General features: G+C 32.3%; 2 protein-coding genes and 1 pseudogene across 2 annotated transcripts; 2 read left to right on the forward strand and 1 right to left on the reverse strand.

The window, feature by feature from the left end:
• Positions 1 to 8079: 8079 nt before the first annotated feature.
• LOC139490091 (uncharacterized protein KIAA1958-like) lies at positions 8080 to 10279 on the forward strand. Its single transcript, XM_071276942.1, has 2 exons — positions 8080 to 8821; positions 10269 to 10279. The coding sequence occupies exons 1-2, from the start codon at positions 8080 to 8082 to the stop codon at positions 10277 to 10279; spliced, it is 753 nt and encodes a 250-aa protein (XP_071133043.1).
• A 3377-nt stretch (positions 10280 to 13656) lies between these two features.
• Positions 13657 to 21141, forward strand: LOC139488702 (uncharacterized). Its single transcript, XM_071274520.1, has 2 exons — positions 13657 to 17164; positions 19008 to 21141. The coding sequence occupies exons 1-2, from the start codon at positions 17081 to 17083 to the stop codon at positions 19485 to 19487; spliced, it is 564 nt and encodes a 187-aa protein (XP_071130621.1). The 5' UTR covers positions 13657 to 17080; the 3' UTR covers positions 19488 to 21141.
• Positions 21142 to 24363: 3222 nt separating this feature from the next.
• Positions 24364 to 52691, reverse strand: LOC139490092 (SEC14-like protein 5; annotated as a pseudogene).
• Between the last annotated feature and the right edge of the window lie 8257 nt (positions 52692 to 60948).

A 60948-nucleotide genomic window follows, 5' to 3' on the forward strand; every position in this document is an offset into this window, starting at 1 on the left:
AGATAAATTCATGACAAAATTGTGTTTTGGTGATCGTGATGTGTTTGTAGATCTAACTTTACTGAACATTTTTGTTGCTACAATTATCTCTATCTGTAATGAACTTGACCCAGTAATTTTACAAAAATTTAAAACCAGATGCTCCGCAGGGTGCAGCTTTATACGACCGCAGAGGTTGAACCCTGAACGGTTGGGGCAAGTACCGACACAACATTCAAGCTAGATTCAGCTCTAAATTGTGATTAAATAGTTGACACAGCATAGGTTTCTGACACAGAATGAATGTGGTCTAATAAACTTTAAATTTTTGTTTTGCCTTTGAGCAATTCACTATGCTGTTGAAAATTAATCCTCTCAAAAAATGTTTGAAGAAATTTTCTTTTTATTGATGAAATTTCAAATGAGAAAAATTGACCCCCCCTCCCCCCCTCAATTTTTTTTTTCAAATCCCTTTTTCCTTTATTCCAAAACCGATCTCAATTCAAATTTCTAATGGAGTTTGCAACAATAATTACTCATTGAAATACATCATAAAATATTAAAATGTAAAAAAAGTACTTGTTATCACTGAATTGTAAAGATTGTTTTAATTTATCAGTTGGTAGTAAAAGTGAATATACATTGTATATTGTATAAAACAATGATTTAAGTTGATTCAACTACTATTCTGGACAAAGAAAGATAACTCCAATTGAAATTGTGCGATTAGATATTTCTTGCTATTGCGCAATACTGTGCAATTGAAAAGACTTGCTATTGCACAATACTGTGCAATTGAAGATTTCTTGCTATTGCACAATACTGTGCAATTGAAGATTTCTTGTTATTGCTGAGTACTGTGCAATTGAAAATTTCTTGCTATTGCACAATACTTAATATAATAATTTTGGATCCTGATTTGGACCAACTTGAAAACTGGGCCCATAATCAAAAACCTAGGTACATGTTTGGAATCAGCATATCAAAGAACCCCAAGAATTCAATTTTTGTTAAAATCAAACTAAGTTTAATTTTGGACCCTTTGGACTTTAATGTATACCAATTTGAAAACAGGGCCAAAAATTAAGAATCTACATACACAGTTAGATTTGGCATATCAAAGAACCCCATTTATTCAATTTTTGATAAAATCAAACAAAGTTTAATTTTGGACCCCGATTTGGACCAACTTGAAAGCTGGACCAATAATAAAAAATCTAAGTACAATTTTAGATTCAGCATATCAAAGAACCCCAATGATTCAATTTTTGTCAAAATCAAACTAAGTTTAATTTTGGACCCTTTGGACCTTAATGTAGACCAATTTGAAAACGGGACCAAAAATTAAGAATCTACATACACAGTTAGATTCGGCATATCAAAAAACCCCATTTATTCAATTTTTGATGAAATCAAACAAAGTTTAATTTTGGACCCCGATTTGGACAAACTTGAAAACTGGACCAATAATCAAAAATCTAAGTACATTTTTAGATTCAGCATATCAAAGAAACCCAAGGATTCAATTTTTGTCAAAATCAAACTAAGTTTAATTTTGGACCCTTTGGACCTTAATGTAGACCAATTTGAAAACGGGATCAAAAAATAAGAATCTACATATACAGTTAGATTCGGCATATCAAAGAACCCCAATTATTCAATTTTTGATGAAATCAAACAAAGTTTAATTTTGGACCCTTTGGGCCCTTTATTCCTAAACTGTTGGGACCAAAACTCCCAAAATCAATACCAACCTTCCTTTTATGGTCATAAACCTTGTGTTTAAATTTCATAGATTTCCATTTACTTATACTAAAGTCATGGGGCGAAAACCAAGAAAAATGCTTATTTGGGCCCCTTTTTGGCCCCCAACTCCCAAAATCAATACCAACCTTCCTTTCGTGGTCATAAACCTTGTGTTTAAATTTCATTGATTTCTATTTACTTAAACTAAAGTTATTGTGCGAAAACCAAGAAAATGCTTATTTGGGCCCTTTTTGGACCCTCATTCCTAAAAAGTTGGGATCAAAACTCCCAAAATCAATCCCAACCTTACTTTTGTGGTCATAAACCTTGTGTTAAAATTTCATAGATTTCTATTCATTTTTTTACCAGACACAAGTTGGTTCCTTTTTCCTTTTTCCTTTTTCGATATTCAAATTTTAAAAAAATATTACAAGTCCAAACTGAATTTTTTTTTTCCTTCAAAATTTTTTTTCCTTCAAATTTTTTTTTTTTCCTAAAAAATGTTTTTTCTCTCAAAAAATTTTTTCCACAAAATTTTTTTTTTCCTCAAAATTTTTTTTTCCTCAAAATTTTTTTTCCTCAAAAATTTTTTTTCCTCAATTTTTTTTCCTCAGAATTTTTTTTCCTCAAATTTTTTTTTTCTCAAAATATTTTTCCTCAAAAAGTTTTTCTTCAAATTTTTGGTTCATTTCCTTATTCGTTTTCTTTTTCCTTTTTCGATTATCATCCTTATTCGATTTCCATTTCCTTATTCGATTTTCATTTCCTTATTCGATTTTCTTTTCCTTATTCGGTTTCTTCTTCCTTTTTCAATATTCATTTCCTTTTTCGGTTTCTATTTCCTTATTCGGTTTCTATTTCCTTATTGGATTTTCATTTCCTTATTCGATTTTCATTTCCTTATTCAGTTTCTTTTTCCTTTTTCAATATTCATTTCCTTATTCGGTTTCTATTTCCTTATTCAGTTTCTATTTCCTTATTGGATTTTCATTTCCTTATTCGATTTCCATTTCCTTTTTCGATTTTCATTTCCTTATTCGGTTTCTTTTTCCTTCTTCAATATTCATTTCCTTTTTCGGTTTCTATTTCCTTATTCAGTTTCTATTTCCTAATTGGATTTTCGTTTCCTTATTCGATTTCCATTTCCTTATTCGATTTTCATTTCCTAATTCGGTTTCTTTTTCCTTTTTCAATATTCATTTCCTTTTTCAGTTTCTAGTTCCTTATTCGGTTTCTATTTCCTTATTCGATTTTCATTTCCTTATTCAATTTCCATTTCCTTATTCGGTTTCTTTTTCCTTATTCGGTTCCTTTTTCCTTATTTGGTTTCTTTTTCCTTTTTCAATATTCATTTCCTTATTTGGTTTCTATTTCCTTATTGGATTTTCATTTCCTTATTCAATTTCCATTTCCTTATTCGGTTTCTTTTTCCTTATTCGGTTCCTTTTTCCTTATTCGGTTTCTTTTTCCTTTTTCAATATTCATTTCCTTTTTCGGTTTCTGTTTCCTTATTCGGTTTCTATTTCCTTATTGGATTTTCATTTCCTTATTCAATTTCCATTTCCTTATTCGGTTTCTTTTACCTTATTCGGTTCCTTTTTCCTTTTTCGGTTTCTGTTTCCTTATTCGGTTTCTATTTCCTTATTCGGTTTCTATTTCCTTATTCAGTTTCTTTTTCCGTTTTCAATATTCATTTCCTTATTCGGTTTCTATTTCCTTATTCAGCTTCTATTTCCTTATTGGATTTTCATTTCCTTATTCGATTTCAATTTCCTTATTCGATTTTCATTTCCTTATTCGGTTTCTTTTTCCTTTTTCAATATTCATTTCCTTTTTCGGTTTCTATTTCCTTATTCGGTTTCTATTTCCTAATTGGATTTTCGTTTCCTTATTCGATTTCCATTTCCTTATTCGATTTTCATTTCCTAATTCGGTTTCTTTTTCCTTTTTCAATATTCATTTCCTTTTTCGGTTTCTAGTTCCTTATTCGGTTTCTATTTCCTTATTGGATTTTCATTTCCTTATTCAATTTCCATTTCCTTATTCGGTTCCTTTTTCCTTATTCGGTTTCTTTTTCCTTTTTCAATATTCGTTTCCTTATTCGGTTTCTATTTCCTTATTGGATTTTCATTTCCTTATTCAATTTCCATTTCCTTATTCGGTTTCTTTTTCCTTATTCGGTTCCTTTTTCCTTATTCGGTTTCTTTTTCCTTTTTCAATATTCATTTCCTTTTTCGGTTTCTGTTTCCTTATTCGGTTTCTATTTCCTTATTGGATTTTCATTTCCTTATTCAATTTCCATTTCCTTATTCGGTTTCTTTTACCTTATTCGGTTCCTTTTTCCTTTTTCGGTTTCTGTTTCCTTATTCGGTTTCTATTTCCTTATTCGGTTTCTATTTCCTTATTCAGTTTCTTTTTCCGTTTTCAATATTCATTTCCTTATTCGGTTTCTATTTCCTTATTCAGCTTCTATTTCCTTATTGGATTTTCATTTCCTTATTCGATTTCAATTTCCTTATTCGATTTTCATTTCCTTATTCGGTTTCTTTTTCCTTTTTCAATATTCATTTCCTTTTTCGGTTTCTATTTCCTTATTCGGTTTCTATTTCCTAATTGGATTTTCGTTTCCTTATTCGATTTCCATTTCCTTATTCGATTTTCATTTCCTAATTCGGTTTCTTTTTCCTTTTTCAATATTCATTTCCTTTTTCGGTTTCTAGTTCCTTATTCGGTTTCTATTTCCTTATTGGATTTTCATTTCCTTTTTCAATTTCCATTTCCTTATTCGGTTTCTTTTTCCTTATTCGGTTCCTTTTTCCTTATTCGGTTTCTTTTTCCTTTTTCAATATTCATTTCCTTATTCGGTTTCTATTTCCTTATTGGATTTTCATTTCCTTATTCAATTTCCATTTCCTTATTCGGTTTCTTTTTCCTTATTCGGTTCCTTTTTCCTTATTCGTTTTTTTTTACCTTTTTCAATATTCATTTCCTTTTTCGGTTTCTGTTTCCTTATTCGGTTTCTATTTCCTTATTGGATTTTCATTTCCTTATTCAATTTCCATTTTCTTATTCAGTTTCTTTTACCTTATTCGGTTCGTTTTTCCTTTTTCGGTTTCTGTTTCCTTATTCGGTTTCTATTTCCTTATTCGGTTTCTATTTCCTTATTCAGTTTCTTTTTCCTTTTTCAATATTCATTTCCTTATTTGGTTTCTATTTCCTTATTCAGCTTCTATTTCCTTATTGGATTTTCATTTCCTTATTCGATTTCAATTTCCTTATTCGATTTTCATTTCCTTATTCGGTTTCTTTTTCCTTTTTCAATATTCATTTCCTTTTTCGGTTTCTTGTAATTTCCTTATTCGGTTTCTATTTCCTAATTTAATTTCGTTTCCTTATTCGATTTCCATTTCCTTATTCGATTTTCATTTCCTAATTCGGTTTCTTTTTCCTTTTTCAATATTCATTTCCTTTTTCGGTTTCTAGTTCCTTATTCGGTTTTTATTTCCTTATTGGATTTTCATTTCCTTATTCAATTTCCATTTCCTTTTTCGGTTTCTTTTTCCTTATTCGGTTCCTTTTTCCTTATTCGGTTTCTTTTTCCTTTTTCAATATTCATTTCCTTTTTCGATTTCTATTTCCTTATTCGATTTTCATTTCCTTATTCAGTTTCTTTTTCCTTTTTCAATATTCATTTCTTTATTCGGTTTTTATTTCCTTATTCAGTTTCTATTTCCCTATTGGATTTTCATTTCCTTATTTGATTTCCATTTCCTTATTCGATTTTCATTTCCTTATTCGGTTTCTTTTTCCTTTTTCAATATTCCTTTCCTTTTTCGGTTTCTATTTCCTAAATGGATTTTCGTTTCCTTATTCGATTTCCATTTCCTTATTCGATTTTCATTTCCTAATTCGGTTTCTTTTTCCTTTTTCAATATTCATTTCCTTTTTCGGTTTCTATTTCCTTATTCGATTTTCATTTCCTTATTCAGTTTCTTTTTCCTTTTTCAATATTCATTTCTTTATTCGGTTTTTATTTCCTTATTCAGTTTCTATTTCCTTATTGGATTTTCATTTCCTTATTTGATTTCCATTTCCTTATTCGATTTTCATTTCCTTATTCGGTTTCTTTTTCCTTTTTCAATATTCCTTTCCTTTTTCGGTTTCTATTTCCTTATTCGTTTTCTATTTCCTAAATGGATTTTCGTTTCCTTATTCGATTTCCATTTCCTTATTCGATTTTCATTTCCTAATTCGGTTTCTTTTTCCTTTTTCAATATTCATTTCCTTTTTCGGTTTCTAGTTCGTTATTCGGTTTCTATTTCCTTTTTCGATTTTCATTTCCTTATTCGGTTTCCATTTCCTTTTACGATATTCAAATTTTGAAAAATTTTACAAGTCCAAACTGAATTTTTTTTTTGCTCAAATTTTTTTCTTCCTCAATATTTTTTTCCCTCAAATTTTTTTTTTCCTGAAAATTTTTTTTTCCTCAAATTTTTTTTTCCTCAATTTTTTTTCCTCAAATTTTTATTTTCCTCAAAATATTTTTCCTCGAAAAGTTTTTCTTCAAAATTTTTTTTCGTTTCCTTATTCGTTTTCTTTTTCCATTTTCGATTATCATTCCTTATTTGGTTTCTTTTTCCTTATTCGATTTTCATTTCCTTATTCGGTTTCTATTTCCTTATTCAGTTTCCATTTGATCGGCTGCTAATAGGCTTTAATTTGGTGTATAATATGAGCAGATGGGTTAAGGCAGTCTGTTCAATTATTCAAAATAAGCCATTTCTCGATATTTAAGTCCGTCGGTACTCTTCTACTAGAGGTTTCCCGATTTGCTACGTATCTGGTACGGTTGGTACGTAACTCAACGGTTGGTGCTGTTTTGGAGAAATCATTTAATGAATGAGGTCATTTCATTCATCATGATAACATCAAAAGAATTGAAATGCATATCACCCAAAAAACTAGCTTCCCGTTTTATTTGATAACGATTTCAACGTTTCTAGAACACTTTGTTTATGATTCCCTATGAAATTATTTAGTGGTACATAAGAGAATGAATCAAACAGACCTTAAACGAACTGAGTTGACATGACTTTGATATTCTAAATATAGATTTGCGTTTGTGATTGGTATTGGTATTATTCTTTTGTTTCTTATCTATATTCGTTAACGTGTCAAATTTGTGTTAATTTCATTGTATAATTATTTCTTGCATGATTTTGAAATTGGACATTAAATATTGAACAATAAATTTCAGTCGTTTCATCAAAAGATTTTGTTTTGATGATTGGAAATCTGAGATTTTGCATTGACTCAGTGAGAAAAGGACACATGTTTTTATTTTATCAACAACTTGAGACTTTTTTTCTTGAAATGGATTCCAAATAAAAGTAACTGACAATTTTTTGATAAAAAAGACATATTTGCCTATTCTGTCGTCGATGAAAAACACCAATATAAAAAGGAAGATATGACATAATTGCCAATGAGACAACTCTCCACCACAGGCACTTGTCTAAGGCAAGTGCATGTGTTCTCCACATGAGACCAAATGACACAGAAATAAACAACTATAATAGATCACCGTACGGCCTTCAACATTGAACAAAGCCTATCCCGCATAGTCCGCTTTAAAAGTCTCCGAAATGTCAAGTGCTAACAAATTTCAAACAAGAAAACTGACGGCCTAATTTATGTACAAAATATGAACGAAAAACAAATATGTAACACAGCAACAAACGAGAACCACTGAATTAATTTACAGTTTCCTGACTTGGGATAGGCACATATACATACATAATGTGGCGGCGTTAAACATGTAACTTTGACAGTGGTGTAACAGTACAACATAAGAGCGAACTATAAAAATCAGTTGAAAAAGACTTAAGCCTGACTTAACTCAGATCATGAGATACAAGTTATAGTTACCAAATTAAAAAGTGTTGGGTATGTGTAGATACACCATAGGAGGGGCTAAATTTCACGAGAAAGCTCTGCTTTCGAGTGAAATTTAGTTCATCCTATAGTGTATCTACACATACCCAATCAAATTTTTAATTTGGTAAATGACTTGTGTCAAAGTTCATAAGACATCACAATTAACTGATATCACGTGATGAAAAGTCCTTTCCCGCTACATTATCAGTTTGCGCGTTTCAGTCGTCTGAAATGGCTGCAAAAATGGAGATAAGTGACATTGACTTTTTGAATGTAATTCCCGAATGGGACAACAGTATAGACGATCTAACATAATCACAAACATGCAAAGATGCTGAAAATGAAAATACTGCTTTCGAAAAGCTGGAGGATTTAACTCTGTCTCAGGCTTTGGACCAATATGAAGTGGATTTTGAAATGGATGACTTGCCAGATTTTGAACTTACGCAGGTTCCCCTTACGGCGGATAATATTATTGAAGAATTGGAAAAGGCTGTTACTGAGAACTGTAGCGAGAATTCACGCTATTCTTTTGTGGAAGATATTGATATTGATAAGTTAGTTAAGTCCACCGAAAGCAGAAATAGACGTAAAAATACTACTTGGAGTGTTGCCACATTTAACGACTGGAGAGTTGCGCGAATGAAAAGTAATTATTGTGCCATTCCAGAACTTTTACAGTTTACCGCCAATGATGTAAATCAATGGCTTAGCAAGTTTGTAATAGAGACCAGAAGAAAAGATGGTAAGCCGTATCCACCAAAGACATTATATCTTTTATGCGTTGGCATACTGAGATTTCACCGAGAGAATGGTGTGCATATGAACTTTTTGGACGAAAAAGACTGTGTATTTTATGATTTCAGACGTTCTTTGAGCGCAAGGATGACCGAACTCACAAAACAGGGTATAGGCACCACTACTAAACAGGCAGAGGCGATAAGCGAGGAAACAGAAAGCACTCTCTGGGAAAAGGGCTTGCTAGGGAGTACCAGTTCTAAAGCTATAATGAATACCATGTTTTTCTATAACAGTAAACTTTTTGGACTCAGAGGTGTAGATGAGCATAGGAATCTGTCCGTGGATCAGTTCGAACTGGGAAAGGATCAGACGGGAAGCTTTATATTATTCAAGGGCAGAGCCAACAAAACGTACAAAGGTAAGTTTCATTTTTCTTAAATTATTTAGTATTTTCTTGCGTGTTTTAATTAGTTCATATGTGTAATTTTGTCAAAGTTAAATATATTTGTGATTATTTCAGTATTTGAGGATTATGTGGTGTATTTTATTCAAAGGAATTATATATTCATTTTGGAATTTTTAGTAGTGAAAATATGCATAATGGAATTTATGCATTTTTTTTGTAATGAAATTACCAGTGTGCCATTCTCGAGGATTAGAGGATTTTATATTTGGCTTCTAGTTTCACATTTTATTAAAATAATACAGTTATTAAAATTCATTTTTGTATTTATTCTAAGAAAAAGAAAGGATATGGGGTATTTACGGGGCGCCTTATGGGACTTTTGTGGTTTTGTACAAAATTCAATTCTGTCATAACAAAATCATTTTTGTCTTACAAAACTATGTGCTACAGACTTGTTTTGTGAGAACTTCAATTTTGTGATGATAAAATTCATTTCTGTAGACAAAATTCATTTTTGTAGACAAAATTCATTTTTGTAGACAAAATTCATATTTGTCATGACAAAAGTCAATTTTGTCTAAAAGGTATGCAAATATAAACATATTTGCATACAAAATTGACTTTTGTTACCTGATATGGAAATTAAATCACAAAAGTCAATTGTGTGAGGTAAGATTCAATTTTGTGAGACAAAATTGACTTTTGTGAGACAAAATTAACTTTTGTGAGACAAAATTGACTTTTGTGAGACAAAATTGACTTTTGTGAGACAAAATTGACTTTTGTGAGACAAAATTCAATTTTGTCAATTTTGTTGAGACAAAAGTCAATTTTGTTAATTTTGTTGAGACAAAAGTCAATTTTGTTAATTTTGTTGAGACAAAAGTCAATTTTGTCAATTTTGTTGAGACAAAAGTCAATTTTGTGACGACAAAATTAATTTTTGTGACGACAAAATTCAATTTTGTAACAACAAAATTGACTTTTATGAGACAAAATTGACTTTCGTGAGACAAAATTGACTTTCAAAATTCATTTTTGTCAATTTTGTGTAACAAAAGTCGATTTTGTATGCAAATTAGTTCACAGAAACCAAACTAAACTAATTTGAATACAAAATTGACTTTTGTCGCCCAATTTTCAAATTAGGTAACAAAATTCAAGTCTGTGTAACAAAAATGAATTTTGTCATGACAAAAGTGACTTAAGTCCGCTGATAGATAATTTTGTATGACAAAATTTTAAATTTGTAGTATGATACAAATTTTGTTAAACTGAACTTATTTTTGTTGAACAAAAGTCACTTTTGTCCGTACAAAATTGAATTTTGAGTACAAAACCACAAGAGTCCCATTCGGCGCCCCGTAGTATTTGCCAATGAGACAACTACCGAACACTATAGTTTTAGTAAAAACTTAGAGTTGACAAATATTACAGGAAAGAAAATGTTACATTGTAGGTTCTGGCTAAAAGTGTGAGGTATCTCACATACACCACATGACCATTTTCAATCTTCTGGTAAACCAATCAGAGGGTTGATATGGAACTGTGGTGTATGTGTAGATACCCTCACACTTTTTCAATGGAAAATTAAACAAACTATGGTACAAATAGAAATACACCTTGCTAAAACACAGAGTGTACGTGGCCTGGTACATATCTGAGAGTTTTTCCAGTTATTAACAGCTAGTTCAAAGCCAAAAAAAAATAATAAACGAAATTATGCATCCTAGACTAAATAATTAATCATCATAGAATTAAAAAGACTAGAATAATTATTAATTAAATTGTACTGACATTGTATTCTTTAAATATCTTATAAACGATCTTTTAATTGAAGCTTTCCTTCCACTTTTATTGGTAAAATATCGCATACGTGTGTATTACGATTTATTTTGAAAATGCTGAAAATATATTGATTGATTGATTGTTGGTTTCTCAACGTTCAGTGGCAAATATTTCATGAATATTCAGGACGAGAACAATTTAACAATAAATACAATAGGTAGGTCTCGTAATAATTGAGGCCATCCGGGATGATGATCAGGGAAATTTTGACTGCCACAGGAAGATGAGGGTATATTGGATAGGGACATGAATTTTGCCTTGCATCAGGTAACCTACGAACCCCTCAAAGAGTGTTGTAAGGGTTCTTAACGTACAAAGAGCATGACTTTCTCTTAACACGAGGCATCGGACTTAATATATCTTAAATGTGTATTTGTTTAGTTTCAGCTTTCGCGTATGCAGTACGCATATGTTGTACTATGTTTAAGATGAAACTCACAATTGGTTAATTTAATAGACCTTCACAGTCCTTGTTTCACGGTTGTAATACAACAAGTAGTTTTTAACGACCTTGACTGGCTATTAAAACATCCAATTGTTGTATTAGAATTGGGATTTTAAAAGACCTTAACAGTCCTTGTTACACATTTGTATTAGAAAAGGTTTTGTATTTATGTTTATCATAATATACATTTTCAATAAGGCCGATTTTATATGTTAAAATAGCTCTTATTCTATCATGGTTTTGAAAGCCTACCCCAAAAAATTGCCAACTTATTCAATTTAAACTGTTGTATCTGTATAACAGGCGATTATTTGAAAAAAATATGAAAATATTTTATTTTTAGCTTGTTTATGTCTGTGCAATTTCAAGGGAAATAAATCTTAATCACAAACCGTTCGTTGCAACAGTTACTACTTGCAACGGTTGTTTGAAAGCATAATCGAGTACACACAATGTCGTTTGTTATGAACGTTGCGAAATATATTGATTATATACCTTTTGTTCCTCTGTTAATACGCTTTCGAATGAGGTATAAAGTTTATCTGTAAATACGGGCTGAAGGGTCACAGCAGTCCATTCAATTATTCAAAATATCCATTTCATTATTCAAAATTGGCTATTTCCTAATTTTCACGCGTGTTTTGGCATTTAGGTCCTCCGTAACCCCTCTAATGGTCATTGCCGCACATATTGTTTATTATCAGTGTATTTCTCTATCAATAAGCTTTTTATTGGTGTATAATTTTTATCGTAATTAGGAGCTGACGGGTTGCAGCAGTCCGTTCCATTATAAATAAGCTATTTCTCAGTGTTCACGCGTATTTCGATATTAAGTCCGTCGGTACTCCTCTTATATGCGTTGCGGAACATATTGACTATATACCTTTTGCTCCTCTCTTAATAAGCTTACGAATGAGTTATAAGGTTTATCTATTATTCGGGGCTGAAGGATAACAGCAGTCCATTCAATTATTCAAAATATCCATTTCATTATTCAAAATTGGCTATTCCTTAATTTTCACGCGTGTTTTGTCATTTAGGTCCTCCGTGACCCCTCTAATGGTCATTGCTGCACAATCAACTTGTTATATATCTTTAATCAGAGGATGAAGAATAGCAAAGGTCCAGAGAAAATAAAAAAAGACAACGTAGAGTATTTTAATTTTGATATATATATATATATGTTTTGGTATTCAGGTTGTCCATACATGGAATTTCTTTTAAAAATAGTTAAGAAAAAGCCATAAGTTTATATCCTCCGAAACTAAATAAATAAATGAAATTAAAGATTTACAGAGTGTTTTTTATAATAATTTGATTGATACGGAAGCCGTAAGGGGACACACAAAACATTAGAAAATATTTTTTTTAATTCGAGATCACGATAAAACATTACCGTTTTACCGAGATCTCGATAAAAAATATATCGTTATCTCGAGAAAACGAAACTGTTATATCGAGATCTCGGATTATTATATCGTTATCTCGAGAAAACGAAACTTTAATATATCGTTATCTCGAGAAAACGAAACTGTTATATCGAGATCTCGGATTATTAAATCGTTATCTCGGTTTAATATATCGAGATCTCGATAAAAAATATATCGTTATCTCGAGAAAACGAAACTGTTATATCGAGATCTCGGATTATTAAATCGTTATCTCGGTTTAATATATCGAGATCTCGATAAAAAATATATCGTTATCTCGAGAAAACGAAACTGTTATATCGAGATCTCGGATTATTATATCGTTATCTCGAGAAAACGAAACTTTAATATATCGTTATCTCGAGAAAACGAAACTGTTATATCGAGATCTCGGATTATTAAATCGTTATCTCGGTTTAATATATCGAGATCTCGATAAAAAATATATCGTTATCTCGAGAAAACGAAACTGTTATATCGAGATCTCGGATTATTAAATCGTTATCTCGGTTTAATATATCGAGATCTCGATAAAAAATATATCGTTATCTCGAGAAAACGAAACTGTTATATCGAGATCTCGGATTATTAAATCGTTATCTCGGTTTAATATATCGAGATCTCGATAAAAAATATATCGTTATCTCGAGAAAACGAAACTGTTATATCGAGATCTCGGATTATTATATCGTTATCTCGAGAAAACGAAACTTTAATATATCGTTATCTCGAGAAAACGAAACTGTTATATTGAGATCTCGGATTATTATATCGTTATCTCGGATTGTTAGATATCACGTGTTAACTGATTACAAAATGGCGGATCAAGAGGTGGCAGGCAACCCGGCGGAAGGAGTAAGTATGATTTGTGTGTTTCAAAGCTTGTTTGAATGACTGTTCACTCGATATGCATGATAAAGAAGCCCGGAAAGTTACTTCCAATATTTGATGTGATCAGGATGTTTCACTATTATAGGTGCATTCACATAGGAATATATGATACGGGTAAGAAATCTGTATGGCAATATGTGAGTGAAGCAATTTCACAAATTCGTCAATTAGTCAATTTTTACAGTGAACAAACATGTCTTATGTAGAACTTGTACTGTTACACCACTGTCCTAGGTTAAGGGAGAGTTGGGATCCGGCTAACATGTTTAACCCCGCCACATTATGTATGTATGTGCCTGTCCCAAGTCAGGAGCCTGTAATTCAGTGGTTGTCGTTTGTTGTTGTGTTACATATAGAAAATAAGAGGTGGTATAATTGCCAATGAGACAACTCTCCACAATTAACAACTATAGATCACCGTCCGGCCTTCAACAATGAGCAAATTCCATACCGCATACTCAGCTATAGAAGGCCCCGATATGACAATATAAAACATTTCAAACGAGAAAACTAACGACCTTATTTATATAAAAAATGAACGAAAAACAAATATGTAACACATAAAACAAACATATTTATTTTTCGTTCATTTATTATACATTAATTAGGCCCTTAGTTTTCTTGTTTGCATTGTTTTACATTTGTCATTTCGGGGCCTTTTACAACTGACTATGCGGTATGAGCTTTGCTCATTGTAAAAGGCCGTACGGTGACCTATAGTTGTTAATTTCTGTGTCATTTTTGGTCGCTTGTGGAGAGTTTTCTCATTGGGAAGCATACCACCTCTTCTTTTTTTTATATGCGTATTTTGCGATGTACCTAAACTATTTCAGTCAAAAATATAGACCCTATATATAGTTATGAGATATGATATATAAAAACGATTTCCAAAAACTCTTGGTAAAAAAGATATACATATAATAGCTTGAAAATTCTGAGACAAGTGCCTATGGTGAGTGTCAATGTATTTATGGGTTCGTATATATATGGTATATGAGGCTAATAAAGTTACTTCTCTTTTAGTGTATTACTCAAATTCTTATTTTATTTCAATGTGTTTTGTATTGTTTCGGTTATTAATTCGTTTCGTTACGTTTCGTTTTGTTTCATTTCTTGTTTTAATGGGACCCTAACATGCATGCATTTAATTATGCAAGCATGGTCTTGTATTGTTTATTTAAGTTTTGGGATGGTTAACTTTCTGTTAGTAAGACCCGTTACGGCCTGTCTTTGAAACTGGATAGGCAAATGCTCACATTAATCTGTCACGGCCGAAACAATGTGCTAATATGTCCTCCTCTACAGCATACCTTATGGTGATGCTCCTTAGTAGGATGTATTATACACATACAATAAGGTTCGTATCTTTCTATGGAACGCCATGACTGCCTTATGTTAATGATCAGCATTATATGCAGTGCTCACAACATTATATGCAGTGCTCACACCATTATATGCAGTGCTCACACCATTATATGCAGTGCTCACAACATTATATTAAGTGCTCACAACATTATATTAAGTGCTCACAACATTATATTAAGTGCTCACAACATTATACGCAGTGATCCAAACATTATATGCAGTGGTCACAACAGATGTTTTGACCATGGATTTCGTTCGCCCTAGGTTCGTTTCCAATTAAAAATACTTTAGTAATTGTGAAGTCAGCTTCAACTTTTTCTAAAAACCCTGTAAGTTATATCTTTAAGATTACCCTCTGTGTTTAAAAGCAGATTTATCTCATTTGGAAAGGAATATGAAAGAAAAATATTATAATTTGTCTATTATATTAAAATAAGATTATTAAACAAAGGAATCTTAAATTATTGATTATCCCTGAAATCATATTAGGGAGTTTGTATAATAATCATTAACATGTTCAGTGAGTATGTAAAATCACTGGTCATTTTCAGGGATTATATATAACTACTAATGATTTCAGTGATTCTACATATTCCCATAAAAATCAGGGATTCTACATAATCCCTGATTATACAAATTCACTGTAACATATATACATAGACATGATACATGTAGATATAGGAAGATGTGGAGTGAATGCCAATGAGACAACTCTCCATCCAAATAACAATTTATAAAAGTAAACCATTATAGGTCAAGGTACGGCCTTCAACACAGAGCCTTGGCTCACATGGAACAGCCAGCTATAAAGGGGCCCAAAAATTCGTAATGTAAAACCATTTATATATTATGAAGAGAAAATACATGGTGTCTGTTCTCTCCGAGTTAATGTATAAAATGTATAAATGTGATCAAATACAGAACACGATAAGTCACGACACACCTTGATTTAAAGTCTCAATACAGTAAAACAACTTTATGAAGGGAAAAAAATCACAAAGCACACAAACGTATATACATGTAAAACAATTTAGACAATACAATAAAATTGTATCACAGTGATTATATAACTTGCAGATAAATTAAATGATAGAAAATATACAGCAAAAACAAGATAAAAAGTTGGTGGAATTTCCAACAAACAATAAAATATATGAAACATGCATGAAACATCAGAATGAACGGACATAGGACAAACAAGAAGTAGAGTGAACAGGTCCTAGGGCAACGTGAATTAGAGCAAACAGACCCGGATTCAAGTTCAAATATCCCTAAAGGACCGACCATTTTAACTTCAGGGGGCCTGACTATTTATAATATCCTGAAATTTGAGGGGGGAAATTATTTGTCCAGGAAGGGTGGAATAAATTGATCTCAACATGCTCAAAGAGAAAAGTGGGCCTCAAAGGTACAGACCATTTGATTTTTCTGAGGGGGAGGGGGGAGGCATCTGGGTTTTCTTAGATAAAATTATCCTGGCCCTAAATTTGCTGGGGAAAAAAATCTGGGTCCACATGAAAAGCCAACCCATCCCCCCACCCCTGAAAATCAAATGGTCCATGCAACAGTTCTGCCCTTCTCCAAAATAGCTGGATTAACCGTAAATTCCTGTATATTGGGAAAAACATGCTTTGTTTCGATGTGTGCAATAAATAAATAAAATTTCACGCACTGAAATTTTCTGACTTAACAGAGTTTTATTTGCCTACGGTCTTTTCTGTCCAGATTTAATACACAGACAGTAAGTGTGCATTCATTGTGACATGTCCACAATCTATGTGCCATCCCGGTTCCGTCAATCTCTGAAAGCAGAGGACTCCCTAGATCCACATTCTCACTACTGACCTACAGAACTAGAACTCTGTGCTATGGATATTGCGGTTCCGTGTGCCAGGATACCCGGCGTGAATATGAAAAAGTCTGAAGTAAGCATGTTTAAGTCAGTGCTGGTTGAGTATAACTTAATCAGCCATAACTCCAAAAACTAAAGTAAAGTTTTCCATACGATTATCTGTTTCTCAAAATGGGGAACATCTTTTCTCCCATTGTTGGCGAATTTCCATATTTTTGCGCAACGGCCTGATTTAATATTATTTAATTGAATTCAAAGGTATGTGTTTTCTCAATGGAAGAGTTATTGCCCCTGATAAGCGTTATCTATCGATTTTTTTGAATTTTATTGTTTTTATTTATTGACTACTGCCCTGGATTTTTGCTCATCAGTTCGGTAATTTTGTTATTACTCTTGATGTTATTATCATATTGATATTTGTCTTTGTTATACAGAAAGTAATGGATGACTACTGTGAAGTATTTGAATTTTTAAGAAATGGAAATGCATCAGATGAATCAATACAAACAATTGGAGAAGAGAAGGTACATTATCATTATTACATGTATATTCACATTTCAATACACAATACTACATTATAATTGGGGGTACTTTATACTACCTCAGGCATAGATTACCTTAGCTGGATTTGGCATAACTTTTATGAATTTTGGTCCTCAATGCTCTTCAACTTCGTACTTTATTTGGCCTTTTTAACTTTTTTGGATTCGAGCGTCACTGATGAGTCTTTTGTAGACGAAACGCGCGTCTGGCGTATATACTAAATTTTGTCCTGGTATCTATGATGAGTTTATTTATACTTTCACAGTTTTAATCATGTTTATAAGCTCTTTAAATTATTTTGCTGGAAGTTTTATGGTATACAAATGTCTGTCTATTTGTCATCCACATGTCACACTGTTAATTAAGGCCACGCTGACTATCAACGGGAGCCATAAAGTAATTAGATTGTCAGTCCGTCCAAATTGTGTCCGCTCTACATGATTGTTAACCAACATGAGAAAGTGTGTTGCATACAAGAATGCATATAATATGCATATGAATTTAAACCAATTTGTGTCCCCACCACAACTTTCTCTTGTGAGCTCACCTGGACCGAAGGTGCTTGTAAGCTATTGTCATCACTCAATGGTGTCCATTTTGTTTATCTGTTAAGTTAACAAAAGTATGAAGCCACTAAAGGGATTTAGACGAAACATTGCCACAATCCTCTTTAGGGTATATTTTCTTAAAAAATTGTGTCGCACATAGCCATTTTCCGAAAAACATTGCTGCCGTTACTAAAAAATAGACCTTGGAGATGTGGACAGCCTATTTGGCCATATCTGGGACTATTATACTAAAAAATAAAAAAAAAGGCAAATCCAAACTATCACCTATAAATATGACTTTACAACAAACCGAACTTGCGTAATTCTTTTCAATCAAAAGTTATAAGACATTTTATGAATCATATACTTTTTTCCACATCGTCCCCACGCTATTTTAATCCTGAAAATTTCAATGTTTAAATGTTAATTTTTACAATTAAGGCGGGATTTGGTGATTTATATTAACTGTCAAAGATCGGGATATCTTTTATCATTAAAGTAATCATGTTTATGTTAAGGATAATCATTACTAATACATTGTAACTCTAAAATAGAAAAACAAATTACCGAAATTATAAGATCAAGGCACGATGTCACTGTGGCGTATCAATAAATAGCGCAGGTAAAGTCTCGTTCTAACGGCTGTGATGTAGATATTATTACACTGATTGGTGTAACGGTTTCCAGTCCCGTTAGTATTATAGTCCCAGGCCATGTAGAGACTAAAGGAGTCAACATTCCTTCTACCGAATTAGAAGATCTGCTAAAGTCTCCATTGTACGGCAAGTCGTACGACAATCCCTTATTTGGGGTTTATCCCCTTAAACTTCAAAATTGACCATATTTGCTGTTAATTGCATATATTTTGAAAATGGTATAATTATTAAAGATTATTACATGGCATTTTCCATATCGGCCCAATTAATAGCCAAAGACTCTCATATCGGACCAAGGACTTTAGCCCAAGGTATAGATATGGGTCAAGGGCTGATAATAGGGTCGATATGGAAAATGCCATATTCTTCTTCTTCTTTATTCTTTCCTCCACTATATAGATCTGGAGTACCAATACTTGTGTAGTGTAGCATGGGTACGCAACTGAGTAATGTAAGCAACTGTGTGCATGTACAGGAATAATTTACAGTGAATAATAATCTATTTATCACATATTTAGCAATTGAAAAAAAATGAGCTAAAAAGTAAACATTGAATAAAGAGTGTTTAGTTGTTTAATTTCTTTGTTTTTGTACATTCGTTCTTCATTCTTTATTGAAAGCTCAAAGGGAATGACAATGCCAAAAAGCAAGAGAGGAAGATTGAAATTGGGTGGTTTGATTACGATTACAGAAGTAGTGAATATCGTCAAGTCAGGACACTAAATGGTGGAGGCGTAAGATACATCAATGCACCGAAGACCTGGATGCAAGATGATATCCTGCAACATGGGAAGAAGGTATTTTTCCTGAATGGCAAATCGAAAAGAGGAAACGTAACAGATTTTCAATTTGAAGTCAGAAATTTTATGGGAGGCAGAATGGACAATGATTGCACAATTGGAGACCTATATACTTTGACAGGATCAAAACTTCTACGATTTTACATATACAGCAAGAAGTTACCAACAACTGCTATGGGCTGTTCTGAAATGGAATCTCCATCCGATGATAGTTTACCTGATCACAAATTACTACAAGTAAATAAACAAGTCGCTAACTTATCTTCTGATCCATCAAATGAATCACCTTCAAAGACTTGATCATTAACTCCACAAACAGTCCAGCTAAGAGTTCAAGAGTTTATGAAGACAATAACCCAACAGTTGCAAAAGTGTTGAAACTTCTAAAGTTTCCTGATGGTCTTGAACTCAAAGAACAGATTGTGGCTGGTTATCTTTAAAAGTTTATAAAAAGTTTAGACGAGAAAGGACTTCAAAACTTTATGCGTTTTTGTACTGGATCAAACCTCATGTGTTACCAATTAAATGTAGCATTTAGTATGCCTTCAGGTTTTGAGAGGAGACCCACAGCTCAGACTTGTGGGAATATGCTTCAACTGCCATCTTGTTATGAGTCTGTTGCTGACCTCAGAGAAGACTTTATGAACATATTCAAAACAAACATGTGGGAGATGGATTATGTTTAGTCACTTCTTTGATTGAAGTTTGGACATTCCTTTCTTTTGCCTTTATCACTTACATTCAATAAGTTGGTATTGTATGATTTCATGTAATGATTCAAAGAAGAATCGACAAAATGTAAATTTGTCAGGGACTAAATGCACATTGTTTTAAGATTGTATTGTATGATTTCATGTAATGATTCAAAGAAGAATCAACAAAATGTAAATTTGTCAGGGACTAAATGCACATTGTTTAACCATGCTTACATCAATGCCAGATCACTGCAGCATCCTTTGAGTGACTGGCCTGACTGAATCTAGATATGTTTAACTGAAGATTATAACTGTAGAGTGTATACTTGTCTCAACAAAATAAACATGCATGGTTCAAATGGCATTAAAATATGTCATTTGAAGTTAATCCCACCTCTTGCATTTTTAGGTCACCAGTCTGAAAGTATTATCGATATGGGTCAACTATCCATCATAAACATATTAAAAATTAAAATCTTTGACCCTGTAAAAATCAAAAGGGTCCTGATCTTAACTAGGTATAAAACATAATCTAAAGGGTTTACTAACAATGTTCAAATGGCTTGAAATAGATCATGAGGTTAGACTCAGTATTTGTAAAGCAGTAAAGCTATCAAAATATTGGTCAGCATATTAATTACATTGCTCCAATGTCTCGTCTTGGGAGATATGTCCCTTTTTTGCCTTTTTTTTTAATAAGCTGTAGGAGTACTTTCTGAAAGTATCAAGAGTAGTTTCCAGCAACTGGGGTAATTTTAGGCATGTAACCAATAAATAACCTTTCCACCATTATTTTAACTCGTTGACACTTTTATTCAGTGTGAATTACACTTTTTTTCTGAGTCAGAGGTATTCCTGTCGAAATTTTGTTTTCATTTTTTTCAAATTTAGACCAATTTAAATAAGATCATAAAGTTTTTAGCTTTTTTTCTTTATTAAAACTTTAATATCATATGCACTGAATGTAACTTTTTAATGTAAATATTATTAAGTAAACATGATTAAGTTTGCTTTTCAGTTCAATATATAAAATGTACTGAGTGTGATGCATTACTGAGAATGGCCTGAGCCTGTATTCATAAAAATACTGAAGTTAAGATTTCCATTTAGAGTACCAGTAGACGTCCATTGCTTTTGAAGAAAAAACTGTCCTTTACGAATAAATATAACCTTAAGATGTGTTATGCAAACGGGCCCCCATTTTTCAGCTTTATATTATTTTGTCAGTTTTGTTGACCAAATAAAGATATTGAAGGAGATTTCATGATATTTATTTTTTAGCTTAGTATACCTAGCCGAAGACTATTTGTGCTTTTGCTTTCCATCGTATGTCGCCCGCTGTTAACATTCCGAAAATTTTCTCTCAAAAACCACTGAAGGGATTTACTTTGAACTTGGCACAGTCTATCTTTCATGTCCTTATGCTACATTTTAAGCTCACCTGACCATCAAGTTGCATCCGTCGTCCGTCGTAATCTTTTCACATTTTCATCTTCTTCTTTGAAACCACTGGACGGATTTAAACGAAACTTTATAGGAATGTTCAGTTGAAGGTTCTTTACGAACTTACTTATTTTTGTTCTGGTTCAATGAAAAACAGGTTCGCTATAATAGCAAATCTTAGATTCTCATTGGCCGATTTTCTAAAATCTTCTCCTCTGAAACTGTTAGGCTAAATGTTTTGAAACTTCACAGTAATGACGAACGACAGATTTATTTGCTAATTTAGTTGCGTTGGAATATTTGAAAGCTTCCGTCCTTCCACCGAAACATTTCTTGTGGACACTCTAGAATCAGCATGCTTCGTTTGATGATAGTCCAAAACAATATCACGGATGCTTTTGAATTTCAAAGTCAGAGGTCAAGGTCGCAGTAATACTTGTAATTGTTTATGTTGTCCATATCATCCCTTTGTGGACACTTTAGAATCAACATCTTTCAATGAGTTTTGACGAGTTTTGATGATAGTCCTTTGTATCTACTCGGAAGCTATCGATTTTCAAGGTAAAAGGTCAAGGTCTCAGCGTGGGAATGGTGGTGTGTGTGCGGTGAAACGTTAGTCTGAATCATGCTTTACAGCGTTAAGAGTCGTTACTTTCAGGGTTTTTGTCTCGCCAGCGACTTCTGTCGCAGAAAGCGAAACTTAGGAATAGTGATCCGGTGGCGTTAGCGCTTGATTTAAAAGCTTTATTTTCCAGAAGGTAGATGACCTGGATAATTCATACTTTATATATAGATGTCTTATGTTACGAACTTTTCGTCTGTCATGACGATTTTCCTTGTCGTCATTTCCATGGTTCAGTAACTACTTGAGGAAAAAAATCTTTTTCTTTTGCAATGATAATTTCTCGCTTAATATAAGTAATAGGATACCCGTATATTTGATATGTACTACCTTGCAAGGTCCTCATGTCTGTCAGTCAGTTTTCACTTGGCCTCGACATCATTGCATGGATCAGTTAACAAGGTTAATGTTTGTTTATGTGTTACATATTTGTTTTTCGTTAATTTTTTTTTTCATAAATAAGGCCGTTAGTTTTCTCGTTTGAATTGTTTTACAGTGTCTTATCGGGGCCTCTTATAGCTGACTATGCGGTATGGGCTTTGCTCATTGTTGAAGGCCGTACGATGACCTATAGTTGTTAATGTCTGTGTCATTTTGGTCTTTTGTGGATAGTTGTCTCATTGGCAATCATACCACATCTTCTTTTTTATAAGTCCATATCTTCTATAATTGGTTGTGCAATGATTGTAAGTTGTTCATGTCCAACTGGCAGGTGACATCTGACCGTGACCTCATTTTCATGATTCAGTGGTCAAAGTATATTTTTTTTGGTGTTTTGGTCTATTTTGCAGATACTATAAGTATCCAGTCAATTATATTTGGTGTATGGAATGTTTGTAAGGTGTACATGTCTGTCTGTCAATAATAATCTGACCTTGACCTCTTTTTCATGGTTGACTGGCCAAATTAAAAATTTGTGATATGGTCTATTTCTCAGAAGTCAATTATATTTCGTGTATGGATTCCATTCTGGCAATAATCATTTGACCTTGACCTCAAGGTCATGGTTCATTGGCCAATGTTACATTTATCTGATTTGGCCTTCTTTCAGATACTAAAGGGATAGTATAACTATATTTGGTGTAGGGAATAATTGTAAGGTGTGTATGTCTGTTAAGTAGGTGTAAGTTGATCTTGACCTATATTTCATGGTCAAGGTTATTTTTTAAGAGGTTTATTCGGAGATACTTTTAGCAATAGGTAAACTAGATTTGTTGTATGGAATGAGTGCATGAACTACATTTCTGTCTGAAAGGGTTTATCTCACCTTCGTCTCATGTACATTGATCATTTAAATGTTAATTTATTTATAATGCTTGTGGTTTAAACTTGTTTTTTATACTTACAACATAAGTTATATTATGAACACTGGAACAGGCGAGACATTTCAGTGTGTCCACTCTTTTTCATACGAATCGAAATGTTGCTCATAGTGCTCAAAGCTATGCTAATACGACTCATGTCTATTTTTGAGGAATTTTGGACACAAGACACAAACACCTAACAAGTGAGTGAAAGAGACCGAGAGAGTCGTTGCTCGCAGGGTACCTCATACTACTCGTATGGTTGCTCATACGACTCGTGGCTTTTTCGTATGACTCGTTGGCTTGCTCATACGACTCATGGTTACATTTTGCATCGGCCACAGTCTCTCTTCTCCTCCTTTGCTGTCAAAATAACGCCAAAAGTAGGAAAAGCAAGGTTGTGAGCACGGATCAGAGCAGTGTAGATCACCGGGGGTACCGGGAATAGGAACGGAAAAGAGCCCATTGGAGCGAGAAAAAAAACAAAAGACAAAGGTGGGGATAAGTTGTGAGGGGAGAGCTATTTTGAGCGAAAAGAAGAAAAGAAAAGGTTGGGATACGGTGCAAGAGAGCGCAAAAGAAGAAGAATTTTTTTTAGCAAAAAGAACAAAAGACCAACGTTTGGATACGGTGTGAGATAGAGCAAAAGAAAGAGAAGCATTGGAGAATATCTCAGAGAATTGACATACGGAACAAGATGGAACAAGTGTAATTAGCAAACAGTTGATTGACAGTTCAAGTATCAAAAGACCTATATATGTACGCACTCGGTCTGATATACAACAAAAATCATTAGCATGGTTATTTCCACGTATCATTTTGGAACGTTTACAAAGTCAAAAGCCAAGATCTTTATAAAAAAAAACTACCATATTTTGTACCTGTGTGATAGAAGAACATCGGTTACACCCATTTTCGTAAGGTACTGCTTTGTATATCACTACATGCAAATACAAAAGAGCGAGAGCATAAACCAATTTATTTATTTTGTATCCCTTTCATTTTCATAGCTGTTGAATAAACCAGCGACGCAAACTTAGGTATAGCGCTACTGACTCGTCGACGTTTTCGGGTGGTTTCAGTAGATTTTCCTCCATATAAATGCATCCCAACTAAAAAATCTCTTCTTCGCATGGGTACTCGTCCTCTTCAGCGCATTCTGATCGACAAAAGTGTAGCACGTCATCATCGACCGGTCGAATATGCTCCTCAGCATTGAACAAGTCGGGATAAAGATACATGTTGACAGGCCGTCCATGAAAAACATACTCTCTACTTCTCCTAATATAATGAATGTTCCATACCTGCGCAGTGTCATCTAGTTCGTTCTGTAAAAAAGACAAAGCCATTTTTCATTTTTAATCAGGACAAAAGGCCAATCAAATCACAAGATTTTCAAATGCAATCTGATTAAAATCTTCCCCATTAATTGTACACCGTTAGAAGTAGGGCTGATCAGTTTGTTCCAAATGTCCCTATAAAAATCCAATCTTGTTGGCGTAATTGTCTTCTCTAGGTTCTGATTGGCAAACATGCATTAAGACGAAACGTCGACTGAAAGTATATGTGTCATTCTCAAAATATGTCCAGATTCAACAGCACACGATTAAAAGGTGGGGGAAGTGGGTGTTCCGGGTATGTGTACCCCCTTTTTTTTTGAAAATTTTGTTAAATTCATGTGAAATATAGGCCAAAATCGGCAAATAGTAGCCTGGCACACCACCACTCCTCATTTGTTCTAGCACCCTTCCTTTTCAAAATTCTCGGATCGTCCCCCTTAGACGGATTTGTTATCACATAAGCAACACGACGGGTGCCGCATGTGGAGCAGGATCTGCTTACCCTTCCGGAGCACATGAGATCACCCCTAGTTTTTTGGTGGGGTTCGTGTTGTTTATTCTTTAGTTTTCTATGTTGTGTCGTGTGTGCTGTTGTTTGTTTGTCTTTTTCATTTTTAGCCATGGCGTTGTCAGTTTGTTTTAGATTTATGAGTTTGACTGTCCCTTTGGTATCTTTCGTCCCTCTTCTACAATTTCGCGTTACCGAGAAATCCTAATGTGGGTAACTTTTTTCTATGATGTTATTTTTTTTTCTGTTCCAGATCACATTTGATATGTATGTCGTTTACGAGTTTATACGTTAAAATAGGATATTACTTATTACAAAAACTCCTATACGTTACAATCATTAGAAGTCAGGTACAATTTATGGAATAAATGCCAATCAGATACCAAATCATCGAACAATTAAAGCGTGACATACGGAGGCCGCCATGCAGCATGTACACCATGTACGACCGTCTATGTATGGTCCCATAGGGCATCATGAGGATATGCCAACTTAACACCAAGGCAAACCAAATGAGAAACCTTCTCCCAGAAAGAAATTAAAAGATTAATTCAAATACAAACTCTGACAAAGGTTCCTGGCATAAGGCAGGCGTACACTTAAAAATATGAGGCGGGGTTAAACGTATTTAATGCAGCCTGTCCCTGATATACCAAGATGAGAATAACAATTTTGAACAAGTAAAACGTACAATCTAAATAAGAATTAAAAAGGATCCAATTCATCGAGAAAAATCATAGACAATTTACCATGTTTACAGAAAAAGAAGACAAAACATAAATAAAAAGATTCACAAGAGAACACTCGCTGTTGCTGACAGGCAGCTCAGACAACCTAAACGACTGATAATAGAAATAAAACCCAAGCACCTCGATATCAAATCCTTCATCCTAAAATAAATTAGTCAAATGAAGATTACTACGATGAATACGGAGTGACATTCCAATGATTTAGTAGATACAGTAGATCGTGTAATGACCTAACTGATAACTAAAATAAAACAATTTTGAAGTGTAAGCCAATTACGTAGTTATGCTCCAAGCAACGTATCAAATAATCTATATTTTCCCTTAAAATACCGTTTGTGAGGGATTGATTAAAAAACATAATACATTCCTTATATCAAAATAAGAGTTTTTAACAAGTAAAACGTACAACAAAAATTGGTATCAAAAAGGATCTTTCAAAGAAAGCCTATTGCCATGAGCTCATATTGGAAGGTAAAATATTTCTACAAATAGAAAAGAAAGGTACCTGAAGTAACTGCATGCAACAAAATTGAATTAGGTTAATGTCAAGTTTGTCTCCTGAAATTTGACCTCGTTCCTGAAGGCCTTTCATCGCTGATATCCATACTTGACAGCACTTCTTTCGCAAAATGCCCCACCAGGACTCAATTCTAGTGTTCATAGTGCTTTTTCCGTAAATGAAAGGTATTGTCACTTCATCTCCAGCAAACAACGTCTGCATTACTGCAACCAGCCCATTTTCTGTGCCCATATCACCTCTCATGCTATATGGATGACCTCTATGCTCTTCTATTGCGTCTATAAAATACCTAGCTATGACTTTTGGATTACTACTAGATCTACCAACTTTGAGCCATATTATTTTCCTGGAAAACCCATCGATGCAAGCATTGATGCATAAGCCATATCTTTTCAATTTATCGTAGGAGTCCAAATGCCAACAAAAATTTGGGCCCCTTGAAAAATATTCTCTTCTTTTTAGTCTTCGCCGGGCTCTAAGATATACCCCCTCTGGATCAATTGTGTTAAGCATGAGGCTAATGTGGTCTCTTTTTATTTTAAACCCGTGCCGCTTACACTTCTGATACATCCAACGATATCCATGCGCTGGTCCGTATGAAGTGACTTGCGTATGAACAAAGTTAAATACAGATCGAATATTTGAGTAGTCTTTTCTACGAGCAAGATTCATTTCTTTTAAATACCTCTTAACCTGACGAAGTGATATACTAATGGCATGATTCATTTGTAAAATCTTGACAATATCTCTATAAAAGAATTCCATTTCAAAATATCTCTTCACCAATCGAAGCACGTTTACCTACAAAAGAAACTGTCAAGATCAAATATTTTTGTATATATCTATAATACTAAAATAACGAGGTCGAATTTGTCAGCCGTCATGGGGTAAAAATGACAAACCAAAGAATTCAACTTTATATATAGCTAATATTAGAACAATGGTGTTGATTACAATTTACACCACTCCAGACTCGTTTGTTTTCCACATAACATTAACAAGTTCCGGGTAGAATCCGATATCGATATAAATAATATATTCACCTGTTACCTATTACCTTATCTGTACGTTGCGCATCTTACAGGCGCACCACAAAACGGTGTATTTAGGATTTTGCTATATACACGGGTCATAATCAAAGGGTTGACACTTCTAAATTCAATCATTGTCATATTGTTCCCTATTGTAGTATTTTAATCAGTATGACTATCTAAGATGTCAATACGAATACAAAAAATCTGGACTTAAAATAAGGCGTATAGGTAGTTTTCGATTTGTTAGCCGGCATGACTTAAAACAGCGAATCAAAGAATTCAACTTTATTTATAACTAATATAGGACAATGCTGTTATTAAAAAATACTCCAATATTACCAATAACTGATAAAATCCAGGTCGACAGGTTCAAACAGAAAGATTTTGAAAGCAGAGAAAACTGTGAAACTTATTATCGGCATGACTTTATCAGATGACAATACTAGTACTAAAATAAGGCTTACGCATAGTTATATACTTTAATTCAGTCACGGACCCGTGATATCACGGGTGTGTTCTAGTATATACAAATGTTATGACTTTGGAACTTTGTTGCAATTTTTGTCTTTTTGTCTACATACATATAGCAGATCTTCCGATTATCCGACTATAGAATTCAAAAGAAAGAGTTCCTCATATCTCATTGAATTGATAAAATGTTTACCCAAAGAATTACTATACACATAATTGATAAAAATTGGGATGAAAATATAATCCTTTTTAGCTCACCTAACTGAAAGTCAGTGTGAGCTTTTACCATCACGTTGCGTCCGTCATCCGTCGTAAACTTTTACATTTTCACCTTCTTCTCTGAAACCACTTGACGGATTTTGACGAAACTATGCAGGAATGTTACCAACAATCCTACCTTTGTTTTGGTCCAATTAAAAACATGGCCGCTACAGCAAATCTTAGATTATGAGCCTAGATCGTTCATATGACGGTCAATGGCACATTAAACAGATGTCAATATTTCTTCTAAAGGATGAACAAACACAATCAAAACATAAAAATGTACCTCCTCTAAAGTTTGGACGCTGATTTATCAACCCATCAAGAAGTACTGTCCCCTTTTCTACCTTCCTGACGGAAATGATCGTGTTCTTCAGTGTTTACAGTATGATTTCTAAGAGAACTTTACCATGTTTTGTTTATACTGTAAACATTCACTAATTGACGAATTTGTTCAATTGATTTATTCAGATATTGCCATAGAGATTTCTTACGCATATCATATATTCCCAGCTAAATGCACCTATAATAGTGACACATCACCATAACATCATATATAAAACAAGCTTTAAAACACACAAATCATACTTACTCTTTCCGCCGTGTTGACTGTCACCATTGTGTAATAAGTTGACACGTGATAAGAAGCAATTAAATAATCCGAGATAACGATATAACAATCCGAGATCTCGATATAACAGTTTCGTTTTCTCGAGATAACGATATATTTTTTATCGAGATCTCGATATATTAAACCGAGATAACGATTTAATAATCCGAGATCTCGATATAACAGTTTCGTTTTCTCGAGATAACGATATATTAAAGTTTCGTTTTCTCGAGATAACGATATAATAATCCGAGATCTCGATATAACAGTTTCGTTTTCTCGAGATAACGATATATTTTTTATCGAGATGTCGATATATTAAACCGAGATAACGATTTAATAATCCGAGATCTCGATATAACAGTTTCGTTTTATCGAGATAACGATATTTTTTTTATCGAGATCTCGATATAACAGTTTCGTTTTCTCGAGATAACGATATATTTTTTATCGAGATCTCGGTAAAACGGTAATGTTTTATCGTGATCTCGAATTAAAAAAAATATTTTCTAATGTTTTGTGTGTCCCCTTACGGCTTCCGTAGATTGATCGTTTGATAACCCTTAAATGACGAATTTAAAAATACGGAATTTAGCTATGTACAGTGTCAGTTATTTTTATTTCACTATTCACCGCTCCAACTTGAATAATGAAACCTAAACTATTTCATTATTCATTACTTAATATTCAATAGTGAATAGTGAACTAGTTCATTATTCATTATTGAATTTTGTATAATGAATAATGGACGTACTTCAGCGCGGTAAAAATGACAAGTATCATGGATTTTTTTCTGTGCCCGGTAAAAAGACCACCTACATAATGTAGTGTTCTAGTACTTCCCAGATCTATGGACAAACCGACAGGCAGGACGGAACACTCTTAGTTAATCATATGTACATACCACCTAAAACTTCATTTTTGAGGGATTATAATATATATACATACAACCTCTAGTAACTTACCCTGTATTTCACTTTAAATGTGTCTCGTTTTATACTAATGTATAAGTGAAATAGTCGGGCAATCCATGACAGATTTTGCCAAGTAGCCTTTGCCAGCTGTTCATATTAAATTGTTCATATTGTCTCGCATATGTGCGTCTTCTATGCCACATACAACTGTGACGATATTGACTTTAGCAAACAATTCTGCTCAAACCGGTGCTAGGGACTGTCTTTCAACTTTCATTGAAACGAGAATGATTTCTCTGTGTAAAAGATCTCAATGTATTTGTCAAGAGAACAGCAATAAAGACGCTGTTTCTTTACTGCAAATGTATTGTGTATATGTCTTGATTTTGATGTCGGGCAAACTTATGAAAGAAAACGGAAACACAAAAATCAGTATTTTTTTTTAATTTGTTAAGGCGCATAACCCTAGAATGGTATAAATGACGCCACCAAAATTCAAATGTGATATGCATTTTGTTGTAATACGGATTGTGTATAAGTTTCTTAACATTTTGTTGAGGCAAACTCAAGATAAAAGAACAAAAACTAATTTCTTGACGTACGGACATACACACAGACAAAGCTGGAAAAACTTAATGCCCCCTCCACTATAAGTCATATTTCATTCAATAACCCGATGTTTTCATCACTTAGTAACGATAATTGCTATCTATATCCTATTCTTTTTTATTTATATAAAGTTCCGGAAAAAATTTCCCTAACCGATATTAATCAGAGTCTTTTAAATAACTAGAAGGAATTCCGATCTATATATAGAAAATTATTGACCTGGCTACTTAGGTTGTCATTTGTCGCTTCTGTAAAAGGAGTAAAAAACGGGGCATGTAATATCAAAATCGGGAATACGCTGGCATTTCATAATCTATCATGTATTGTTACGTAGGGACATTTGTTCTTACGAAACAGCTTATAAATGCACATCTTATACAGGGGCAGATCCAGCCATTTTAAAAAGGGAGTGGGTTCCAACTATATGTCCCTATTCAAATGCATTGATCGGCCGAAAAAGGGAGGTTCCAGCCCCCGGAACCCCCTTCTGGATCCGCCACTGTTACAACATTTTGATGTCTCATATAGACTTTCCAGTTCGTTTTTCATTGTATACTAGAAAGATCTCATTTTTTTCTGAATTGGTGAACCCTTTTTTAACGATAAAGAGTAATAAGGAAATGAAAATTGAATAAGGAAATACAAACTGAATAAAGAAATAGAAACCCAATAAGGAAATGGAAATCTAATATTATAACAATGAAATAAAAACCCAATACGGAAATAGAAACCGAACAAGGAATGAAAATCGAATAAGGAAAAAGTTACCGAATAAGGAAATGAAAATTGAATTAGGAAATAGAAACCGAATTAAGGAAATGAAAATTGAACAAGGAAATAGACACCAAATAAGGAAATAGAAACCGAATAAGTAAAAAGTTACCGAATAAGGAAATGAAAATCGAATAAGGAAAAAGAAACCGAATAAGGAATGTTATTACATTGGTTGCAATGAATTACATTGATTTCCCAGTTAAATAAAAACCGATAATTTCACATGTGAAATAAACGTGGTTATTTCACTCTCTGACGTCATACAATAAGTACCGATTATCAGGTTATCTGCATGTTGATATCGTAAAATATCAGCTGCGAGACATAATATGAAGCTGTTTGTCGAGTGAGCGTAGCGAACGAGATCAACAAGCCTTCATATAATGTCAAGCATAGGATGAACTAAATAGAGCTTTCTCGTGAAATTTAGCCCCTCCTATGGTGTATCTACACATACCCAACACTTTTTAATTTGGTAACTATAACATATCAATATGCAGATAATCTGATAATCGATTTATCGGGCTATATTTGCGTGTTTCGGAAGTGTTTTCTTTGTTTCACCAGCACACAAAAGATTACTTGATAAGTTCGGGTCAAAGTTATTAACGTCGTTTAAACATTATGACGTCGCTGATATGTCAGGGTCAAAGTTATTAAGGCCGGGTCAACGTAGTTGACGTCACAAAGACATGATACGGAATAATATTATTAATTTGTATATTTTAACAAATTTGATTCGTTTAGGGATAGTCACATGTTAAACTATATTTTCGAAGGTAGAGAGAAAACGGCGGATAGCAAAAAGCATATTGTACGGCAAAAAGCATATTGCACGGTTATTTTTAGAAAATATAAAAACCGATAAACTTTGTGACGTCATGTATTGAATTTCAGGATATTGTTAAACGATCTTAACGTTTTGAAACAGATCATATCTGTGATCGATTATTTGACGGAAAAAATCTTCAAATACTTAAGATGACAAACAAACAAAAAAAAAGCAATTGAAATAACAACTAATATTTTGTATTGTTAAGGAGACAATATGATATCTATAAAATTCCAACAAAATCAAATGACGATTTTGACACAAATATGGTCGGAAATTAATAATATAACAAATATAGCCTTTGTATGAGGTCAATACAGGATATATCGACCCAAAGAAGTATATCGACCTCGGACTTCGTTCTCAGTCAATATACTTCTTTCAGGTCAATACATCCTTGTATCGACCTCATACAAAGGCTATATTTGTTTATTACATTTGTTGCAATGAATTACATTGATTTCCCAGTTAGATAAAAACCGATAATTTCACATGTGAAATAAACGTGGTTATTTCACTCTCTGATGTCATACAACAATAGGCGTTGTCAAGACGTCGATAACGTCGGATCAAAACAAATTGTCAATGCGTAGGAAAAAGATATAGTTCCTTACATTTTCTACATTAATTTCATAAAAAAAGCCATTTAAATTCCAATGTAATAAAAAGAATAACTAATCGCCGTATTTGAATATCAAAAATAAGACAACTTGTGACCGAACGCCGCTATGGATTAAACTCGTGCTGCGCACTCGTTTAGTCCATGCGTCGTTCGGTCACGCGTTGTCTTATTTTTGATATTCAAATACGGCGATTAGTTATACTATAAATAATATTAAGAGCTGAATAGAGTGATATAGACAGTGGGACGACCGATAATAGGCGTTGTCAAGACGTCGATAACGTCGGATCAAAACAAATTGTGAATGCGTAGGAAAAAAATATAGTTCCTTACATTTCTAACATTAATTTCTTTAAAAAAAAAGCCATTAGCCAATGTAATAAAAAGTATAACTAATCACCGTATTTGAATATCAAAAATAAGACAACTTGTGACCGAAAGCCGCTATGGATTAAACTCGTGCTGCGCACTCGTTTAATACATGCGACGTTCGGTCACGCGTTGTCTTATTTATGATATACAAATACGGCGATTAGTTATACTATAAATAATCGAAAAAGGAAAATGAAAACGAATCAGGAAACGAAAAAAACTTTTTGAGTAAAAATATTTTGAGGGAAAAAAAAATTGAGGAAAAAAAAAATTTGAGGAAAAAAAAACATTTGAGGAAAAAAAATTTGAAGGAGAAAAAAAAAATCAGTTTGGACTTGTAAAATTTTTCAAAATTTGAATATCGAAAAAGGAACTGGAAACTGAATAATGAAATGAAAATCGAAAAAGGAAATAGAAACTGAATAATGAAATAGAAACCGAATAAGGAAATGAATATTGAAAAAGGAAAAAGAAACCAAATAAGGAAATGAAAATTGAATAAGGAAATGGAAATCGAATAAGGAAATGAAAATTCAATAAGGAAATAGAAACCAAATAAGGAAATAGAAACCGAAAAAGGAAATGAATATTGAAAAAGGAAGAAGAAACCGAATAGGGAAAAGAAAATTGAATAAGGAAATGAAAATCGAATAAGGAAATGGAAATCGAATAAGGATGATAATCGAAAAAGGAAAAAGAAAACGAATAAGGAAATGAAAAAAAACTTTTTGAGGAAATATATTTTGAGGAAAAAAAAAATTGAGGAAAAGAAAATGAGGAAAAAAAAATTTCAGGAAAAAAAATTTTGAGGAAAAAAAATTTTGAGGAAAAAAAAATTTTTGAAGAAAAAAAAAAATTTGAGGAAAACAAATTTTGAGGGAAAAAAAATTTTGAGAAAAAAAAATTTGAAGGAAAAAAAAAATTCAGTTTGGACTTGCAATATTTTTCAAAATTTGAATATCGAAAAAAGAAATGGAAACCGAATAAGGAAATGAAAATCGAAAGAGAAATAGAAACCGAATAAGGAACTAGAAACCGAAAAAGGAAATGAATATTGAAAAAAGAAAAAGAAACCGAATAAGGAAAAAGAAACTGAATAAGGAAAAAGAAACCGAATAAGGAAATGAAAATCCAATAAGGAAATAGAAACCGAATAAGGAACTAGAAACCGAAAAAGGAAATGAATATTGGAAAAGGAAAAAGAAACCGAATAAGGAAATGAAAATCGTATAAGGAAATGAAAATCGAATAAGGAAACGAAAATCCAATAATAAAATAGAAACCAAATAAGGAAATAGAAACCAAATAAGGAAATAGAAACCGAATAAGGAAACCGAAACCGAAAAAGAAAATGAATATTGAAAAAGGAAAAAGAAACTGAATAAGGAAAAAGAAACCGAAAAAGGAAATGGAAATTGAATAAGGAAATGAAAATCCAATAAGGAAACAGAAACTGAATAAGGAACTAGAAACCGAAAAAGGAAAAAGAAACCGAATAAGGAAATGAAAATCGAATAAGGAAATGGAAATCGAATAAGGAAACGAAAATCCAATTAGGAAATAGAAACCGAATAAGGAAATAGAAACCGATAAAGGAAATGAATATTGAAAAAGGAAAAAGAAACCGAATAAGGAAATGAAAATCGAATAAGGAAATCGAAATCGAATAAGGAAATGAAAATCCAATAAGGAAATAGAAACTGAATAAGGAAATGAAAATTGAATAAGGAAATGGAAACCGAATAAGGAAATGAAAATCCAATAAGGAAATAGAAACCAAATAAGGAAATAGAAACCCAAAAAGGAAATGAATATTGAAAAAGGAAGAAGAAACCGAATAGGGAAAAGAAAATCGAATAAGGAAATGAAAATCGAATAAGGAAATGGAAATCGAATAAGAATGATAATCGAAAAAGGAAAAAGAAAACGAATAAGGAAATGAAAAAATACTTTTTGAGGAAAAATATTTTGAGGAAAAAAAAATTTGAGCAAAAAAAATTGAGGAAAAAATTTTTTTCAGGAAAACAAATTTTGATGAAAAAAAAATTTTTGAGGAAAAAAAAAAATTTGAGGAAAAAAAATTTTGAGGAAAAAAAAATTTGAAGGAAAAAAAAAAATTCAGTTTGGACTTGTAATATTTTTCAAAATTTGAATATAGAAAAAGGAAATGGAAACCGAATAAGGAAATGAAAATCGAAAAAGGAAATAGAAACCGAAAAAGGAAATGAATATTGAAAAAAGAAAAAGAAACCGAATAAGGAAAAAGAATCTGAATAAGGAAAAAGAAACCGAATAAGGAAATGGAAATTGAATAAGGAAATGAAAATCCAATAAGGAAATAGAAACCGAATAAGGAACTAGAAACCGAAAAAGGAAATGAATATTGAAAAAAGAAAAAGAAACGGAATTAGGAAATGATAATCGAATAAGGAAATGGAAATCAAATAAGGAAACGAAAATCCAATTAGGAAATAGAAACCGAATAAGGAAATAGAAACCGAAGAAGGAAATGAATATTGAAAAAGGAAAAAGAAACCGAATAAGGAAATGAAAATCGAATAAGGAAATGGAAATCGAATAAGGAAATGAAAATCCAATAAGGAAATAGAAACTGAATAAGGAAATAGAAACCAAATAAGGAAATGAATATTGAAAAAGGAAAAAGAAACCGAATAAGGAAATGAAAATTGAATAAGGAAATGGAAATCGAATAAGGAAATGAAAATCCAATAAGGAAATAAAAACCGAATAAGGAAGTAGAAACCGAAAAAGGAAATGAATATTGAAAAAGGAAGAAGAAACCGAATAAGGAAAAGAAAATCGAATAAGGAAATGAAAATCCAATAAGGAAATAGAAACCGAATAAGGAAGTAGAAACCGAAAAAGGAAATGAATATTGAAAAAGGAAGAAGAAACCGCAAAAAGGTAAAAGAAAACGAATAAGGAAATGACAAAAAAATTTGAAGAAAAACTTTTTGAGGAAATATATTTTGAGGAAAAAAAAAAATTGAAAAAAAAATTTGAGGAAAAAAAAATTTTGAGGAAAAAAAAATTTAAAGGAAAAAAAAATTGAGGAAAAAAAATTTGAGGAAAAAAAATTTTGAGGAAAAAAAAAATTTGAGGAAAAAAAATTTTGAGGAAAAAAAAATTTTGAGGAAAAAAAATTTTGAAGGAAAAAAAAAATTCAGTTTGGACTTGTAATATTTTTCAAAATTTGAATATCGAAAAAGGAAAAAGGAAAAAGGAACCAACTTGTGTCTGGTTTCATTTTTACTAAAGTTAGAGTGCGAAAACTAAAAGTATTCGGACGACGACGACGCAGACGACGCAGACGACGACGCCAACGTGATAGCAATATACGACAAAATTTTTTTCAATTTTTGCGGTCGTATAAAAATTTATGAAAATTGTTAAAAAATTACTATAAAGGGCAATAACTCCTTAGGGGTCAACTGACAATTTTGGTCATGTTGACTTATTTGTAGATCTTACTTTGCTGAACATAAATGCTGTTTACAGTTTATCTCTATCTATAATAATATTCAAGATAATAACCAAAAACTGCAAAATTTCCTTAAAATTACTAATTTGGGGGCAGCAACTCAACAACGGGTTGTCCGAATTGTCTGAAAATTTCAGGGCAGATTACAGATCTTGACCTAATTGACAATTACCCTAGTCATATTTGCTCTAAATGCTTTGGTTTCAGAGTTTTAAGCCAAAATCTACATTTTACCCCTATGTTCTATTTTTAGCCATGGCGGCCATCTTGGTTGGTTGGCAGGGTCACGCCACACATTTTTAAACTAGATACCCCAATGATGATTGTGCCCAAGTTTGGTTAAATTTGGCCCAGTAGTTTCAGAGGAGAAGATTTTTGTAAAAGTTTACGGACTACGGACGCCAAGTGATGAAGAAAGCTCACTTGACCTTTCAGGTCAGGTGAGCTAAAAAAAGTATGTATAACTGTGATTTTCAACAATTTTCAAAGTTGTAAACCCTTAATTTTGGCAAAAATTAGCGTAGCTGAACGTAACTTAAACTTGATCTGTAACTCATCATGAGTAACTCACATACCAAAAATCAGCCCATTATCTGAAAGCGTTTAGAAAAAAAGTCTGTATAACTATGATTTTCAACAATTGATCAAAGTCCAAAGCCCGTAATTTCGGCAAAAATTAGCAGAGCGGAACAATACATAAAACTTGATCTGTAACTCATCATGGTTAACTCACATACCAAAAATCAGCCGAATATCTGAAAGAGTTTAGAAAAAAAGTCTGTATAACTGTGATTTTCAACAATTTATCAAAGTCCAAAGCCTGTAATTTCAACAAAAATTATCGGAAAACGTAACTTAAACTTGATCTGTAACTCATCATGGTTAACTCACATACCAAAAATCAGCCCAATATCTGAAGGCGTTTAGAAAAAAACTCTGTATAATGGTTTGTTGCGGAATGACGGAATGACGGAATTTCGGAATTACAGAATTTCGGAATTACAGAATTACGGACAAGGGTAAAACTATATGGCACCGACAACTTCGTTGCGGGGCCATAAAAAGACTCATTTTGCGGAGTTATCTCCCCTTCCAATGTTAATTTTCATAGGAAATTAAAAATGCTGATTTTGAGTTTTCCTCAAGTTAGATTTTATGGGACTTTTTCTGTGTATATTAAGGGTTTAATGCTATAGATTAGAACTAAAACATTTTCTGTTGCAACTAGTTTAAGGTTAAAACTTAGTTTGACAGGACTATTACAGTTCTGTTGATTTCAATAAAGGTTGAATTTACATTGAAAGGAAAATCCATCACAACAGAAATGACTTTGAGGTATGAGTTTTGCTCATTATTGATGGCCATACTGTGACCTAAAAGTGCTCACTATCAAGTTATTTCAACTCTGGTGGATAATTATTTAATTGGCAATCATACTACATCTCCTTTTTGATTGATACATGTACCAGTAAGCTTATACAATGAAGTGAGAACTATGGAGCTGGATAACTTATTCAAAATAGGTAGTACCAGTACTTACTTCATGAGAAAAATCCTTAACAACGTAACTTGTCTGATATAAGCTGTCAATACTTAGTGGGGGACCCTCTGGGGATTTATCTGAGTATTCTTCTTTATATAAAGCTTTTGACACTAATCCTCCTTCTGGTACATCACACTGAAAAATCAAATAAATTTTATTTATATACTTCAAAGAAAACAAGTAACTTTGTGTGTGTAATATTGAGATGAAGAACAGCAATAAAAGCGCTGTTCCTTTGGTTTTTGTATTTTTTGCTGTGCACGTATTGACTTTGTGTTATGGATGGATACCCTATATCCTTTCTCTTCTATTGTGTTGTCTGAATGAAATATCAATATTTCAGTTTGTCACCTAACCATATATTTACAGCAGGGGCAAAATAGAGAAAAGTGGATGATTATTTAAATATAAAACCTAATAAAATAATTCTGTTTGCTTATTGCTTATCAAGGGTGATAAAGACAAGAGAGATGCTTAGAAAATATTACACATGATCTGACATTAGCAAGCTCAATATTTAATTAGACAATATGTTGAAAATCCCTTATTGACTATTACACCACCCTACCAGGAGTAGGGTTGGGCATCCATTAACATTTTTAACCCTGTCACATTCTGTATGTATGTGCCTGTCCCAAGTCAGGAGCCTGTAATTCAGGGATTGTCGTTTGTTGCTGTGTTATATATTTGTTTTTCTTTCATTTTTTTTGTACATAAAGTATGGCATTTGTTTTCTCGTTTGATTTGTTTTACATTTGAGATTTCTGGGCCTTTTTTTGCTGACTATGCGGTATGGTTTTTGCAGGCTGTACAGTGACCTATACTTGTTAATTTCTATGTTGTTTGCTTCCTTGTGAAGACTTGTCTCATTGGCTATCTTCGTTTATATATATTGTTAATGTCAATCTATATTTGGACTTACATAGCAATTGCCATCAAGAAAATCAGGTATATATTTTTTATCAATGAATTCAATCAATCCTCCAGCTCCTTGATAATCTTTCCCGCCATAAATCATAAATTACTGTCTTGTATTTTCATCGATAAATGGACTTATTAATGTCCACAATACAGGAAACACTCTTGGTGCTCTAACTATCAATAATTTGTTCATTGTTTCTGGATAATTTGCTTCTACAACTTCAATGATGCGTAGCAATGTTCTGAATCCTGGTCGCCACAGATGTCGCATGCTCAAACCTTCCAAATCAACAATACAGGTACATCCTCTGAAAACAATAAAACTTTTGAATTATTGTTTGTTATCTTAAAATAAAATGAAATTGAAATAAACTGTATAAAACTTCTTGGGACAGCTCCAGCTAATTATATCTAAATCATTATCTGGTCTATTTCTGGTTTTTATTTTAGAACCAGATGCTCCGCAGGGCGCAGCTTTATACGACCGCAGAGGTTGAACCCTGAACGGTTGGGGCAAGTATGGACACAACATTCAAGCTGGATTCAGCTCCAAATTTGGATTGTGATTAAATAGTTGACACAGCATAGGTTTCTGACACAGAATGAATGTGGTCTAATGAACTTAAAAAATTTTTTTTGCCTTTGAGCAATTCACTATGCTGTTGAATATTAATCCTCTCAAAAAAATGTTTGAAGAAATTTTCTTTTTATTTATGAAATCTGAAATGAAAAAAAATGACCCCCCAATTTTTTTTCACATCTCCCTTTCCCTTATTTCAAAACTGATCTCAATTCAAATTTCTAATGAAGTTTGCAACAATAACTACTCATTTAAATACATCATAAAATATTAAAATGTAAAAAAGTGCTTGTTATCACTGAATTGTAAAGATTGTTTTAATCTATCAGTTGGTAGTAAAAGTGAATATACATTGTATATTGTATAAAACAATGATTTAAGTTGATTCAACTACTTTTCTGGACAAAGAAAGATAACTCCAATTGAAATCCAATTGGAATTTCTTGCTATTGCACAATATTGTACAATTAGATATTTCTTGCTATTGTGCAATACTGTGCAATTGAAAATATTTGCTATTGCACAATACTGTGCAATTGAAGATTTCCTGCTATTGCACAAAACTGTGCAATTGAAGATTTCTTGCTATTACTGAATACTGTGCAATTGAAAATTTCTTGCTATTGCACAATACTTAATATAACAATTTTGGATCCTGATTTGGACCAACTTGAAAACTGGGCCCATAATCAAAAATCTAAGTACATGTTTAGATTCAGCATATCAAAGAGGCCCAAGAATTCAATTTTTGTTAAAATCAAACTTAGTTTAATTTTGGACACTTTGGACGTTAATGTAGACCAATTTTAAAACGGGACCAAAAATTAAGAATCTACATACACAGTTAGATTTGGCATATCAAAGAACCCCAATTATTCAATTTTTGATGAAATCAAACAAAGTTTAATTTTGGACCCCGATTTGGACCAACTTGAAAACTGGGCCCATAATCAAAAATCTAAGTACATGTTTAGATTCAGCATATCAAAGAGGCCCAAGAATTCAATTTTTGTTAAAATCAAACTTAGGTTTAATTTTGGACCCTTTGGACGTTAATGTAGACCAATTTTAAAACGGGACCAAAAATTAAGAATCTACATACACAGTTAGATTTGGCATATCATAGAACCCCAATTATTCAATTTTTGATGAAATCAAACAAAGTTTAATTTTGGACCCCGATTTGGACCAACTTGAAAACTGGGCCAATAATAAAAAATCTAAGTACATTTTTAGATTCAGCATATCAAAGAACCCCAAGGATTCAATTTTTGTTAAAATCAAACTAAGTTTAATTTTGGACCCTTTGGACCTTAATGTAGACCAATTTGAAAACGGGACCAAAAATTAAGAATCTACATACACAGTTAGATTCGACATATCAAAGAACCCCAATTATTCAATTTTTGATGAAATCAAACAAAGTTTAAATCTGGACCCTTTGGGCCCTTTATTCCTAAACTTTTGGGACCAAAACTCCCAAAATCAATATCAACCTTCCTTTTGTGGTCATAAACATTGTGTCTAAATACATTGTGTCTAAATTTCATTGATTTCTATTTACTTAAACTAAAGTTATTGTGCGAAAACCAAGAATAATGCTTATTTGGGCCCTTTTTTGGCCCCTAATTCCTAAACTGTTGGAACCAAAACTCCCAAAATCAATCCCAACCTTTCTTTTGTGGTCATAAATCTTGTGTCAAAATTTCATAGATTTCTATTTACTTAAACTTAAGTTATTGTGCGAAAACCAAGAAAATGCTTATTTGGACCCTTTTTGGCCCCTAATTCCTAAAATGTTGGGACCAAAACTCCCAAAATCAATCCCAACCTTCCTTTTGTGGTCATAAACCTTGTGTTAAAATTTCATAGATTTCTATTCACTTTTACTAAAGTTAGAGTGCGAAAACTAAAAGTATTCGGACGACGACGACGCAGACGACGACGCCAACGTGATAGCAATATACGACGAAAATTTTTTCAAATTTTGCGGTCGTATAAAAAAACTTTGTGGTTCTCTCATATAGTTTTGTGAGACTAACATTGTACAAAATTTAAAGCAGATACAATTAATAATAGTAAGAGTTACAATAACAAGGTGTTTTTCTTCTAGATGCTAACCTACGTCTAGTATTATTTTAATCATTAACCATTGAAATATTTACAATGGCAAATTGTGTATAAAACATGTTTAACATTATGTTCTTTCCCAAGTCAGAAGCCTATTACTCAGGGGTTGTTGTGTGTTGCAGTATATATCATATTTGTTTTTTAGTTTGTAAATATATCAGGCAGTTGGTTTTCTCATTTAAAATGTTTACATTTGTCATTGCTTATTGAAGGTGTTATGGTGACCTAAAGATGCAAACTTCTACATAATTTGTTCTCTGGTGGCAACCATACCAAATCTTTTTCTTTTTACATGATACTACTTACGAGATAGGATATCCAGTGATTTGTGTCGCCTGATCACATCTCCTCAAACCCTCTTCATTCACACTCAAAACCTACAAATAATAACTTATACTAAATCTTTTCATATCTATTAACAGAGTTCTCGTTAAGACACGTATACGCAGTGCAGTGTTACGCAATAAATTGTTCTGTTTTCTGTTGATATTAACAAGTATGGTTATCTTATTTGGATGAAATATGTTATAAAAATTTCCAAACAAAAATTAAAATTCGTTTTTTAATTATCAGAAAAAGGAATCCACTAAAAGCCTCTTCATTTTCACACAAAACCTACAAATATTATCTTATACTATTCTTTTCATATCTATTATTATCTTAAGAACCTCTTAAGTAATGATGGTGTGCACTGAGAACAACCTATTGCATTATAACACCTTGTAAAATTTACAAGTGCAGTGTTATGCAATAAATTGTTTCTGTTTTCTATTCATGTTTAATTATATAAAAGTTTGATAATCTTATTTGGTTGAAATATGTCACAAATTTCCAAAACAAAATTAGTTTTTGTTTTTATATTATCAGAAAAAGGAATCTGCTAAAAGCCTCTTCATTTAAACACAAAACCAGCAAATAACACTTTATACTAAATCTTTTCAAATCTATTATTATATCAAGAATGTTTTTTATATAACAAAGTGCACTGAGAACAACACTTTGCACTTAAACTCCTGTAACATACAAGTACTTTAAGAACATACTAAATCTTTTCAAATCTATTATTATATCAAGAATGTTTTTTATATAACAAAGTGCACTGAGAACAACACTTTGCACTTAAACTCCTGTAACATACAAGTACTTTAAGAACAAGTGCAGTCTTATGTAAGAAGGTTTTTGTTCTCTTGATGTGAACATGTAAGATTTAAGTTGGATGAAGAATATAAAGAATTTCCAAACAATAATTATTCCTTGTGTTTATATCATCAGAAAAAAAAAGCTCCTCAGAACCTCTTCATTTACTTGCAAAACCTACCAATAATAAAATTATACTTAGTCTTTTCATATTTATTTTAATATCAAGAAAGTTTTAAGTAATAATCATGTGTACTAAGAACAATACCTTGCACTTACTCTGTAACATACAACAAGTACTTAAGAACAAGTGCATTTATATTATTATGTAATATGTTTTTTTTTTCTCTTGATGTGAACATGTCAGATTTAAGTTGGTTGAAAAATATCACAAATTTCCAAACAGAAAATATTTCTTGTGTTTATATCATCAGACGAAAGAATCTCCTCAAACCCTCTTCCTTTACTTGCAAAACCAACCAATAATAACTTAATAACTCTTAGAAACTCTTTTTGTATAAATTATTATATCAAGCAAGTCTTATGTAATTATCATGTCCACTGAGAACAACACTTTGTACTAACTTTTTAACATACAAGTATTTTATGAACAACTGCAGCGATATTTAATCAGTTTTTTTTTCTCTCTTGATTTGAACATTTAAGATTTAAATTGGTTGAAGTATATAACAAACTTTCAAACAAAATTTTTTTCTTGTGTTTATATCATCAGAAAAAAGAATCTCCTCAAAGTCCTTCATTTACTTCCAAACTCTACCAATAATAATGCATTCTGAATCTTTTTATATCTATTAATGTAACAATAAACGAGAACCTCTTATGTAATAATAAAGTGCACTGAGAACAACACTTTGCACTAAACTCCTGTAACATATAAGTACTTTCAGAACAAGTGCAGTCTTATGTAATAAGTTTTTTTCTTGTGATGTTAACATGTAAGTTTTTATGTTTGTTGAAGTATATAACAAATTTCCAAACACATTTTTTCTTGTGTTTATATTATCAGAAAAAAGAATCTCCTCAAAGTCATTTACTCCCAAAATCTACCAAAAGTAACTCATACTAAATGTTTTCGTATCTATTAGTATATGAATAAACAATTTTAAAGCGTCTGACGCAATAATCATATGCACTAAGAACAACACTTTGCACTAACTTAAGTTGGTTGAAGTATATAACCAATTTCAAACAAAAATTATTTCCTGTGCTTATATCATCAGACAAAAGAAGCTCCTCAAAACCTTTTCATTTACTTGCAAAACCTACCAATAATAATCCATTTTAAATCTTTTTGTATCTATTATTATATCAAGAACGTATTATGTTATAATCGTGTTCACTAAGAACAACATTTTGCACTTACTGTAACCATGGTAACATACAAGTACTTTCAGATCAAGTGAAGTGTTATGTAATAAGTTGTTTATGTTTCTCCTGATGTGAACATGCATGATAATTTTGTTTGGTTGAAACATATTGCAAATTCATAAAATTAAATTAATACTTGTGTGTATATCATTAGAAAACGAAAGCGTTTCACTATAAACATATAACCAAAAATAAATCAGTGACAATTCTTCTTCTATCGTCACCATCTTGATTCAAACCTATTACAGCATGATAGCACATTAATTTCTTGAAAAAATAAGTTTGATAAAAAAAATAGCAAAAAATTCTAGGTGACGAATAATTATTACATAACGCTGTACCTACATTCAATAGTAAGGAGATATTTAAATATTATTACAATTCATATCTTTGTATTGTGTAATGAAATTTTAAACTGAGTATTCTTTACTGACATAAGCCATCAATTTTCCTGCTCATTTACTGTTTTAATGATCTTTTCATGGAATATTAATACAAAATTCTGTTCATGTAAAAGTTTTGATATCCTATTACTGTAAATTGATGTGATTATGAGCTTTTGATTTATCATCAACAACTTGACACTTCAAATTTACATTGAAAAGAAACTTGAATAAAAATACACACATTACCCCTTAAACTGTCTTAAAATATCTGATTTGTTTGTACATGTATGATTTAGAAAATTTATCAATAAGAAACTTGTGCAATTGACAATGCATAAAAAGACTGTGACTAATGTGTGTATGCAGTTGCTTTGAAAAATCACTTAACTATAATGTGTTTGATCTTTCACACTAAAAAGTTTATTGTTAACTTTGGGTTCCTGCACAAGCTAAACTGGACACTTAGCACCTGAAACAATGAAGAATAATGTAAAAATAAACAGGTTTTTTCTCTCTTGATTTGAACATTTTTAAGATTTAAATTGGTTGAAGTATATAACAAACTTTCAAACAATTTTTTTTTCTTGTGTTTATATCATCAGAAAAAAGAATCTCCTCAAAGTCCTTCATTTACTTCCAAAATCTACCAATAATAATGCATTCTGAATCTTTTTATATCTATTAATGTAACAATAAACGAGAACCTCTTATGTAATAACAAAGTGCACTGAGAACAACACTTTGCACTAAACTCCTGTAACATATAAGTACTTTCAGAACAAGTGCAGTCTTATGTAATAAGTTTTTTTCTTGTGATGTGAACATGTAAGTTTTTATGTTTGTTGAAGTATATAACAAATTTCCAAACAAATTTTTTTCTTGTGTTTATATTATCAGAAAAAAGAATCTCCTCAAAGTCATTTACTCCCAAAATCTACCAAAAGTAACTCATACTAAATGTTTTCGTATCTATTAGTATATGAATAAACAATTTTAAAGCGTCTGACGCAATAATCATATGCACTAAGAACAACACTTTGCACTAACTTAAGTTGGTTGAAGTATATAACCAATTTCAAACAAAAATTATTTCCTGTGCTTATATCATCAGACAAAAGAAGCTCCTCAAAAGCTTTTCATTTACTTGCAAAACCTACCAATAATAATCCATTTTAAAACTTTTTGTATCTATTATTATATCAAGAACGTATTATGTTATAATCGTGTTCACTAAGAACAACATTTTGCACTAACTGTAACCATGGTAACATACAAGTACTTTCAGATCAAGTGAAGTGTTATACTTGTAATAAGTTGTTTATGTTTCTCCTGATGTGAACATGTATGATTATTTTGTTTGGTTGAAACATATTGCAAATTCATAAAATTAAATTAATACTTGTGTGTATATCATTAGAAAACGAGAGCGTTTCACTATAAACATATAACCACAAATAAATCAGTGACAATTCTTTTTCTATTGTCACCAACTTGATTCAAACCTATTACAGCATGATAGCACATTAATTTCTTGAAAAAATAAGTTTGATAAAAAAAATAGCAAAAAATTCTAGGTGACGAATAATTATTACATAACACTGTACCTACATTCAATAGTAAGGAGATATTTAAATATTATTACAATTCATATCTTTGTATTGTGTAATGAAATTTTAAACTGAGTATTCTTTACTGACATAAGCCATCAATTTTCCTGCTCATTTACTGTTTTAATGATCTTTTCATGGAATATTAATACAAAATTCTGTTCATGTAAAAGTTTTGATATCCTATTACTGTAAATTGCTGTGATTATGAGCTTTTGATTTATCATCAACAACTTGACACTTCAAATTTTCATTGAAAAGGAACTTGAATAAAAACACCCACATTACCCCTTAAACTGTCTTAAAATATCTGATTTGTTTGTACATGTATGATTTAGAAAATTTTATCAATAAGAAACTTGTGCAATTGACAATGCATAAAAAGACTGTGACTAATGTGTGTATGCAGTTGCTTTGAAAAATCACTTAACTATAATGTGTTTGATCTTTCACACTAAAAAGTTTATTGTTAACTTTGGTTTCCTGCACAAGCTAAACTGGACACTTAGCACCTGAAACAATGAAGAATAATGTATAAATAAACAGAGCCCCCTTATGTTGCTTCATTTATGTTTATTGCACTCCTAGCTGTTGCCATGATGACCCTCCTTTTCCAAACTCATGGATCTGCAACTGATAAACACCATCAAACAAACAAACCAACTATCAAATAATCAAACTAATTTGTTACTGAAGTTGACATTGTACTTACATGTTTTAAGTAAAATACCCAATTTTACTATCCATACTAAGAAACAAAGTATGGATAGTAAATTTGGGTATTTTCTCTGGGTCGTTTAAATCACTCGAAACTAGGTGAGACATGCACAGAAGTGATAGATATGTATTATAAATATAGAAAATTGAATATTTTAATCAGCAAAAAAAAAATCAAAAAAAATAATCTGTATCATACACCCAAGCGCCTGTGGGTCAAATATGTCAATTTCGAATTGTAACACATTGTTGTCATTGTGAAAGTATTAGTAAAAAAATGTGTATCATATTTTAGTGTTTGAAAGTGTCCCAAGTAAATGAAATACATTAAATGCGTATACCAATTTGATAAAATTCATTTTTCTGCCGTAGTCAATATACGCATGTGTAAACTAATTTTATTGGATAATAAAGTATTGTTTCTTTACAAAGCTAAAGAAGCACGTCATATTAGAATAACATATAAAACTGTTGGACAAGCAATTAACTGAGTTCTTTAATATTCTGCGATGTAGTTTTTTGTGACTTCGTTGAAATTTAAGTTTTCAAAGAAAAACATAATTTTGCTGTGAAAGAAGAACCAATCAAATCAGACTATAATTAAGAGGAGATTTGTTTGTTTTTGTGTTGTGGTGTTTTGCTACTATCACAGGTAAAGGGGCGGGTTGTGTGCAAGATAGCATGTGCAACCCTGCCACTTTCTGCATAAGCCTGTCCCAAGTCAGTAGCCTGTTATTCAAAGGTTGTTTTTGTTACTGTCTGACATCTATAATTTCTATTTTTTATTTTGTACACATATCAATCCATTAATTCTTGTTGACATTGTTTTACAATTGCCTTTTCTGGCATTTTTATAGCTGCTGTGTGTTATGGATTTTGCTCATTTTTTAAGGTCCCATAATGATCTATATTGCTACCATTTATATAATTTGGTCTCTGGTAGCTAAGTTGAATAAGGGATACAAAATATTTCGGCAGTTATTATTTTGGCCGATTCAAAACTTTATCAATACCTTTGCATGTGCCATTTAAATTGGCGGAATTTATTTTGGCAATTTTGTTCTATCCGCGAAAATAAGCGAAAATTTGCACCCTGCGAAAATAACCTGCTATACGGTATCTCATCAGCATTGATTTCATAACACATCTTCTAACGGTTATTTCCCCTACCTTTATCACAGTAATGCCAGCCTCCTGTATAGTACTGGTCTATAACTTCACTAGCTTGATATGATTCTAATAAACCGTCAACATTGTGCAGCTTTCTCCAAGCCATGGAATGAACAAGCATCTCTCTTGCTCTTTCTCTGTGGAAATCTCTGGCACGTAGAAAACGTAAAATATGGGCATCTTTAGGAATCTGCAAAACACAGAAAGACTGTACTGATATTTGACTAAATGAAAATATTTTTTTACATACACAAATTTACAGTTTCAGACGATATCTAAGGTATTGCATAAAAGAAGCAGAATAGGTTTATACAGCTACTAGATTTATTGATTGTTGGTTGCTTAATGTCCAATGGCAAATATATATCATGCATGTTTTAAAAAAAACTACAGCCAATTTTTATTCTACTCCCCCTCCAAAAAAGGGTAAGCAATTTTCTGAGCTTCATTTTTTGGGGTCACATTTACCTTTCCTTTATGAGTAGTCTGAAGAAGTTGGCGTAGTTGAACAAGACTATTCTCTTGTACTGGAGTTAGGTTACCAAGGAAACGTTCAATATAAACATCTTCTAGTTTCCCACCAGCAAGATCTGGAGAATGAGCACCTGTAAAGAAAAGATACTGAAAGTTTATTGCATAAAAATAGATGGTAAAAAAATTATTACTTCAAGTCAATCACATAAAAAAGTGTTATATGCAGTTTCCATAACTTCAATGCTTGGTGAACAAAATATAAAATGGCACTTGTCTTTAAAGAACTGGTCTATTCCGTAACTTAATTTTAGTCATATGAGAGTTCAGTGCAAAGAAGTTGATATTGTCAGTCAAATTGTGAAGTTAAAAGAGTATGTTTACAGGAGATTTCATTTGAAGCCAACTTTGTGTTTTCCGCAGACATTATTTGGGGTGATTAAAATGACTTAACTGGAGAGCATAAATAAGAAAATTTATTTTTGCATGATGGTGGGTACAAATTAATTCATAGTGGGTTCATATCAACATGCATAAATAATGGATGGAAAACAAGGGTTTACTGATCCCACTGGGCATTCAACTTGGGTGAACTAATAGCAATATGGGCTTTCTCATTGTCAAAGGCTGTACAGTTGTTTATCTTTCCCTTCATCCACCTCATTTGGACTATGGCAAATATTTGTCTCATTGGCAATCATATCTCATTTGAACTTTGGTGGATATAGTTATCAAAGGAACCAGGATTATAATTTAGTACGCCAGACGCGCGTTTCGTCTACATAAGACTCATCAGTGACCCTCATATCAAAATATTTATAAAGCCAAACTAGTAAAAAGTTGAAGAGCATTGAGGATCCAAAATTTGTCTCATTGGCAATCATACCACATCTCCTTATTTTTAAATCAGTGACTTTCACAAAGGATAAAAATTTCAAAATCTGTCAATTTTGAATTTCATCTTGACCAAAGGGCATATATCTTTAAATGACTCCTACTATCATAGCTACCAAATCATCCTGATACAGGAATCATTAGCTTTTACAAAAAGCTTGACAAATGATGTGCACTATATTCATCTTTCATAACAAATTGTACTTAAGTATACTGTGTATAATATCATTAACACGTTAAAGATTTTTCAACACCTAAAATGTGAAAAAAAATCCAATGCAGACGTCGCTAATGAAACCAAATGCCAAATTATCACTACAAATTATCGACATTTACTTTTAATTAACACCGAGATATTTCGGAAAATGTCATAACAAGTTCTAAACTCCTCAGATTTCAAATAATCAAATTCTCTATTGACAAAATTAATTACTGAAATTGTTCTGATTTCAAATAGAGGCTTCTTCAGATGATCAAGTTACAAAAGAGTCAATGGATTCTATGTTACTGTCTGGTATAGATCTGGCTAGAATTAATCAAATATTGCTTATATATATGATGTATCAAGTCTACTTCTATAAATCAAAGTTTTTATGAAAGATATTAGTTACAAGTAAGAATGGAAATGGGGAATATGACAAAGAGACAACAACTTGACCAAAGAGCCGAAGGCCACCAATGGGTCTTCAACGCTGCGAGAAAATCCCACACCTGGAGGTGGTCCTCAGCTGGCCCCTAGTCTTGTATGATTTTCTTAATTTTGGTTTCTTTTATATATTTCGCAGTTGAGTATGATGTTCATACTCACTGAACTAGTACACATTATTGTTTAGGGGCCAGCTGGAGAACACTTCTGGGTACAGGATTTTCTCACTGTATTGAAGATCCATTGGTGGCCTTCGACTGTTGTTAGCCCTTTGGTCAGATTATTTTCTCTTTGACTATTCCCCATTTTGCAAATATATTTGACAGAAGATCAGAGTATCATCTGAATACACCACCACTTCACAACAAGTTAATTTGTTAGTGAACATTTTAGGAAACGAATGTTTTTATCCAAATTTGTAACAAAAAATATCATCCACAAAAATTCATGAAACCAAATATAATATTTTCTTACCTTCAAAAACTGGAGATTTCTCATGCATGGTGGCAGCAGTGGCTCCTAAGACTAGACTCTATTTTCTTACTTTCAGAAACAGGAGACTTCTCATGCATGGTGGTAGCATTGGCTCCTAAGACTAGACTCTATTTTCTTACCTTCAGAAACAGGAGATTTCTCATGCATGGTGGCAGCAGTGGCTCCTAAGACTATACTCTATTTTCTTACCTTCAGAAACAGGAGATTTCTCATGCATGGTGACAGCAGTGGCTGCTAAGACTAGACTCTATTTTCTTACCTTCAGAAACAGAAGATTTCTCATGCATGGTGGCAGCAGTGGCTCCTAAGACTAGACTCTATTTTCTTACCTTCAGAAACAGGAGATTTCTCATGCATGGTGGCAGCAGTGGCTCCTAAGACTAGACTCTATTTTCTTACCTTCAGAAACAGGAGATTTCTCATGCATGGTGGCAACAGTGGCTCCTAAGACTAGACTATTTTCTTACCTACAGAAACAGGAGATTTCTCATGCATGGTGGCAGCAGTGGCTCCTAAGACTAGACTAGATTGGCTGCTATTGCTGTGTTGACTGTTAGACCGACTCCTTAGACCACTGTCCTGTGAGGGTGTGTCCTCAATTTTAGGGGTCCAAGGTTTTATAAAAGATGTTCCTTCTGTTATAAGTTCCTGAATGTAGTACTCTATTACTTCTTTACCCTAAAATAAACAGATGTGATGCCTTTTTAAGAAAAATTGCTTTAGGCAGTGAAAATACAAATCTAGAAGAGAAATCATAACTAGGGAACATTTTCTGTTTCAATTACAAAACGTTCTACTTCTTTCATAACATATAAAAACAGATAAAAGATATCAATTATGATAACAATAAAGTTAAACAATGTTTATTACGTTCAAATTCACTTCAGTAACCAGTTTTAACTATGAATGAAGTTGGTGCAAAACTAACTACCTTTTTCTATTAGGTTACGTCTTCTCATATCTAAATTGATTGATTGGTGTTAATTGCCACTTTCAGTACTAATGTGCTATTTCATGGTAGCCCTTTTTATTGGTGGAGGAAACTGTAGTGTGACGAGAATCTACGAACTTCCTAGACAATTAAGATTGGGGGAGGTGAGTGGCACATGACACCTGTGGGAGTTAAACTCACAACCTCATTGAGGACAGGCTTGTGATACAATAGTTTGACAACCACTCAGCCACCAAGGCCATTTCCATTTCTAAATGGCCTCAGCACAATGATTAGAAAAATTATACACATGTATCAAATTTGCATAGATAAAATAAATACCCGTAATCAGTTTATGTCTTTTTCTTTTCTTAACAGAGCAATTTGTATTAATAACAGTGGAACAGTTGACCGTTATGGAATAACCGTTTCACAAATTAATGATATCGGATATGTTCCTTACGTCGTAACTACTCCCCTTCCCTTTCATGAATGTGACCTACCGAATTAGACTATTTACCGGATTTTTTATCACATAAGCAACACGACGGGTGCCACATGTGGAGCAGGATCTCCTTACCCTTCTGGAGCACCTGAGATCACCCTAAGTTTTTGGTGGGGTTCGTGTTGTTTATTCTTTAGTTTTCTATGTTGTGTCATGTGTACTATTGTTTGTCTGTTTTCTTTTTCATGGCCCAAAAAATATACAAAGAAACTTATGTAAAATCTATAATTCTGTATACAGTTTAAACATGCTTCAACAATATTAAAGAAAGAATTACATAATTTTTTTTAACAATAAGTATGACCATGCATTAAAAGCTTTTGTTTTCAAAGTTAATTCAGTAATTTATGTTGGCTTTATGTGTGCATTTAAAACTTCTAGCTCAAAATATATATAAAGGTTCCATTTGCCAAAAACTTGTACATGAAAGAATTTGTAAGGAAGTTTATGATATTTTTGTGTGTCCCAAGTCAAGAACCTCCTGATTTTGTTAGTCTTTGTGTGTTTTTTAAATTTTGGTTAATTCATATGTTTTTGAATTAAGTGTCAATTTGTCTGAACTAGTATGGAGCAGCTGAAGCTCTTGTGCTGTTTTCTGCTCTTAGGGCGGGTTTTTGTCTCTTTGACACATTCATTGTTTCCATTCTCTATTCTTTTCACATTATTATTGGTGATTTTTGTCATATTAATTATCAGAATGAGTTTATTCTAAGCAAAGTTAAAATCCTCCTACAGTCTAACCAAACCTTTGACAACTGATATAAAAACAAGAATGTGTCCCCAGTACATGGATGCCCCATTCGCACTATCATTTTCTATGTTCAGTAGACCGTGAAATTGGGGGGAAATCTCTAATTTGGCATTAAAATTAGAAAGATCATATCATAGGGAACATGTGTACTAAGTTTCAAGTTGATTTGACTTCAACTTCATTCAAAATACCATGACCAAAAACTTCAACCAAAACTTTAACTTGAAGCGGGACAGACGAAGGAACGGACGGATGGACGGAAGGACGAACTGACGCACAGGCCAGAAAACATAATGCCCATTATGTGAGGATATTATGTGAAGCCAGTAAATACAAACTTAGGTTAAGATGTGCTAATTTGCTTTGAAAGTGTAATTATTTCCTTCTCCAATAGTAAATTTTAAATTTTACTTCAAAACTCCAACTTTTGTAAACTTTCATTTTCAAACACCATTCATTTTGTCCCTCCAAAATGTCGACTTTATTATTGTATAGGGTTACAGATATTGATCTGATATCGATACTAAATTAGCCTTTGGTTAATTTGTGCTGCCAAGGTCAAAGTTTTTTAATTGTAAACAATTAATTTGAAGGTCATAGGTTGACAATTGTAACAGACAGAGTTATTAGTTAATTTTTAGCTCCCTTTGGTAAAACTCTAAATTTCATATTTGATGTATTTCATGGTTAATTAATTTACATGAAGCTTATTAAGGATATATTTGTTAAATTACATACCTTTTGCTATTTTAATTCATTCATTAAAGATATTTATTTATATTGTAAAGTTTAATACTTGCATCGTTGCAAATTCTTTGGTTACCTTCTGTGAGAAATTTATATATTTTATATAACTAGTTTAAGATTCTTAATTTGAATCCTGTGAGGACTGATATTCAGTCCAATGAAGGAAAGCCAAGCTTTCTAACCAAGTATCCATTAGGTTATTGCATTTGCTACATGCCTCCTTAGTATGGTAAATTGAAGTCATACTGAATGCTCCATGTCTACACTTTTGGCTTACATAATAAAAGTTGTACTTTATTGATTAAATTATATATTGTTTTTAGTTTTTGGTTTTCATTTACTTAGATATATTATAGCGCATCACTTTGGCATCAGTCGTTTTCCGCACACGTCAGTTTACAAACTAGAATTAGCTGTGGTCCGCATCCCCGAATCTTAGGCAGAATTGTTCCTGCTACATTTGGAAGTGCGGGTGGGGTGCGGAGTTATAAAGCAACTTTTTCTGGTTTGTAACTGATCAAAATTATACTAAGAAATGGAGCAGACATTTGAGTCAATGTTTGGTGCCACTGGATATGACAGTCCAAATCAGAGCAGTTTTGAATAGTTGTTTCTGGGGTATTTTATTTTCATAGTTTGGTTTATTTTGTAAATGTTTATTCAGTTATGATTAGGTTTGAAGAAAACCCTTGTTTGTTTGATGGTATCAGCATTGATATTACAGATTATTTTGTTCATTTTGAGACAGTTTCTCTTTGGAATCAGTGGAATGAATTTGAGATGGCATGTCAGTTGATAATGAATTTGAGAGGTGATGCTCAAACTACTTTACGTTTCTTAAAGAGGCCACAGTTATACGATTATGACTGCTTGAAAAATGTTCTCATTCAGAGGTTCAATCCTAAGGAGAGGGTGGCATATTTTAAATTCCAACTGCGAGTTTGCAGTTTGAAGAAAAATGAAACGATTTCTGATTTTGGTCAGCGTTTTAAGATACTAGCTCACAAGGCTTATCCTGATAATTTTTCCGATTTGGATTCGTATTTTACTGACTTATAATATTTACATTATGTTTGAATATTGAGATGGCTAAATTTGTCACATTTAAGCACCCTCATAATTTAGATGAGGCTTTATCACTTGCCATTGAATATGAAGCTGTTCATTTTTCTGGTGATTCAGAGACTACTGATGAGACAGAAAGTTTAGATTGTTGTAAAACAGTTCATAACAGTTTTGAAACTTTAATTAGTATATTGAGGAGGCGATTGAGATCACGTAGGAAACATAAACCTAAGAGATGTTTTAAATGTCACCAGTCAGGTCATGTCAGGTCTAAGTGTTCAAATATGTCTATCAAAGTTCATGCTAGAGATGAAAGGTCTGCAGATAGTCAAGTAAACCTCTCAGAAATAGGCGGGATGTTGAGGAATGATCATTGTAGTTCAGATTGTGTTACCTTTGTTTAATATGGTTGTTTTTACATTGTGTTGTAAATATATAGTTATACTTTATATTTATTTCAATATACTCAGAGGTGTCACACGCCTCAATTTTGGCTGTTTGGGTTTTTTTCAAAGGGAGGGATTGCGCACATCCCAACTTGTTTTATTTTTCATTTTCAATACTGGCTTGAATTATGGCTGATCCTCTGTGTAGTTTGAAGTGTAGACTGTTAGCTAGTATTAAGTAGGAATTGGTTTGTTTTATGAGTTGTTGCTCGTTTGTCTGGATTGTAATCTCTAGCTAAATATTCAGTATTTAGGGAGTTTATGACAGTCCGACTTCTTGACTTTTGTCATGGCAGAAACCTATAGAGTGAACGTTAAGCATGAAGTTAGGAACACTTCTAGCTCATACAGATAGATCTGATCCATTATTTAGAAACCTGCACAAAAGATGGACATCGTCCATTTTATTTTGAGAACCTTGCTATAAAGTTTGGGCAACGTCCAACTTTATTTTGAGAACCTTGCATACAGATGGACCCGATCCATCTCCGGTGGCACAACGTCTGTGTTACCGTTATCAACAACGTTGGATTGCAGTAATAGAACCCGGTGGTACACGTCAAATGTGCCACTGTGAGATCAACATTGGTGGACATTGCCTGGTATAAATTTTCATGTTGGATTTTTACATTAGCTGTGCCGTTACCGTATATGCCGTACCACTGATTCTGAAGCCTATACTTACCAAGAAGACCTCAAGTCCCGTCCGCCAAAAGATGTACCTGATTCCGATGTGTGTTTGGGTATGCGTTAAACAGTGACATTCATTTAAAAGGGATATATTAATGTATTTGAAAGACATTTAATCTGACGACGTTAGTTATCAAATGTTATTCCATATACATTTGTTTTCGAAGGGAGGAGGAGGGTAGCAGATTAGTGAAGTGGTCTACATTGAACAGATTGAACTGTCTCGGAATTTGGATTTGACTTATATATATTTGATTTAATGTTTACATGACTGTCGAAACTTGCGTTTTTAGTGCAGCAGATACATCAATTTGATAGATATTTTAGTGTGAAGACTTTATTGATGAAATTTTTCGTTTGTCTTAGGGGGGAGGAATGTAACAGACAGAGTTATTAGTTAATTTTTAGCTCCCTTTGGTAAAACTCTAAATTTCATATTTGATGTATTTCATTGTTAATTAATTTACATGAAGCTTATTAAGGATATATTTGTTAAATTACATAGCTTTTGCTATTTTAATTCATTGATTAAAGATATTTATTTATATTGTAAAGTTTAATACTTGCATCGTTGCAAATTCTTTGGTTACCTTCTGTGAGAAATTTATATATTTTATATAACTAGTTTTAGATTCTTAATTTGAATCCTGTGAGGACTGATATTCAGTCCAATTAAGGAAAGCCAAGCTTTCCAACCAAGTATCCATTAGGTTATTGCATTTGCTACATGCCTCCTTAGTATGGTAAATTGAAATCATACTGAATGCTCCATTTCTACACTTTTGGCTTACATAATAAAAGTTGTACTTTATTGATTAAATTATATATTGTTTTCAGTTTTTGGTTTTCATTTACTTAGATATATTATAGCGCATCACTTTGGCATCAGTCGTTTTCCGCACACATCAGTTTACAAACTAGAATTAGCTGTGGTCCGCATCCCCGAATCTTAGGCAGAATTGTTCCTGCTACACAATGTTAATCATTGTAATAAAGACCACAATGGCTACGTCAATCCCGAGGCACTCAGATATTTTATAATCAATAACAACGATGTGATCACGAATGACATGTTAGCATTAATGTGCGGAAATTTAGCTAGTTACGGTCATATATGCCAAATTAGATAATGAAGCAGAACACTAATCTTCCGGTTTTTGAAGCTACCGTAATGGAATTTTAATAAATAGCATTTATATAATGTGTATGCTGTCACCTTCTTCAGACGACATCTAAATGTAATTTCCTGAGATTAGTAACATGTATACGGTATCCCAATTATAATAAGAAGACATATTTCTTCCACGACCTTGTCTCATCATTTGACACGTATATCTTTAGTAAATAATATCTTGGATTGAATTCGCAACATTTTTTTCAGGAAATATTGTCATTACAAAAATCATTCATTTATAGAAAATTTGTTACATAACGGAATAAGAAAAGGGAAGAAGAAAGTACACAGATCTAAAAGTCCAGCTGTTAAAATAGATTTGTAATACAACTTATCAAAATCAGTTATCTATGTCTTTAATTATTTCAATTATAGAATTTGTGTCTCTGTGTCCCAGGGTTAATTGTGTTTTTTTTGTAAAATAATCCTTCCACAAAGTTCCCTGTCAATGCCAATGAATCCCTTACATACAACTACTTATGCAATCTGAGCAGGAACTACAGCAATTGATTGCACAAAAGTGACTGATTAATGTCCCAAACTGTGCAGCAATATATGCAATTGATCATTTGTACATGTGTAACTTAAAATATTCCTTATTGCCATTGGTGATCATATCATTCTTAAACATTTCACACAAAAAAGATCTTCACTCTAAAAAAATAGAACAAGACTCTTTTTTAAGTATTACTCTAATTCTAAGCAGTTTTTTCTTTTTCTGCCCTGTAAATTCTATTTATCCATATTTAATGAACATGTGGTTCCTTTGAATTCATTATTTGTTCATTTGATCAAAATTCTATATTGATGCAAAATTTTATGACTTGCCTCTGATTTTCCAACTGATACGTCACAAAAAAAGAGACTATATATAATGACGTTATACATAGAAAGAACAATTTATTTGCAAATCATTGGAAATAAGGATTTAGTTTGTCTGCATATTGTCTAAAAATCATAAAGAAACAAATTCTAACTACCAAATCTCTTGCTTTACAATATTTCTCCTTTCTTTACAGTTTAATTTTAAATAATTATCTTTGAGCCTCACATATTATATTTCAAAATTTAAATGTCTCAAGTGGAGAAATGTTGTATCATGCTCAATGCAGAGAATCTATATATATACCAAATGATAAAGCCATATACATTAAATTTCAATTATCATTCTTATCTCGTTCTCTTAATATGGAGATGGTAGATAAATTTCGTTGATTTTCACTCGTATGACACTATTATTGAAAGAAAGATTTTAAAATATGGAATTTTCTACATTTTATTATTTAAAAAAAAACTAGAGACTCTAAAGAGCCTGTGTCGCTCACCTTGGTCTATGTGAATATTAAACAAAGGAAGCAGATGGATTCATGACAAAATTGTGTTTTGGTGACGGTGATGTGTTTGTACATTTTACTTTACTAAACAGTCTTGCTGCTTACAATTATCTCTATCTATAATGAACTTGGTCCAGTAGTTTCAGTGGAAAATGTTAATAAAAATTTACAAATTTTATGAAAATTTTTAAAAATTGACTGTAAAGGACAATAACTCCTTAAGGGGTCAATTGACCATTTCGGTTATGTTGACTTATTTGTAAATCTTACTTTGCTCATGATCGTCGCTGTTGGTTTGAACAAAATACTTCTCTGAACCAAACTTGGCCACAATCACCAAAAGAGTTATTAATAGCTTAGAAAATGTGTCCAATTCCCGCTGCTAAGCAACATGGCCGATATTGCTGCAAAAAGAACAAAGTGGTGAAATGCAAGTTTTGTCTTTTACCTTGAAAACCGCTGTAAAAAGAGAAAATCTATAAGGAGCATGCATGTTCAGAATGATTAGATATACCTTCTGTCTGTACCAGACACAAGTTGTTTCCTTTTTCCTTTTTCCTTTTTCGATATTCAAATTTTGATAAATATTACAAGTCCAAACTAAATTTTTTTTCCCCTCAAAATTTTTTTTCACAAACGTTTTTTTCCTCAAATTTTTTTTTCGTTAAATTTTTTTTTTTCAAATTTTTTTTCCTCAAATTTTTTTTTCGTTAAATTTTTTTTGTTCAAATTTTTTTTTCCTTAAAAATATTTTTTTTCAAATTTTTTTTCACAAATTTTTTTTTCCTCAAAATTTTTTTTTCCTCAAATTTTTTTTTCTCAAAAAATTTTTTCCTCAAATTTTTTTTCCTCCAAAATTTTTTTCCTCAAATTTTTTTCCTCATTTTTTTCGATTCGTTTTGAGGGAAATAAAAATTCATATTTTTCAAAATTTGAATATCGAAAAAGGAAAAAGGAAATAACTTGTGTCTGGTTCTGTCCGTTAGCATCAAAAAGTCACACGACTTCTAATAGAATGTATTGACCTGAAATTACAAATTTTATCATTTCTTAAAAATATTTTTTGTTTATTATCTAAAAAAATATAATAAATAGGGGAAACCTCAAGCACATCATGAACATCAATTAAACAAGGTCTACAAATAATCCAACATGTTCGAAATCGTCAACCGACTTATGATTGGAATAATTGCCGATAATTAAATTTCCCTTAATATGTGAAAATCCATTACAGATAGATAGAAACTAATTTTTAATTAAATAAGCAGAAATGATAAAAAAAAAAAAACAACCAAGAACTTCTAATAAGATTGTCTAAGAAACCCTTATTGAAGTTATTGTCCTTTAAGTACGTATTGATTTCAACCAGTCTAAACTGATAACATTTAATTAATGCTAAATTCTGTTTGAATTTTATGTTCTTAATGTTTAGCAAGGAAATCCAAAGTTCGCTGGAAAGTGCTTCATTATAGGCGGGAATTTGATAGTACCTTAAACAACTCTACAGCTGATGATTTCTCGTTATTATAAGCATAGGCAGATCCAGGAGGGGGCCCTGGGGGGCGCGGGCCCCCCCTTTCGTGAGAAAAATTTGGTTGATTATATAGGAAATCATTGAAGCATGACTGGAGCGGGCCCCCTCTTAGGTCAGTCAGCGGGCCCCCCTTAGGAAAAGTTCTGGATCCGCCACTGATTAGTCTTAAACCAACCCACAAGTAATCCTGTCTTTCAATTCAAATTTGTTAACCATACAAAGCAGTGTGAGTTGACTATACTGTGGATTCAATTATTTTTGTTGGTACCAATTTTCGTGTACGTAGGAAAACTTGCATGTTCGTGGACAATTATTTTTTTAAATTTTTTATACACAAACGAGTATGAAAACGAGTCAAAACAAGTTTAAAATGAAAAAGGTTCACTTGAACATGTTGAAAATAGTTAACCTTTTGGAAAAAAAATAATCTTTTATTTACCTGAAAGTAAAAAAAAAAAGAAGTTTTACCTATACTTTAATCTGTAATGTATGTTAACCGATATTTTTGAAGAAAAAGATATCTGCTTTTGCAGTCAAAGATTTTGTTCAACGTACAATCGCAAAACAGCCCATATTTATGTAGCTGAAGTATTCTACTTTCCAATAAATAGCTAAAAATTTATATTTTTAAATATTTAGCTATTTATTGGAAAGTAGAATACTTCAGCTACATAAATATGGGCTGTTTTGACAATACACTGCACACATATCGTGTACTAGCATCATTAAGTCATGCTTAATTACTGAAATTCGCTCATCAGAAGACAAAACAGAAAGCAATGAGAGAACAAAATTATGTGTCCACACTTGTTATTCAAAAACTAAAAATGTAATTGTTTATATATTTTTTTAAATGAAATTATGTAATCAAGGAAGTTGTAATGTGCAACATGTTGGGAAAGGACATTAAACTTAACTCAACTAAGGTATACAAAGTCTTTGTTAACATTGTCTACTGAATTTATTTGGTATAAGCGAACAGTTTGGAGCAAGCAATATGCACTCAAAAATGTTGGTATATTTGATGTTCTTCATGTTTGATGGTATATTTGATGTTCTTCATGTTTGAAATTTCTGCAGGTAAGACATTAGTTTAAATTTTTTTCATTTCAAAAGAACAATTTGTTTGTGAAACATATGTCTATACAAATAATCAATGTGTGATTTGTTCGATCTCAGTTCTTCGTTGATCGAAATTCAATTATGATGTCAATTTATTTTGATTTACCAATATTTTGCTATTGTTCCCATGTCCGATGACATCACATATCTTTAACTATTTGTTTTTGGCAGTTCATTGAACTTGTTGAAAGGTA

The sequence above is a fragment of the Mytilus edulis genome, chromosome 9 (genome assembly GCF_963676685.1).
Source record: "Mytilus edulis chromosome 9, xbMytEdul2.2, whole genome shotgun sequence".
In the NCBI taxonomy this organism is placed as follows: domain Eukaryota; kingdom Metazoa; phylum Mollusca; class Bivalvia; order Mytilida; family Mytilidae; genus Mytilus; species Mytilus edulis.

What these genes read in the sequence shown, in the direction of transcription:
- LOC139490091 (XM_071276942.1), top strand. Translation starts at nt 8,080, where the DNA reads ATGGATGACTTGCCAGATTTTGAACTTACGCAGGTTCCCCTTACGGCG.
- LOC139488702 (XM_071274520.1), top strand. Translation starts at nt 17,081, where the DNA reads ATGGATGACTACTGTGAAGTATTTGAATTTTTAAGAAATGGAAATGCA. An exon ending in AAACAATTGGAGAAGAGAAG is followed by an intron (nt 17,165 to 19,007) that starts GTACATTATCAT and finishes CTTTATTGAAAG; the next exon opens with CTCAAAGGGAATGACAATGC.